Genomic DNA, 72,089 nt, shown 5'->3' with positions numbered 1-72,089 from the left:
CAAGGCACCTGGGCAGCTGACTTTACTTACCCCTGGAAACAGGCCATCATTTGTGCCCAACTCCCTCTGCCGGGCACCAGGCCTCGGCCACCAACGATCCCAAACGGAACAGGATTTCTTCCAGATGCAAGCTGCCACAAGCTGGAAGCCTGGCTTCACTAGGAGGGCCAAAGGCCTCCTACAAACTGACATCAGGCACCTGGGCAGCTGACTTTACTTACCCCTGGAAACAGGCCATCCTTTGTGCCCAACTCCCTCTGTCGGGCACCTGGCCTCGGCCACCTACAATCCCGAACGGAACAGCATTTCTTCCAGATGCAAGCTGCCACGAACTGGAAGACTTGCTTCCCTTGGAGGGCCAAAGTCCTCCTACAAACTGACATCAGGCACCTGGGCAGCTGACTTTACTTACCCCTGGAAACAGGCCATTCTTTGTGCCCAACTCCCTCTGCCGGGCACCTGGCCTCGGCCACCTACGATCCCAAACAGAACAGGATTTCTTCCAGATGCAAGCTGCCACAAGATGGAAGCCTGGCTTCCCTTGGAGGGCCAAAGGCCTCCTACAAACTGACATCAGGCACCTGGGGAGATGATATTACTTACCCTTGGAAACAGGCCATCCTTTGTTCCCTACTCCCTCAGCCGGGCACCCGGCTCCGGCCACCTACGATCCCAAACGGAAAAGGATTTCTTCCAGATGCAAGCTGCCACAAGCTGGAAGCCTGTCTTTTGTTGGAGGCCCAAAGGCCTCCTACAAACTGACATCAGGCACCTGGGCAGCTGACTTTACTTATCCCTGGAAACAGGCCATCCTTTGTGCCCAACTCCCTCTGCCGGGCACCTGGCCTCGGCCACCTACAATCCCGAACAAAACAGGATTTCTTCCAGATGCAAGCTGCCACAAACTGGAAGACTAGCTTCCCTATGAGGGCCAAAGGCCTCCTACAAACTGACATCAGGCACCTGGGCAGCTGACTTTACTTACCCCTGGAAATAGGCCATCCTTTGAGCCCAACTCCCTCTGCCGGGCACCAGGCCTCGGCCACCTACAATCCCAAACGGAACAGGATTTCTTCCAGATGCAAGCTGCCACAAACTGGAAGACTAGCTTCCCTTGGAGGGCCAAAGGCCTCCTACAAACTGACATCAGGCACCTGGGCAGCTGACTTTACTTACCCCTGGAAACAGGCCATCCTTTGTTCCCAACTCCCTATGCCGGGCACCTGGCCTCGGTCACCTACAATCCCGAACGGAACAGGATTTCTTCCAGATGCAAGCTGCCACAAAGTGGAAGACTTGCTTCCCTTGGAGGGCCAAAGGCCTCCTAAAAACTGACATCAGGAACCAGGGCAGCTGACTTTACTTTCCTCTTGAATCAGGCCATCCTTTGTGCCCAACGCCCTCTGCCGGGGACACAGCTCCAGCCACCTACAATCCCGAACGGAACAAGATTTCTTCCAGATGCAAGCTGCCACTAGCTGGAAACCTGCCTTCACTAGGAGGGCCAAAGGCCTGCTACAAACTGACATCAGGCACCTGGGCAGCTGACTTTACTTACCCCTGGAGACAGGCCATCCTTTGTGCCCAACTCCCTCTCCCGGGCACCTGGGCTCGGCCACCTACAATCTTGAACGGAACAGGATTTCTTCCAGATGCAAGTTGCCTTGAACAGGAAGACTAGCTTCCCTTGGAGGGCCGAAGGCCTCCTACAAACTGACTTCAGGCACCTGGGCATCTGACTTTACTTACTCCTGAAACAGGCCATCCTTTGTGCCCAACTCCCTCTGCCGGGCACCAGGCCTCGTTCACCTACAATCCCGAACGGAACAGCATTTCTTCCAGATGCAAGCTTCCACGAACTGGAAGACTAGCTTCCCTTGGAGGGCCAAAGGCCTCCTACAAACTGACTTCAGGCACCTGGGCAGCTGACTTTACTTACCCCTGGAGACAGGCCATCATTTGTGCCCAACTCCCTCTGCAGGGCACCTAGCCTCGGCCACCTACAATCCCGAACGGGACAGGCTTTCTTCAAGATGCAAGCTGCCACAAACTGGATGACTAGCTTCCCTTGGAGCGCCAAAGGCCTCCTACAAACTGACATCAGGCACCTGGGCAGCTGACTTTACTTACCCCTGGAAACAGGCCATCCTTTGTTCCCAACTCCCAGAGCCAGGCACCCGGCTCCGGCCACCTATAATCCTGAACGGAACAGGATTTCTTCCAGATGCAAGCTGCCACAAGCAAGAAGCCTGACTTCCCATGGAGGGGCAAAGGCCTCCTACAAACTGACATCAGGCACCTGGGGAGATGATATTACTTACCCCTGGAAACAGGCCATCCTTTGTTCCCTACTCCCTTAGCCAGGCACCCGGCTCAGGACACCTACGGTCCCAAACGGAAAAGGATTTCTTCCAGATGCAAGCTGCCACAAGCTGGAAGCCTGTCTTCCGTTGGAGGGCCAAACGCCTCCTACAAACTGACATCAGGCACCTGGGCAGCTGACTTTACTTACCCCTGGAAACAGGCCATCCTTTGTGCCCAACTCCCTCTGCCGGGCACCTGGCCTCGGCCACCTACAATCCCGAACAAAACAGGATTTCTTCCAGATGCAAGCTGCCACAAACTGGAAGACTAGCTTCCCTATGACGGCCAAAGGCCTCCTACAAACTGACATCAGGCACCTGGGCAGCTGACTTTACTTACCCCTGGAAACAGGCCATCCTTTGAGCACAACTCCCTCTGCCGGGCACCAGGCCTCGGCCACCTACAATCCCGAACGGAACAGGATTTCTTCCAGATGTAAGCTGCCACAAGCTGGAAGACTAGCTTCCCTTGGAGGGCCAAAGGCCTCCTACAAACTGACATCAGGCACCTGGGCAGCTGACTTTACTTACCCCTGGAAACAGGCCATCCTTTGTTCCCAACTCCCTATGCCGGGCCCCTGGCCTCGGTCACCTACAATCCCGAACGGAACAGGATTTCTTGCAGATGTAAGCTGCCACAAAGTGGAACACTTGCTTCCCTTGGAAGGCCAAAGGCCTCCTAAAAACTGACATCAGGAACCAGGGCGGCTGACTTTACTTTCCTCTTGAAACAGGCCATCCTTTGTGCCCAACGCCCTCTGCCGGGGACACAGCTCCAGCCACCTACAATCCCGAACGGAACAGGATTTCTTCCAGATGCAAGCTGCCACAAGCTGGAAACCTGCCTTCCCTAGGAGGGCCAAAGGCCTGCTACAAACTGACATCAGGCACCTGGGCAGCTGACTTTACTTACCCCTGGAAACAGGCCATCCTTTGTGCCCAACTCCCTCTGCTGGGCACCTGGCCTCGGCCACCTACAATCCCGAACAGAACAGGATTTCTTCCAGATGCAAGCGACCACAAACTGGAAGACTAGCTTCCCTTGGAGGGCCAAAGGCCTCCTACAAACTGACATCAGGCACCTGGGCAGCTGACTTTACTTACCCCTGCAAACAGGCCATCCTTTGTGCCCAAATCCCTCTGCCGGGCACCAGGCCTCGGCCACCTACGATCTCAAACGGAAGAGGATTTCTTCCAGATGCAAGCTGCCACAAGCTGGAAGCCTGGCTTCCGTTGGAGGGCCAAAGGCCTTCTACAAACTGACATCAGGCACCTGGGCAGCTGACTTTACTTACCCCTGGAAACAGGCCATCCTTTGTGCCCAACTCCCTCTGCCGGGCACCTGGCCTCGGCCACCTACAATCTTGAACGGAACAGGATTTCTTCCAGATGCAAGTTGCCTTGAACAGGAAGACTAGCTTCCCTTGGAGGGCCAAAGGCCTCCTACAAACTGACTTGAGGCACCTGGGCAGCTGACTTTACTTACCCCTGGAAACAGGCCATCCTTTGTGCCCAACGCCCTCTGCCGGGGACACAGCTCCAGCCACCTACAATCCCGAACGGAACATGATTTCTTCCAGATGCAAGCTGCCACAAGCTGCAAACCTGGCTTCACTAGGAGGGCCAAAGGCCTGCTACAAACTGACATCAGGCACCTGGGCAGCTGACTTTACTTACCCCTGGAAACAGGCCATCCTTTGTGCCCAACTCCCTCTGTTGGGCACCAGGCCTCGGCCACCTACAATCCCGAACGGAACAGCATTTCTTCCAGATGCAAGCTGCCACAAACTGAAAGGCTAGTTTCCCTTGGAGGGCCAAAGGCCTCCTACAAACTGACATCAGGAACCTGGGCAGCTGACTTTACTTTCCTCTTGAAACAGGCCATCCTTTGTGCCCAACGCCCTCTGCCGGGCACCCGGCTCCAGCCACCTACAATCCCGAACGGAACAGGATTTCTTCCAGATGCAAGCTGCCACGAACTGGAAGACTTGCTTCCCTTGGAGGGCCAAAGTCCTCCTACAAACTGACATCAGGCACCTGGGCAGCTGACTTTACTTACCCCTGGAAACAGGCCATTCTTTGTGCCCAACTCCCTCTGCCGGGCACCTGGCCTCGGCCACCTACGATCCCAAACAGAACAGGATTTCTTCCAGATGCAAGCTGCCACAAGATGGAAGCCTGGCTTCCCTTGGAGGGCCAAAGGCCTCCTACAAACTGACATCAGGCACCTGGGGAGATGATATTACTTACCCTTGGAAACAGGCCATCCTTTGTTCCCTACTCCCTCAGCCGGGCACCCGGCTCCGGCCACCTACGATCCCAAACGGAAAAGGATTTCTTCCAGATGCAAGCTGCCACAAGCTGGAAGCCTGTCTTTTGTTGGAGGCCCAAAGGCCTCCTACAAACTGACATCAGGCACCTGGGCAGCTGACTTTACTTATCCCTGGAAACAGGCCATCCTTTGTGCCCAACTCCCTCTGCCGGGCACCTGGCCTCGGCCACCTACAATCCCGAACAAAACAGGATTTCTTCCAGATGCAAGCTGCCACAAACTGGAAGACTAGCTTCCCTATGAGGGCCAAAGGCCTCCTACAAACTGACATCAGGCACCTGGGCAGCTGACTTTACTTACCCCTGGAAATAGGCCATCCTTTGAGCCCAACTCCCTCTGCCGGGCACCAGGCCTCGGCCACCTACAATCCCAAACGGAACAGGATTTCTTCCAGATGCAAGCTGCCACAAACTGGAAGACTAGCTTCCCTTGGAGGGCCAAAGGCCTCCTACAAACTGACATCAGGCACCTGGGCAGCTGACTTTACTTACCCCTGGAAACAGGCCATCCTTTGTTCCCAACTCCCTATGCCGGGCACCTGGCCTCGGTCACCTACAATCCCGAACGGAACAGGATTTCTTCCAGATGCAAGCTGCCACAAAGTGGAAGACTTGCTTCCCTTGGAGGGCCAAAGGCCTCCTAAAAACTGACATCAGGAACCAGGGCAGCTGACTTTACTTTCCTCTTGAATCAGGCCATCCTTTGTGCCCAACGCCCTCTGCCGGGGACACAGCTCCAGCCACCTACAATCCCGAACGGAACAAGATTTCTTCCAGATGCAAGCTGCCACTAGCTGGAAACCTGCCTTCACTAGGAGGGCCAAAGGCCTGCTACAAACTGACATCAGGCACCTGGGCAGCTGACTTTACTTACCCCTGGAGACAGGCCATCCTTTGTGCCCAACTCCCTCTCCCGGGCACCTGGGCTCGGCCACCTACAATCTTGAACGGAACAGGATTTCTTCCAGATGCAAGTTGCCTTGAACAGGAAGACTAGCTTCCCTTGGAGGGCCGAAGGCCTCCTACAAACTGACTTCAGGCACCTGGGCAGCTGACTTTACTTACTCCTGAAACAGGCCATCCTTTGTGCCCAACTCCCTCTGCCGGGCACCAGGCCTCGTTCACCTACAATCCCGAACGGAACAGCATTTCTTCCAGATGCAAGCTTCCACGAACTGGAAGACTAGCTTCCCTTGGAGGGCCAAAGGCCTCCTACAAACTGACTTCAGGCACCTGGGCAGCTGACTTTACTTACCCCTGGAGACAGGCCATCATTTGTGCCCAACTCCCTCTGCAGGGCACCTAGCCTCGGCCACCTACAATCCCGAACGGGACAGGCTTTCTTCAAGATGCAAGCTGCCACAAACTGGATGACTAGCTTCCCTTGGAGCGCCAAAGGCCTCCTACAAACTGACATCAGGCACCTGGGCAGCTGACTTTACTTACCCCTGGAAACAGGCCATCCTTTGTTCCCAACTCCCAGAGCCAGGCACCCGGCTCCGGCCACCTATAATCCTGAACGGAACAGGATTTCTTCCAGATGCAAGCTGCCACAAGCAAGAAGCCTGACTTCCCATGGAGGGGCAAAGGCCTCCTACAAACTGACATCAGGCACCTGGGGAGATGATATTACTTACCCCTGGAAACAGGCCATCCTTTGTTCCCTACTCCCTTAGCCAGGCACCCGGCTCAGGACACCTACGGTCCCAAACGGAAAAGGATTTCTTCCAGATGCAAGCTGCCACAAGCTGGAAGCCTGTCTTCCGTTGGAGGGCCAAACGCCTCCTACAAACTGACATCAGGCACCTGGGCAGCTGACTTTACTTACCCCTGGAAACAGGCCATCCTTTGTGCCCAACTCCCTCTGCCGGGCACCTGGCCTCGGCCACCTACAATCCCGAACAAAACAGGATTTCTTCCAGATGCAAGCTGCCACAAACTGGAAGACTAGCTTCCCTATGACGGCCAAAGGCCTCCTACAAACTGACATCAGGCACCTGGGCAGCTGACTTTACTTACCCCTGGAAACAGGCCATCCTTTGAGCACAACTCCCTCTGCCGGGCACCAGGCCTCGGCCACCTACAATCCCGAACGGAACAGGATTTCTTCCAGATGTAAGCTGCCACAAGCTGGAAGACTAGCTTCCCTTGGAGGGCCAAAGGCCTCCTACAAACTGACATCAGGCACCTGGGCAGCTGACTTTACTTACCCCTGGAAACAGGCCATCCTTTGTTCCCAACTCCCTATGCCGGGCACCTGGCCTCGGTCACCTACAATCCCGAACGGAACAGGATTTCTTCCAGATGTAAGCTGCCACAAAGTGGAACACTTGCTTCCCTTGGAAGGCCAAAGGCCTCCTAAAAACTGAGATCAGGAACCAGGGCGGCTGACTTTACTTTCCTCTTGAAACAGGCCATCCTTTGTGCCCAACGCCCTCTGCCGGGGACACAGCTCCAGCCACCTACAATCCCGAACGGAACAGGATTTCTTCCAGATGCAAGCTGCCACAAGCTGGAAACCTGCCTTCCCTAGGAGGGCCAAAGGCCTGCTACAAACTGACATCAGGCACCTGGGCAGCTGACTTTACTTACCCCTGGAAACAGGCCATCCTTTGTGCCCAACTCCCTCTGCTGGGCACCTGGCCTCGGCCACCTACAATCCCGAACAGAACAGGATTTCTTCCAGATGCAAGCGACCACAAACTGGAAGACTAGCTTCCCTTGGAGGGCCAAAGGCCTCCTACAAACTGACATCAGGCACCTGGGCAGCTGACTTTACTTACCCCTGCAAACAGGCCATCCTTTGTGCCCAAATCCCTCTGCCGGGCACCAGGCCTCGGCCACCTACGATCTCAAACGGAAGAGGATTTCTTCCAGATGCAAGCTGCCACAAGCTGGAAGCCTGGCTTCCGTTGGAGGGCCAAAGGCCTTCTACAAACTGACATCAGGCACCTGGGCAGCTGACTTTACTTACCCCTGGAAACAGGCCATCCTTTGTGCCCAACTCCCTCTGCCGGGCACCTGGCCTCGGCCACCTACAATCTTGAACGGAACAGGATTTCTTCCAGATGCAAGTTGCCTTGAACAGGAAGACTAGCTTCCCTTGGAGGGCCAAAGGCCTCCTACAAACTGACTTGAGGCACCTGGGCAGCTGACTTTACTTACCCCTGGAAACAGGCCATCCTTTGTGCCCAACGCCCTCTGCCGGGGACACAGCTCCAGCCACCTACAATCCCGAACGGAACATGATTTCTTCCAGATGCAAGCTGCCACAAGCTGCAAACCTGGCTTCACTAGGAGGGCCAAAGGCCTGCTACAAACTGACATCAGGCACCTGGGCAGCTGACTTTACTTACCCCTGGAAACAGGCCATCCTTTGTGCCCAACTCCCTCTGTTGGGCACCAGGCCTCGGCCACCTACAATCCCGAACGGAACAGCATTTCTTCCAGATGCAAGCTGCCACAAACTGAAAGGCTAGTTTCCCTTGGAGGGCCAAAGGCCTCCTACAAACTGACATCAGGAACCTGGGCAGCTGACTTTACTTTCCTCTTGAAACAGGCCATCCTTTGTGCCCAACGCCCTCTGCCGGGCACCCGGCTCCAGCCACCTACAATCCCGAACGGAACAGGATTTCTTCCAGATGCAAGCTGCCACAAGCTGGAAGACTTGCTTCCCTTGGAGGGCCAAAGGCCTCCTACAGACTGACATCAGACACCTGGGCAGCTGACTTTACTTTCCTCTGGAAACAGGCCATCCTTTGTGCCCAACTACCTCTGCCGGGCACACAGCTTCAGCCACCTACAATCCCGAACGGAACAGGATTTCTTCCAGATGCAAGCTGCCACTAAGTGGAATATTTGCTTCCCTTGGAGGGCCAAAGGCCTCCTAAAAACTGACATTAGGAACCTGGGCAGCTGACTTTACTTACCCCTGGAAACAGGCCATCATTTGTGCCCAACTCCCTCTGCCGGGCACCTGGCCTCGGCCACCTACAATCCCGAACGGGACAGGATTTCTTCCAGATGCAAGCTGCCACAAGCTGGAAAACTGGCTTCACTAGGAGGGCCAAAGGCCTGCTACAAACTGACATCAGGCATCTGGGCAGCTGACTTTACTTACCCCTGGAAACAGGCCATCCTTTGTGCCCAACTCCCTCTGCCGGGAACCTGGCCTCGGCCACCTACGATCCCAAACGGAGCAGGATTTCTTCCAGATGCAAGCTGCCACAAGCTGGAAGCCTGGCTTCCCTTGGAGGGCCAAACGCCTCCTACAAACTGACATCAGGCACCTGGGCAGCTGACTTTACTTATCCCTGGAAACAGGCCATCGTTTGTGCCCAACTCCATCTGCCGGGCACCCGGCCTCGGCCACCTACAATCCCGAACACAACAGGATTTCTTCCAGATGCAAGCTTCCACAAACTGGAAGATTAGCTTCCCTTTGAGGGCCAAAGGCCTCCTACAAACTGACACAAGGCACCTGGGCAGCTGACTTTACTTACCCCTGGAAACAGGCCATCCTTTGTGCCCAACTCCCTCTGCTGGGCACCTGCCTCGGCCACCTACGATCCCAAACAGAACAGGATTTCTTCAGATGCAAGCTGCCACAATCTGGAAGCCTGGCTTCCCTTGGAGGGCCAAAGGCCTCCTACAAACTGACATCAGCACCTGGGCAGCTGACTTTACTTACCCCTGGAAACAGGCCATCCTTTGATCCTAACTCCCTCTGCCGGGCACCTGGCCTCGGCCACCTACAATCCCGAACAGAACAGGATTTCTTCCAGATGTAAGCTGCCAGAAACTGGAAGACTAGCTTCCCTTGGAGGGCCAAAGGCCTCCTACAAACTGACATCAGGCACCTGGGCAGCTGACTTTACTGACCCCTGGAAACAGGCCATCCTTTGTGCCCAACTCCCTTTGCCGGGCACGAGGCCTCGGCCACCTACAATCCCAAACGGAACAGGATTTCTTCCAGATCCAAGCTGCCACAAGCAGGAAGCCTGACTTCCCATGGAGGGCAAAGGCCTCCTACAAACTGACATCAGGCACCTGGGCAGCTGACTTTACTTACCCCTGGAAACAGGCCATACTTTGTGCCCAACTCCCTCTGCCGGGCAGCTGGCTTCGGCCACCTACAATCCCGAACAGAAAAGGATTTCTTCCAGATGCCAAGCTGCCACAAACTGGAAGACTAGGTTCCCTTGGAGGGCCAAAGGCCTCCTACAAACTGACATCAGGCACCTGGGCAGCTGACTTTACTTTCCTCAGGAAAGAGCCCATCATTTGTGCCCAACTCCCTCTGCCGGGCACCTGGCCTTGGCCACCTACAATCCCGAACGGAACAGGATTTCTTCCAGATGCAAGCTGCCACAAACTGGAAGACTAGCTTCCCTTGGAGGGCCAAAGGCCTCCTACACACTGACATCAGGCACCTGGGCAGCTGACTTTACTTATCCCTGGAAACAGGCCATCCTTTGAGCCCAAATCCCTCTGCCGGCACCAGGCCTCGGCCACCTACAATCCCGAACGGAACAGGATTTCATCCAGATGCAAGCTGCCACAACCTGGAAGACTTGCTTCCCTTGGAGGGCCAAAGGCCGCCTACAAACTGACATCAGGCACCTGGGCAGCTGACTTTACTTACCCCTGGAAACAGGCCATCCTTTGTGCCCAACTCCCTCTGCAGGGCACCCGGCCTCGGCACCTCCACTCTCGAACGGAACAGGATTTCTTCCAGATGCAATCTGCCACAAACTGGAATCCTGGCTTGTCTTGGATGGCCAAAGGCCCTCCTACAAACTGACATCAGGCACCTGGGCAAGTGACTTTACTTACTCCTGGAAAAAGGCCATCATTTTTGTCCAGCTCCGTGTGACGGGCTCCCGCCTCGCCACCTCCAATCCCGAACAGAACAGGATTTCTTCCAGATGCAAGCGACCACAACTGAAGACTAGCTTCCTTGGAGGGCCAAAGGCCTGCAACAAACTGACATCAGGCACCTGGTCACTGAGTGATACTTACCCCTGCAAACAGGCCATCCTTTGTTGCCCAACTCCCTCTGCCGGGCACCAGGCCTCGGCCACCTACGATCTCAAACGGAAGAGGATTTCTTCCAGATGCAAGCTGCCACAAGCTGGAAGCCTGGCTTCCGTTGGAGGGCCAAAGGCCTTCTACAAACTGACATCAGGGCACCTGGGCAGCTGACTTTACTTACCCCTGGAAACAGGCCATCCTTTGTGCCAACTCCCTCTGCCGGGCACCTGGCCTCGGCCACCTACAATCTTGAACAGAACAGGATTTCTTCCAGATGCAAGTTGCCTTGAACAGGAAGACTAGCTTCCCTTGGAGGGCCAAAGGCCTCCTACAAACTGACTTGAGGCACCTGGGCAGCTGACTTTACTTACCCCTGGAAACAGGGCCATCCTTTGTGCCCAACGCCCTCTGCCGGGGACACAGCTCCAGCCACCTACAATCCCGAACGGAACATGATTTCTTCCAGATGCAAGCTGCCACAAGCTGCAAACCTGGCTTCACTAGGAGGGCCAAAGGCCTGCTACAAACTGACATCAGGCACCTGGGCAGCTGACTTTACTTACCCCTGGAAACAGGCCATCATTTGTGCCCAACTCCCTCTGTTGGGCACCAGGCCTCGGCCACCTACAATCCCGAACGGAACAGCATTTCTTCCAGATGCAAGCTGCCACAAACTGAAAGACTAGTTTCCCTTGGAGGGCCAAAGGCCTCCTACAAACTGACATCAGGCACCTGGGCAGCTGACTTTACTTTCCTCTTGAAACAGGCCATCCTTTGTGCCCAACGCCCTCTGCCGGGCACCCGGCTCCAGCCACCTACAATCCCGAACGGAACAGGATTTCTTCCAGATGCAAGCTGCCACAAGCTGGAAGACTTGCTTCCCTTGGAGGCCCAAAGGCCTCCTACAGACTGACATCAGGCACCTGGGCAGCTGACTTTACTTTCCTCTTGAAACAGGCCATCCTTTGTGCCCAACTCCCTCTGCCGGGCACACAGCTTCAGCCACCTACAATCCCGAACGGAACAGGATTTCTTCCAGATGCAAGCTGCCACAAGCTGGAAACCTGGCTTCACTAGGAGGGCCAAAGGCCTGCTACAAACTGACATCAGGCACCTGGGCAGCTGACTTTACTTACCCCTGGAAACAGGCCATCCTTTGTGCCCAACTCCCTCTGCCGGGCACCAGGCCTCGGCCACCTACGATCCCAACCGAAAAGGATTTCTTCCAGATGCAAGCTGCCGCAAGCTGGAAGCCTGGCTTCCGTTGGAGGGCCAAAGGCCTCCTACAAACTGACACCAGGCACCTGGGCAGCTGACTTTACTTACCTTTGGAAACAGGCCATCCTTTGTTCCCAACTCCCTCTGCCGGGCACCTGGCCTCGGTCACCTACAATCCCGAACGGAACAAGATTTCTTCCAGATGCAAGCTGCCACAAGCTGGAAACCTGGCTTCACTAGGAGGGCCAAAGGCCTCCTACAAACTGACATCAGGCACCTGGGCAGATGATATTACTTACCCCTGGAAACAGGCCATCCTTTGATCCTAACTCCCTCTGCCGGGCACCTGGCCTCGGCCACCTACGATCCCAAACAGAACAGGATTTCTTCCAGATGCAAGCTGCCACAAGCTGGAAGCCTGGCTTCCCTTGGAGGGCCAAAGGCCTCCTACAAACTGACATCAGGCACCTGGGCAGATGATATTACTTACCCCTGGAAACAGGCCATCCTTTGATCCTAACTCCCTCTGCCGGGCACCTGGCCTCGGCCCCCTACAATCCCGAACAGAACAGGATTTCTTCCAGATGTAAGCTGCCAGAAACTGGAAGACTAGCTTCCCTTGGAGGCCCAAAGGCCTCCTACAAACTGACATCAGGCACCTGGGAAGCTGACTTTACTTACCCCTGGAAACAGGCCATCCTTTGTGCCCAACTCCCTTTGCCAGGCACCAGGCCTCGGCCACCTACAATCCCAAACGGAACAGGATTTCTTCCAGATGCAAGCTGCCACAAGCAGGAAGCCTGACTACCCATGGAGGGGCAAAGGCCTCCTACAAACTGACATCAGGCACCTGGGCAGCTGACTTTACTTACCCCTGGAAACAGGCCATCATTTGTGCCCAACTCCCTCTGCCGGGCACCTAGCCTCGGCCACCTACAATCCCGAACGGAACAGGATTTCTTCCAGATGCAAGCTGCCACAAACTGGAAGACTTGCTTCCCTTGGAGGGCCAAAGGCCTCCTACAAACTGACATCAGGCACCTGGGCAGGTGACTTTACTTAACCCCGGAAACAGGCCATCCTTTGTTCCCAACTCCCTCGGCCGGGCACCTGGCTTCGGTCACCTACAATCCCGAACGGAACAGGATTTCTTCCATATGCAAGCTGCCACTAAGTGGAATACTTGCTTCCCTTGGAGGGCCAAAGGCCTCCTAAAAACTGACATTAGGAACCTGGGCAGCTGACTTTACTTACCCCTGGAAACAGGCCATCATTTGTGCCCAACTCCCTCTGCCGGGCACCTAGCCTCGGCCACCTACAATCCCGAACGGAACAGGATTTCTTCCAGATGCAAGCTGCCACAAGCTGGAAAACTGGCTTCACTAGGAGGGCCAAAGGCCTGCTACAAACTGACATCAGGCACCTGGGCAGCTGACTTTACTTACCCCTGGAAACAGGCCATCCTTTGTGCCCAACTCCCTCTGCCGGGAACCTGGCCTCGGCCACCTACGATCCTAAACGGAGCAGGATTTCTTCCAGATGCAAGCTGCCACAAGCTGGAAGCCTGGCTTCCCTTGGAGGGCCAAACGCCTCCTACAAACTGACATCACGCACCTGGGCAGCTGACTTTACTTACCCCTGGAAACAGGCCATCGTTTGTGCCCAACTCCATCTGCCGGGCACCCGGCCTCGGCCACCTACAATCCCGAACACAACAGGATTTCTTCCAGATGCAAGCTTCCACAGACTGGAAGATTAGCTTCCCTTGGAGGGCCAAAGGCCTCCTACAAACTGACACAAGGCACCTGGGCAGCTGACTTTACTTACCCCTGGAAACAGGCCATCCTTTGTGCCCAACTCCCTCTGCTGGGCACCTGGCCTCGGCCACCTACGATCCCAAACAGAACAGGATTTCTTCCAGATGCAAGCTGCCACAATCTGGAAGCCTGGCTTCCCTTGGAGGGCCAAAGGCCTCCTACAAACTGACATCAGGCACCTGGGCAGCTGACTTTACTTACCCCTGGAAACAGGCCATCCTTTGATCCTAACTCCCTCTGCCGGGCACCTGGCCTCGGCCACCTACAATCCCGAACAGAACAGGATTTCTTCCAGATGTAAGCTGCCAGAAACTGGAAGACTAGCTTCCCTTGGAGGGCCAAAGGCCTCCTACAAACTGACATCAGGCACCTGCGCAGCTGACTTTACTGACCCCTGGAAACAGGCCATCCTTTGTGCCCAACTCCCTTTGCCGGGCACGAGGCCTCGGCCACCTACAATCCCAAACGGAACAGGATTTCTTCCAGATCCAAGCTGCCACAAGCAGGAAGCCTGACTTCCCATGGAGGGGCAAAGGCCTCCTACAAACTGACATCAGGCACCTGGGCAGCTGACTTTACTTACCCCTGGAAACAGGCCATACTTTGTGCCCAACTCCCTCTGCCGGGCAGCTGGCTTCGGCCACCTACAATCCCGAACAGAAAAGGATTTCTTCCAGATGCAAGCTGCCACAAACTGGAAGACTAGGTTCCCTTGGAGGGCCAAAGGCCTCCTACTAACTGACATCAGGCACCTGGGCAGCTGACTTTACTTTCCTCAGGAAAGAGCCCATCATTTGTGCCCAACTCCCTCTGCCGGGCACCTGGCCTTGGCCACCTACAATCCCGAACGGAACAGGATTTCTTCCAGATGCAAGCTGCCACAAACTGGAAGACTAGCTTCCCTTGGAGGGCCAAAGGCCTCCTACACACTGACATCAGGCACCTGGGCAGCTGACTTTACTTATCCCTGGAAACAGGCCATCCTTTGAGCCCAAATCCCTCTGCCGGGCACCAGGCCTCGGCCACCTACAATCCCGAACGGAACAGGATTTCATCCAGATGCAAGCTGCCACAACCTGGAAGACTTGCTTCCCTTGGAGGGCCAAAGGCCTCCTACAAACTGACATCAGGCACCTGGGCAGCTGACTTTACTTACCCCTGGAAACAGGCCATCCTTTGTGCCCAACTCCCTCTGCAGGGCACCCGGCCTCGGCCACCTCCACTCTCGAACGGAACAGGATTTCTTCCAGATGCAATCTGCCACAAACTGGAATCCTGGCTTGTCTTGGATGGCCAAAGGCCTCCTACAAACTGACATCAGGCACCTGGGCAAGTGACTTTACTTACTCCTGGAAAAAGGCCATCATTTTTGTCCAGCTCCGTGTGACGGGCTCCCGGCCTCGGCCACCTCCAATCCCGAACGGAACAGGATTTCTTCCAGATGCAAGCTGCCACAAGCTGGAAGCCTGGCTTCCCTTGGAAGGCCAAAGGCCTCCTACACACGGACATCAGGCACCTGGGCAGCTGACTTTACTTACCCCTGGAAACAGGCCATCCTTTGTGCCCAACTCCCTCTGCCGGGAACCGGGTTCAGCCACCTACAATCCCGAAAGAATCAGGATTTCTTCCAGATGCAAGCTGCCACAAACTGGAAGACATGCTTCCCTTGGAGGGCCAAAGGCCTCCTACAAACTTACATCAGGCACCTGGGTAGCTGACTTTACTTACCCCTGGAAGCAGGCCATCCTTTGTGCCCAACTCCTTCTGCCGGGCACCCGGCTTTGGACACCTACAATCCCGAACGGAACAGGATTTCTTCCAGATGCAAGCTGCCACAAGCTGGAAGCCTGGCTTCCCTTGGAGGGCCAAAGGCCTCCTACAAACTGACATCAGGCACCTGGGTAGCTGACTTTACTTACCCCTGGAAACAGGCCATCCTTAGTGCCCAACTCCCTCTGCCGGACACCCGGTTTCGGCCGCCTACAATATCGAACGCATCAGGATTTCTTCCAGATGCAAGCTGCCACAAGCTGGAAGCCTGGCTTCCCTTGGAGGGCCAAAGGCCACCTACAAACTGACATCAGGCACCTGGGCAGCTCACTTTACTTACCGCTGGGAACAGGCCATCATTGTGCCCCACTCACTCCGCCGGGTACCCCGCCTCGGCCACCTACAATCCCGAACGGAACAGGATCTCTTCCAGATGCAAGCTGCTACAAGCCGGAAGCCTGGCTTCCCTTGGTGGGCCAAAGGCCACCTACAAACTGACATCAGGCACCTGGGCAGCTGACTTTACTTACCCCTGGAAACAGGCCATCCTTTGTGCCACACTCTATCTGCCGGGCACCGGACTTCGGCCACCTACAATCTCGAACGGAACAGGATTTCTTCCAGATGCAAGCTTCCAAAATCCGGAAGCCTGGCTTCCCTTAGAGGGGCAAAGGCCTCCTACAAACTGACATCAGGCACCTGGGCAGCTGACTTTACTCACCCCTGGAAACAGGCCATCTTTTCTACCATACTCCGTGTACCGGGCACCCGGCCTAGGCCAATTCCAATCCTGAAGGGAACAAGATTTCTTCCAGATTCAAGCTGCCACAAGCTGGAAGACTGGCTTCCCTTGGAGGGCCAAAGGCCTCCTACAAACTGACATCAGGCACCTGGGCAGCTGACTTTACTTACCTCTGGAAACTGGCCATCCTTTGTGCCCAACTCCCTCTGCCGGGCACCTGGCCTCGACCACCTACAAGCCTGAACGGAAATGCATTTCTTCCAGATGCAAGCTGCCAGAAACTGGAAGACTAGCTGCCCTTGGAGGGCCAAAGGCCTCCTACAAACTGACATCAGGCACCTGGGCAGCTGACTTTACTTACCCCTGGAAACAGGCCATCCTTTGTGCCCATCTCCTTTTGCTGGGCACCCGGCTTTGGCCACCTACAATCCCGAACGGAGCAGGATTTCTTCCAGATGCAAGCTGCCACAAGCATGAAGCCTGGCTTCCCTTGGAGGGCCAAAGGCCTCCTACAAACTGACATCAGGCACCTGGGCAGCTGACTTTACTTACCCCTGGAAGCAGGCCATCCTTTATGCCCAACTCCCTCTGCCGGGCACCTGGCCTCAGACACCTACAATCCCGAACGGAACAGGATTTCTTCCAGATGCAAGCTGCCACAAACTGGAAGACTAGCTTCCCTTGGAGGGCCAAAGGCCTCCTACAAACTGACATCAGGCACCTGGGCAGCTGACTTTAATTACCTCTGGCAACGGGCCATCCTTTCTTCCCAACTCCCTCAGCCAGGCACCTGGCCTTGGCCACCTACAACCCCGAACGGAACAAGATTTCTTCCAGATGCAAGCTGCCACAAAATGGAAGCCTGGCTTCCCATGGAGGGCCAAAGGCCTCCTACAAACTGACACAAGGCACCTGGGCCGCTGACTTTACTTTCCTCAGGAAAGAGGCCATCCTTTGTGCCCAACTCCCTCTGCCGGGCACCTGGCCTCGGCCACCTACAATCCCGAACAGAACAGGATTTCTTCCAGATGCAAGCTGCCACAAACTGGAAGACTAGCTTCCCATAGAGGGCCAAAGGCCTCCTACAAACTGACATCAGGCACCTGGGCAGCTGACTTTACTTACCCCTGGAAACAGGCCATCCTTTGTGCCCAACTCCCTCTGCCGGGCACCTGGCCTCGGCCACCTACGATCCCAAAAAGAACAGGATTTCTTCCAGATGCAAGCTGCCACAAGATGGAAGCCTGCCTTCCCTTGGAGGGCCAAAGGCCTCCTACAAACTGACATCAGGCACCTGGGGAGATGATATTACTTACCCCTGGAAACAGGCCATCCTTTGTTCCCTACTCCCTTAGCCGGGCACCCGGCTCCGTCCACCTACGATCCCAAACGGAAAAGGATTTCTTCCAGATGCAAGCTGCCACAAGTTGGAAGCCTGTCTTTCGTTGGAGGGCCAAACGCCTCCTACAAACTGACATCAGGCACCTGGGCAGCTGACTTTACTTACCCCTGGAAACAGGCCATCCTTTGTGCCCAACTCCCTCTGCTGGGCACCTGGCCTCGGCCACCTATAATCCCGAACAAAACAGGATTTCTTCCAGATGCAAGCTGCCACAAACTGGAAGACTAGCTTCCCTATGAGGGCCAAAGGCCTCCTACAAACTGACATCAGGCACCTGGGCTGCTGACTTTACTTTCCCCTGGAAACAGGCCATCCTTTGAGCCCAACTCCCTCTGCCGGGCACCAGGCCTCGGCCACCTACAATCCCAAACGGAACAGGATTTCTTCCAGATGCAAGCTGCCACAAACTGGAAGACTAGCTTCCCTTGGACGGCCAAAGGCCTCCTACAAACTGACACCAAACACCTGGACCGCTGACTTTACTTACCCCTGGAAACAGGTCATCCTTTGTGCCCAACTCCCTCTGCCGGGCACCTGGCCTCGGCCAACTACAATCTTGAACGGAACAGGATTTCTTCCAGATGCAAGCTTCCACAAATTGGAAGACTTGCTTCCCTTGGAGGGCCAAAGGCCTCCTACAAACTGACATCAGGAACCTGGGCAGCTGACTTTACTTACCCCTGGAAACAGGCCATCCTTTGTGCCCAACTCCCTCTGCCGGGCACTCGGCTTCGGCCACCTACAATCTTGAACGGAACAGGATTTCTTCCAGATGCAAGTTGCCTTGAACAGAAAGACTAGCTTCCCTTGGAGGGCCAAAGGCCTCCTACAAACTGACACAAGGCACCTGGGCAGCTGACTTCACTTACCCCTGGAAACAGGCCATCCTTTTTGCCAAACTCCCTCTGCCGGGCACCAGGCCTCGGACACCTACGATCCGAAACGGAAAAGGATTTCTTCCAGATGCAAGCTGCCACAATCTGGAAGCCTGGCTTGCCTTGGAGGGCCAAAGGCCTTCTACAAACTGACATCAGGCACCTGGGCAGCTGACTTTACTTACCCCTGGAAACAGGCCATCCTTTGTGCCCATCTCCTTTTGCTGGGCACCCGGCTTTGGCCACCTACAATCCCGAACGGAGCAGGATTTCTTCCAGATGCAAGCTGCCACAAGCATGAAGCCTGGCTTCCCTTGGAGGGCCAAAGGCCTCCTACAAACTGACATCAGGCACCTGGGCAGCTGACTTTACTTACCCCTGGAAGCAGGCCATCCTTTATGCCCAACTCCCTCTGCCGGGCACCTGGCCTCAGACACCTACAATCCCGAACGGAACAGGATTTCTTCCAGATGCAAGCTGCCACAAACTGGAAGACTAGCTTCCCTTGGAGGGCCAAAGGCCTCCTACAAACTGACATCAGGCACCTGGGCAGCTGACTTTAATTACCTCTGGCAACGGGCCATCCTTTCTTCCCAACTCCCTCAGCCAGGCACCTGGCCTTGGCCACCTACAACCCCGAACGGAACAAGATTTCTTCCAGATGCAAGCTGCCACAAAATGGAAGCCTGGCTTCCCATGGAGGGCCAAAGGCCTCCTACAAACTGACACAAGGCACCTGGGCCGCTGACTTTACTTTCCTCAGGAAAGAGGCCATCCTTTGTGCCCAACTCCCTCTGCCGGGCACCTGGCCTCGGCCACCTACAATCCCGAACAGAACAGGATTTCTTCCAGATGCAAGCTGCCACAAACTGGAAGACTAGCTTCCCATAGAGGGCCAAAGGCCTCCTACAAACTGACATCAGGCACCTGGGCAGCTGACTTTACTTACCCCTGGAAACAGGCCATCCTTTGTGCCCAACTCCCTCTGCCGGGCACCTGGCCTCGGCCACCTACGATCCCAAAAAGAACAGGATTTCTTCCAGATGCAAGCTGCCACAAGATGGAAGCCTGCCTTCCCTTGGAGGGCCAAAGGCCTCCTACAAACTGACATCAGGCACCTGGGGAGATGATATTACTTACCCCTGGAAACAGGCCATCCTTTGTTCCCTACTCCCTTAGCCGGGCACCCGGCTCCGTCCACCTACGATCCCAAACGGAAAAGGATTTCTTCCAGATGCAAGCTGCCACAAGTTGGAAGCCTGTCTTTCGTTGGAGGGCCAAACGCCTCCTACAAACTGACATCAGGCACCTGGGCAGCTGACTTTACTTACCCCTGGAAACAGGCCATCCTTTGTGCCCAACTCCCTCTGCTGGGCACCTGGCCTCGGCCACCTATAATCCCGAACAAAACAGGATTTCTTCCAGATGCAAGCTGCCACAAACTGGAAGACTAGCTTCCCTATGAGGGCCAAAGGCCTCCTACAAACTGACATCAGGCACCTGGGCAGCTGACTTTACTTACCCCTGGAAACAGGCCATACTTTGTGCCCAACTCCCTCTGCCGGGCAGCTGGCTTCGGCCACCTACAATCCCGAACAGAAAAGGATTTCTTCCAGATGCAAGCTGCCACAAACTGGAAGACTAGGTTCCCTTGGAGGGCCAAAGGCCTCCTACAAACTGACATCAGGCACCTGGGCAGCTGACTTTACTTTCCTCAGGAAAGAGCCCATCATTTGTGCCCAACTCCCTCTGCCGGGCACCTGGCCTTGGCCACCTACAATCCCGAACGGAACAGGATTTCTTCCAGATGCAAGCTGCCACAAACTGGAAGACTAGCTTCCCTTGGAGGGCCAAAGGCCTCCTACACACTGACATCAGGCACCTGGGCAGCTGACTTTACTTATCCCTGGAAACAGGCCATCCTTTGAGCCCAAATCCCTCTGCCGGGCACCAGGCCTCGGCCACCTACAATCCCGAACGGAACAGGATTTCATCCAGATGCAAGCTGCCACAACCTGGAAGACTTGCTTCCCTTGGAGGGCCAAAGGCCTCCTACAAACTGACATCAGGCACCTGGGCAGCTGACTTTACTTACCCCTGGAAACAGGCCATCCTTTGTGCCCAACTCCCTCTGCAGGGCACCCGGCCTCGGCCACCTCCACTCTCGAACGGAACAGGATTTCTTCCAGATGCAATCTGCCACAAACTGGAATCCTGGCTTGTCTTGGATGGCCAAAGGCCTCCTACAAACTGACATCAGGCACCTGGGCAAGTGACTTTACTTACTCCTGGAAAAAGGCCATCATTTTTGTCCAGCTCCGTGTGACGGGCTCCCGGCCTCGGCCACCTCCAATCCCGAACGGAACAGGATTTCTTCCAGATGCAAGCTGCCACAAGCTGGAAGCCTGGCTTCCCTTGGAAGGCCAAAGGCCTCCTACACACGGACATCAGGCACCTGGGCAGCTGACTTTACTTACCCCTGGAAACAGGCCATCCTTTGTGCCCAACTCCCTCTGCCGGGAACCGGGTTCAGCCACCTACAATCCCGAAAGAATCAGGATTTCTTCCAGATGCAAGCTGCCACAAACTGGAAGACATGCTTCCCTTGGAGGGCCAAAGGCCTCCTACAAACTTACATCAGGCACCTGGGTAGCTGACTTTACTTACCCCTGGAAGCAGGCCATCCTTTGTGCCCAACTCCTTCTGCCGGGCACCCGGCTTTGGACACCTACAATCCCGAACGGAACAGGATTTCTTCCAGATGCAAGCTGCCACAAGCTGGAAGCCTGGCTTCCCTTGGAGGGCCAAAGGCCTCCTACAAACTGACATCAGGCACCTGGGTAGCTGACTTTACTTACCCCTGGAAACAGGCCATCCTTAGTGCCCAACTCCCTCTGCCGGACACCCGGTTTCGGCCGCCTACAATATCGAACGCATCAGGATTTCTTCCAGATGCAAGCTGCCACAAGCTGGAAGCCTGGCTTCCCTTGGAGGGCCAAAGGCCACCTACAAACTGACATCAGGCACCTGGGCAGCTCACTTTACTTACCGCTGGGAACAGGCCATCATTGTGCCCCACTCACTCCGCCGGGTACCCCGCCTCGGCCACCTACAATCCCGAACGGAACAGGATCTCTTCCAGATGCAAGCTGCTACAAGCCGGAAGCCTGGCTTCCCTTGGTGGGCCAAAGGCCACCTACAAACTGACATCAGGCACCTGGGCAGCTGACTTTACTTACCCCTGGAAACAGGCCATCCTTTGTGCCACACTCTATCTGCCGGGCACCGGACTTCGGCCACCTACAATCTCGAACGGAACAGGATTTCTTCCAGATGCAAGCTTCCAAAATCCGGAAGCCTGGCTTCCCTTAGAGGGGCAAAGGCCTCCTACAAACTGACATCAGGCACCTGGGCAGCTGACTTTACTCACCCCTGGAAACAGGCCATCTTTTCTACCATACTCCGTGTACCGGGCACCCGGCCTAGGCCAATTCCAATCCTGAAGGGAACAAGATTTCTTCCAGATTCAAGCTGCCACAAGCTGGAAGACTGGCTTCCCTTGGAGGGCCAAAGGCCTCCTACAAACTGACATCAGGCACCTGGGCAGCTGACTTTACTTACCTCTGGAAACTGGCCATCCTTTGTGCCCAACTCCCTCTGCCGGGCACCTGGCCTCGACCACCTACAAGCCTGAACGGAAATGCATTTCTTCCAGATGCAAGCTGCCAGAAACTGGAAGACTAGCTGCCCTTGGAGGGCCAAAGGCCTCCTACAAACTGACATCAGGCACCTGGGCAGCTGACTTTACTTACCCCTGGAAACAGGCCATCCTTTGTGCCCATCTCCTTTTGCTGGGCACCCGGCTTTGGCCACCTACAATCCCGAACGGAGCAGGATTTCTTCCAGATGCAAGCTGCCACAAGCATGAAGCCTGGCTTCCCTTGGAGGGCCAAAGGCCTCCTACAAACTGACATCAGGCACCTGGGCAGCTGACTTTACTTACCCCTGGAAGCAGGCCATCCTTTATGCCCAACTCCCTCTGCCGGGCACCTGGCCTCAGACACCTACAATCCCGAACGGAACAGGATTTCTTCCAGATGCAAGCTGCCACAAACTGGAAGACTAGCTTCCCTTGGAGGGCCAAAGGCCTCCTACAAACTGACATCAGGCACCTGGGCAGCTGACTTTAATTACCTCTGGCAACGGGCCATCCTTTCTTCCCAACTCCCTCAGCCAGGCACCTGGCCTTGGCCACCTACAACCCCGAACGGAACAAGATTTCTTCCAGATGCAAGCTGCCACAAAATGGAAGCCTGGCTTCCCATGGAGGGCCAAAGGCCTCCTACAAACTGACACAAGGCACCTGGGCCGCTGACTTTACTTTCCTCAGGAAAGAGGCCATCCTTTGTGCCCAACTCCCTCTGCCGGGCACCTGGCCTCGGCCACCTACAATCCCGAACAGAACAGGATTTCTTCCAGATGCAAGCTGCCACAAACTGGAAGACTAGCTTCCCATAGAGGGCCAAAGGCCTCCTACAAACTGACATCAGGCACCTGGGCAGCTGACTTTACTTACCCCTGGAAACAGGCCATCCTTTGTGCCCAACTCCCTCTGCCGGGCACCTGGCCTCGGCCACCTACGATCCCAAAAAGAACAGGATTTCTTCCAGATGCAAGCTGCCACAAGATGGAAGCCTGCCTTCCCTTGGAGGGCCAAAGGCCTCCTACAAACTGACATCAGGCACCTGGGGAGATGATATTACTTACCCCTGGAAACAGGCCATCCTTTGTTCCCTACTCCCTTAGCCGGGCACCCGGCTCCGTCCACCTACGATCCCAAACGGAAAAGGATTTCTTCCAGATGCAAGCTGCCACAAGTTGGAAGCCTGTCTTTCGTTGGAGGGCCAAACGCCTCCTACAAACTGACATCAGGCACCTGGGCAGCTGACTTTACTTACCCCTGGAAACAGGCCATCCTTTGTGCCCAACTCCCTCTGCTGGGCACCTGGCCTCGGCCACCTATAATCCCGAACAAAACAGGATTTCTTCCAGATGCAAGCTGCCACAAACTGGAAGACTAGCTTCCCTATGAGGGCCAAAGGCCTCCTACAAACTGACATCAGGCACCTGGGCTGCTGACTTTACTTTCCCCTGGAAACAGGCCATCCTTTGAGCCCAACTCCCTCTGCCGGGCACCAGGCCTCGGCCACCTACAATCCCAAACGGAACAGGATTTCTTCCAGATGCAAGCTGCCACAAACTGGAAGACTAGCTTCCCTTGGACGGCCAAAGGCCTCCTACAAACTGACACCAAACACCTGGGCCGCTGACTTTACTTACCCCTGGAAACAGGTCATCCTTTGTGCCCAACTCCCTCTGCCGGGCACCTGGCCTCGGCCAACTACAATCTTGAACGGAACAGGATTTCTTCCAGATGCAAGCTTCCACAAATTGGAAGACTTGCTTCCCTTGGAGGGCCAAAGGCCTCCTACAAACTGACATCAGGAACCTGGGCAGCTGACTTTACTTACCCCTGGAAACAGGCCATCCTTTGTGCCCAACTCCCTCTGCCGGGCACTCGGCTTCGGCCACCTACAATCTTGAACGGAACAGGATTTCTTCCAGATGCAAGTTGCCTTGAACAGAAAGACTAGCTTCCCTTGGAGGGCCAAAGGCCTCCTACAAACTGACACAAGGCACCTGGGCAGCTGACTTCACTTACCCCTGGAAACAGGCCATCCTTTTTGCCAAACTCCCTCTGCCGGGCACCAGGCCTCGGACACCTACGATCCGAAACGGAAAAGGATTTCTTCCAGATGCAAGCTGCCACAATCTGGAAGCCTGGCTTGCCTTGGAGGGCCAAAGGCCTTCTACAAACTGACATCAGGCACCTGGGCAGCTGACTTTACTTACCCCTGGAAACAGGCCATCCTTTGTGCCCAACTCCCTCTGCCGGGCACCAGGCCTTGGCCACCTACAATCCCGAACGGAACAGCATTTCTTCCAGATGCAAGCTGCCACAAACTGGAAGACTAGTTTCCCTTGGAGGGCCAAAGGCCTCCTACAAACTGACATCAGGCACCTGGGCAGCTGACTTTGGTTTCCTCTGGAAACAGGCCATCCTTTGTGCCCAACTCCCTCTGCCGGGCACCTGGCCTCGGCCACCTACAATCCCGAACGGAACAGGATTTCTTCCAGATGCAAGCTGCCACAAGCTGGAAGACTTGCTTCCCGTGGAGGGCCAAAGGCCTCCTAAAAACTGACAACAGGAACCTGGGCAGCTGACTTTACTTACCCCTAGCAACAGGCCATTCTTTGTGCCCAACTCCCTCTGCCGGGAACCAGGCCTCGGCCACCTACGATCCCAAACAGAACAGGATTTCTTCCAGATGCAAGCTGCCACAAGCTGGAAGCCTGGCTTCCCTTGGAGGGCCAAAGGCCTCCTACAAACTGACATCAGGCACCTGGGCAGCTGACTTTACTTACCTCTGGAAACAGGCCATCCTTTCTTCCCAACACCCTTAGCCAGGCACCTGGCCTTGGCCACCTACAACCCCGAACGGAACAAGATTTCTTCCAGATGCAAGCTGCCACAAAATGGAAGCCTGGCTTCCCATGGAGGGCCAAAGGCCTCCTACAAACTGACACAAGGCACCTGGGCCGCTGACTTTACTTTCCTCAGGAAAGAGGCCATCCTTTGTGCCCAACTCCCTCTGCCGGGCACCTGGCCTCGGCCACCTACAATCGTGAACGGAACAGGATTTCTTCCAGATGCAAGCTGCCACAAGGTGGAAGCCTGGCTTCCCTTGGAGGGCCAAAGGCCTCCTACAAACTGACATCAGGCACCTGGGCAGCTGACTTTACTTACCCCTGGAAACAGGCCATCCTTCGTGCCCAACTCCCTCTGCCGGGCACCTGGCCTCGGCCACCTACGATCCCAAAAAGAACAGGATTTCTTCCAGATGCAAGCTGCCACAGGATGGAAGCCTGGCTTCCCTTGGAGGGCCAAAGGCCTCCTACGAACTGACATCAGGCACCTGGGGAGATGATATTACTTACCCCTGGAAACAGGCCATCCTTTGTTCCCTACTCCCTTAGCCGGGCACCCGGCTCCGGACACCTACGATCCCAAACGGAAAAGGATTTCTTCCAGATGCAAGCTGCCACAAGCTGGAAGACTTGCTTCCCGTGGATGGCCAAAGGCCTCCTACAAACTGACATCAGGCACCTGGGCAGCTGACTTTACTTACCCCTGGAAACAGGCCATCCTTTGTGCCCAATTCCCTCTGCCGGGCACCTGGCCTCGGCCACCTACAATCCCGAACGGAACAGGATTTCTTCCAGATGCAAGCTTCCACAATCTGGAAGACTTGCTTCCCATGGAGGGCCAAAGGCCTCCTACAAACTGACATCAGGCACCTGGGCAGCTGACTTTGGTTTCCTCTGGAAACAGGCCATCCTTTGTGCCCAACTCCCTCTGCCGGGCACCTGGCCTCGGCCACCTACAATCCCGAACGGAACAGGATTTCTTCCAGATGCAAGCTGCCACAAGCTGGAAGACTTGCTTCCCGTGGAGGGCCAAAGGCCTCCTAAAAACTGACAACAGGAACCTGGGCAGCTGACTTTACTTACCCCTAGCAACAGGCCATTCTTTGTGCCCAACTCCCTCTGCCGGGAACCAGGCCTCGGCCACCTACGATCCCAAACAGAACAGGATTTCTTCCAGATGCAAGCTGCCACAAGCTGGAAGCCTGGCTTCCCTTGGAGGGCCAAAGGCCTCCTACAAACTGACATCAGGCACCTGGGCAGCTGACTTTACTTACCCCTGGAAACAGGCCATCCTTTGTGCCCAACTCCCTCTGCCGGGCACCTGGCCTCGGCCACCTACAATCTTGAACGGAACCGGATTTCTTCCAGATGCAAGTTGCCTTGAATAGTAAGACTAGCTTCCCTTGGAGGGCCAAAGGCCTCCTACAAACTGACTTCAGGCACCTGGGCAGCTGACTTTACTTACCCCTGGAAACAAGCCATCCTTTGTGCCAACTCCCTCTGCTGGGCACCTGGCCTCGGCCACCTACAATCTTGAACGGAACAGGATTTCTTCCAGATGCAAGTTGCCTTGAACAGGAAGACTAGCTTCCCTTGGAGGGCCAAAGGCCTCCTACAAACTGACATCAGGCACCTGGGCAGCTGAATTTACTTACCCCTGGAGACAGGCCATCCTTTGTGCCCAACTCCCTCTGCCGGGCACCAGGCCTCGGCCACCTACAATTCCGAACGGAAAAGGATTTCTTCCAGATGGAAGCTTCCACAAACTGGAAGATTAGCTTCCCTTGGAGGGCCAAAGGCCTCCTACAAACTGACATCAGGCACCTGGGCAGCTGACTTTACTTACCCCTGGAAACAGGCCATCCTTTGTGCCCAACTCCCTCTGCCGGGCACCTGGCCTCGGCCACCTACAATCCCGAACGGAACAGGATTTCTTCCAGATGCAAGCTGCCACAAACTGGAAGACTAGCTTCCCTTGGAGGGCCAAAGGCCTCCTACAAACTGACACAAGGCACCTGGGCAGCTGACTTTACTTACCCCTGGAAACAGGCCATCCTTTGTGCCCAACTCCCTCTGCCGGGCACCTGGCCTCGGCCACCTACTATCCCAAACAGAACAGGATTTCTTCCAGATGCAAGCTGCCACAAGCTGGAAGCCTGGCTTCCCTTGGAGGGCCAAAGGCCTCCTACAAACTGACATCAGGCACCTGGGCAGATCATATTACTTACCCCTGGAAACAGGCCATCCTTTGTGCCCAACTCCCTCTGCCGGGCACCTGGCCTCGGCCACCTACAATCCCGAACAGAACAGGATTTCTTCCAGATGCAAGCTTCCACGAACTGGAAGACTAGCTTCCCTTGGAGGCCCAAAGGCCTCCTAAAAACTGACATCAGGCACCTGCGCAGCTGACTTTACTTACCCCTGGAAACAGGCCATCCTTTGTGCCCAACTCCCTTTGCCGGGCACCAGGCCTCGGCCACCTACAATCCCAAACGGAACAGGATTTCTTCCAGATGCAAGCTGCCACAAGCAGGAAGCCTGACTTCCCATGGAGGGGCAAAGGCCTCCTACAAACTGACATCAGGCACCTGGGCAGCTGACTTTACTTACCCCTGGAGACAGGCCATCATTTGTGCCCAACTCCCTCTGCCGGGCATCTAGCCTCGGCCACCTACAATCCCGAACGGAACAGCATTTATTCCAGATGCAAGCTGCCACAGACTGGAAGACTTGCTTCCCTTGGAGGGCCAAAGGCCTCCTACAAACTGACATCAGGCACCTGGGCAGCTGACTTTACTTACCCCTGGAAACAGGCCATCCTTTGTGCCCAACTCCCTCTGCCGGGCACCAGGCTTCGGCCACCTACAATCTTGAACGGAACAGGATTTCTTCCAGATGCAAGCTGCCTTGAACAGGAAGACTAGCTTCCCTTGGAGGGCCAAAGGCCTGCTACAAACTGACACCAGGCACCTGGGCAGCTGACTTTCTTACTCCTGGAAACAGGCCATCCTTAGTGCCCAACTCACTCTGCCGGGCAACAGGCCTCGGCCACCTTGAATCTTGAACGGAACAGCATTTCTTCCAGATGCAAGCTGCGACAAACTGGAAGACTAGATTTCCTTGGAGGGCTAACGACCTGCTACAAACTGACATCAGGCACCTGGGCAGCTGACTTTGCTTTCCTCTGGAAACAGGCCATTCTTTGTGCCCAACTCCCTCTGCCGGGCACACAGCTTTAGCCACCTACAATCCCGAACGGAACAGGATTTCTTCCAGATGCAAGCTGCCACAAGCTGGAAACCTGGCTTCACTAGGAGGGCCAAAGGCCTGCTACAAACTGACATCAGGCACCTGGGCAGCTGACTTTACTTACCCCTGGAAACAGGCCATCCTTTTTTCCCAACTCCCTCTGCCGGGCACCTGGCCTCGGCCACCTACAATCTTGAACGGAACCGGATTTCTTCCAGATGCAAGTTGCCTTGAATAGTAAGACTAGCTTCCCTTGGAGGGCCAAAGGCCTCCTACAAACTGACTTCAGGCACCTGGGCAGCTGACTTTACTTACCCCTGGAAACAGGCCATCCTTTGTGCCAACTCCCTCTGCCGGGCACCTGGCCTCGGCCACCTACAATCTTGAACGGAACAGGATTTCTTCCAGATGCAAGTTGCCTTGAACAGGAAGACTAGCTTCCCTTGGAGGGCCAAAGGCCTCCTACAAACTGACATCAGGCACCTGGGTAGCTGAATTTACTTACCCCTGGAGACAGGCCATCCTTTGTGCCCAACTCCCTCTGCCGGGCACCAGGCCTCGGCCACCTACAATCTTGAACGGAACCGGATTTCTTCCAGATGCAAGTTGCCTTGAATAGTAAGACTAGCTTCCCTTGGAGGGCCAAAGGCCTCCTACAAACTGACTTCAGGCACCTGGGCAGCTGACTTTACGTACCCCTGGAAACAGGCCATCCTTTTTATCCAACACCCTCTGCCGGGCACCAGGCTTCGGCCACCTACAATCTTGAACGGAACAGGATTTCTTCCAGATGCAAGCTGCCTTGAACAGGAAGACAAGCTTCCCTTGGAGGGCCAAAGGCCTGCAACAAACTGACATCAGGCACCTGGTCAGCTGACTTTACTTACCCCTGGAAACAGGCCATCATTTGTGCCCAACTCCCACTGCCGGGCACCTCGACTCGGCCACCTACAATCCCGAACGGAACAGGATTTCTTCCAGATGCAAGCTGCCACAAACTGGACGCCTGGCTTCCCATGGAGGGCCAAAGGCCTCCTACAAACTGACATCAGGCACTTGGGCAGCTGACTTTACTCACCCCTGGTAACAGGCCATCCTTTGTGCCCAACTCCCTCTGCCGGGCACCTGGCCTCGGCCACCTACAATCCCGAACCCAACAGGATTTTTTTCAGATGCAAGCTGCCACAAACTAGAAGACTAGATTCCCATGGAGGGCCGAAAGCCTCCTACAAACTGACATCAGGCACCTGGTCAGCTGACTTTACTTACCCCTGGAAACAGGCCATCCGTTTTATCCAACACCCTCTGCCGGGCTCCAGGCTTCAGCCACCTACAATCTTGAACGGAACAGGATTTCTTCCAGATGCAAGCTGCCTCAAACTGGAAGACTAGCTTCCCTTGGAGGGCCAAAGGCTTCCTACAAACTGACATCAGGCACCTGGGCAGCTGACTTTACTTATCCCTGGAAACAGGCCATCCTTTTTGCCCAACTCCCTCTGCCGGGCACCTGGCCTCGGCCACCTACAATCCCGAACGGAACAGCATTTCTTCCAGATGCAAGCTGCCACAAACTGGAAGCCTGGCTTCCCATGGAGAACCAATAGCCACCTGCAAAAAACTGACATCAGGCACCTGGGAAGCTGACGTTACTTACCCCTGGAAACAGGCCATCCTTTGTGCCCAACTTTTTCTGCCGGGCACCCGGCTTTGGCCACCTACAATCCCGAACGGAACAGGATTATTCCAGATGCAAGCTGCCACAAACTGGAAGACTGGCTTTCCTTGGAGGGTCACAGGCCTCCTACAAACTGACATCAGGCACATGGGCAGCTGTCTTTACTTACCCCTGGAAACAGGCCATCGTTTGTGCCCAACTCCCTCTGCCGGGCGCCAGGCCTCGGCCACCTACAATCCCGAACGTACAGCATTATTTCCAGATGCAAGCTGCTGCAATCAAGAAGCCTGGCTTCCCATGGAGAGCCAAAGGCCTTCTGCAAACTGACATCAGGCACCTGGGTAGGTGACTTTACTTACCCCTGGAAATAGGCCATCCTTTGTGCCCAACTCCCTCTTCCGGGCACCTGGCCTCGGCCACCTACAATCCCGAACGAAACAGGATTTCTTCCAGATGCAAGCTGCCACAAACTGGAAGACCAGCTTCCCTTGGAGGGCCAAAGGCCTCCTACAAACTGACATCAGGCACCTGGACAGCTGACTTTACTTACCCCTGGAAACAGGCCATCCTTTGTGCCCAACTCCCTCTGCCAGGCACCAGGCTTCGGCCACCTACAATCTTGAACGGAACAGGATTTCTTCCTGATGCAAGCTGCCTTGAACAGGAAGACTAGCTTCCCTTGGAGGGCCAAAGGCCTGCTACAAACTGACATCAGGCACCTGGTCAGCTGACTTTACTTACCCCTGGAAACAGGCCATCCTTTGTGCCCAACCCCTCTGCCGGCCACGTGGCTTCGGCCACCTACAATCCCGAACGGAACAGCATTTCTTCCAGATGCAAGCTGCCACAAACTGGAAGACTAACTTCCCTTGGAGGGCCAAAGGCCTCCTACAAACTGACATCAGGCACCTGGGCAGCTGACTTTACTTACCCCTGGAAACAGGCCATCCTTTGTGCCCAACTCCCTCTGCCGGGCACCTGGCCTCGGCCACCTACAATCCTGAACGGAACAGGATTTCTTCCAGATGCAAGCTGCCACAAACTGGACGCCTGGCTTCCCATGGAGGGCCAAAGGCCTCCTACAAACTGACATCAGGCACCTGGGCAGCTGACTTTACTTAACCCTGGAAACAGGCCATCCTTTGTGCCCAACTCCCTCTGGCGGGCACCAGGCTTCGGCCACCTACAATCTTGAACGGAACAGGATTTCTTCCAGATGCAAGCTGCCTTGAACAGGAAGACTAGCTTCCCTTGGAGGGCCAAAGGCCTGCTACAAACTGACATCAGGCACCTGGTCAGCTGACTTTACTTACCCTTGGAAACAGGCCATCATTTGTTCCCAACTCTCACGGCCGGGCACCTGGACTCGGCCACCTACAATCCTGAACGGACCAGGATTTCTTCCAGATGCAAGCTGCCGCAAACTGGAAGCCTGGCTTCCCTTGGAGGGCCAAAGGCCTCCTACAAACTGACATCAGGCACCTGGGCAGCTGACTTTACTCACCCCTGGAAACAGGCCATCCTTTGTGCCCAACTCCCTCTGCCGGGCACCTGGCCTCGGCCACCTACAATCCCGAACCCAACAGGATTTTTTTCAGATGCAAGCTGCCACAAACTAGAAGACTAGATTCCCATGGAGGGCCGAAAGCCTCCTACAAACTGACATCAGGCACCTGGTCAGCTGACTTTACTTACCCCTGGAAACAGGCCATCCGTTTTATCCAACACCCTCTGCCGGGCTCCAGGCTTCAGCCACCTACAATCTTGAACGGAACAGGATTTCTTCCAGATGCAAGCTGCCTCAAACTGGAAGACTACCTTCCCTTGGAGGGCCAAAGGCTTCCTACAAACTGACATCAGGCACCTGGGCAGCTGACTTTACTTATCCCTGGAAACAGGCCATCCTTTTTGCCCAACTCCCTCTGCCGGGCACCTGGCCTCGGCCACCTACAATCCCGAACGGAACAGCATTTCTTCCAGATGCAAGCTGCCACAAACTGGAAGCCTGGCTTCCCATGGAGAACCAATAGCCACCTGCAAAAAACTGACATCAGGCACCTGGGAAGCTGACGTTACTTACCCCTGGAAACAGGCCATCCTTTGTGCCCAGCTTTTTCTGCCGGGCACCCGGCTTTGGCCACCTACAATCCCGAACGGAACAGGATTATTCCAGATGCAAGCCGCCACAAACTGGAAGACTGGCTTTCCTTGGAGGGTCACAGGCCTCCTACAAACTGACATCAGGCACATGGGCAGCTGTCTTTACTTACCCCTGGAAACAGGCCATCGTTTGTGCCCAACTCCCTCTGCCGGGCGCCAGGCCTCGGCCACCTACAATCCCGAACGTACAGCATTATTTCCAGATGCAAGCTGCTGCAATCAAGAAGCCTGGCTTCCCATGGAGAGCCAAAGGCCTTCTGCAAACTGACATCAGGCACCTGGGTAGGTGACTTTACTTACCCCTGGAAACAGGCCATCCTTTGTGCCCAACTCCCTCTTCCGGGCACCTGGCCTCGGCCACCTACAATCCCGAATGAAACAGGATTTCTTCCAGATGCCAGCTGCCACAAAGTGGAAGACCAGCTTCCCTTGGAGGGCCAAAGGCCTCCTACAAACTGACATCAGGCACCTGGGCAGCTGACTTTACTTACCCCTGGAAACAGGCCATCCTTTGTGCCCAACTCCCTCTGCCGGGCACCTGGCCTCGGCCACCAACAGTCCCGAACAAAACTGGATTTCTTCCAGATGCAAGCTGCCACAAACTGGAAGACTTGCTTCCCTTGGAGGGCCAAAGGCCTCCTACAAACTGACACAAGGCACCTGGGCAGCTGACTTTACTTACCCCTGGAAACAGGCCATCCTTTGTGCCCAACTCCCTCTGCCGGGCACCTGGCCTCGGCCACCTACTATCCCAAACAGAACAGGATTTCTTCCAGATGCAAGCTGCCACAAGCTGGAAACCTGGCTTCCCTTGGAGGGCCAAAGGCCTCCTACAAACTGACATCAGGCACCTGGGCAGATGATATTACTTACCCCTGGAAACAGGCCATCCTTTGTGCCCAACTCCCTCTGCCGGGCACCTGGCCTCGGCCACCTACAATCCCGAACAGAACAGGATTTCTTCCAGATGCAAGCTTCACGAACTGGAAGACTAGCTTCCCTTGGAGGCCCAAAGGCCTCCTAAAAACTGACATCAGGCACCTGCGCAGCTGATTTTACTTACCCCTGGAAACAGGCCATCCTTTGTGCCCAACTCCCTTTGCCGGGCACCAGGCCTCGGCCACCTACAATCCCAAACGGAACAGGATTTCTTCCAGATGCAAGCTGCCACAAGCAGGAAGCCTGACTTCCCATGGAGGGGCAAAGGCCTCCTACAAACTGACATCAGGCACCTGGGCAGCTGACTTTACTTACCCCTGGAGACAGGCCATCATTTGTGCCCAACTCCCTCTGCCGGGCATCTAGCCTCGGCCACCTACAATCCCGAACGGAACAGCATTTATTCCAGATGCAAGCTGCCACAGACTGGAAGACTTGCTTCCCTTGGAGGGCCAAAGGCCTCCTACAAACTGACATCAGGCACCTGGGCAGCTGACTTTACTTACCCCTGGAAACAGGCCATCCTTTGTGCCCAACTCCCTCTGCCGGGCACCAGGCTTCGGCCACCTACAATCTTGAACGGAACAGGATTTCTTCCAGATGCAAGCTGCCTTGAACAGGAAGACTAGCTTCCCTTGGAGGGCCAAAGGCCTGCTACAAACTGACACCAGGCACCTGGGCAGCTGACTTTCTTACTCCTGGAAACAGGCCATCCTTAGTGCCCAACTCACTCTGCCGGGCAACAGGCCTCGGCCACCTTGAATCTTGAACGGAACAGCATATCTTCCAGATGCAAGCTGCGACAAACTGGAAGACTAGATTTCCTTGGAGGGCTAACGACCTGCGACAAACTGACATCAGGCACCTGGGCAGCTGACTTTGCTTTCCTCTGGAAACAGGCCATTCTTTGTGCCCAACTCCCTCTGCCGGGCACACAGCTTTAGCCACCTACAATCCCGAACGGAACAGGATTTCTTCCAGATGCAAGCTGCCACAAGCTGGAAACCTGGCTTCACTAGGAGGGCCAAAGGCCTGCTACAAACTGACATCAGGCACCTGGGCAGCTGACTTTACTTACCCCTGGAAACAGGCCATCCTTTTTTCCCAACTCCCTCTGCCGGGCACCTGGCCTCGGCCACCTACAATCTTGAACGGAACCGGATTTCTTCCAGATGCAAGTTGCCTTGAATAGTAAGACTAGCTTCCCTTGGAGGGCCAAAGGCCTCCTACAAACTGACTTCAGGCACCTGGGCAGCTGACTTTACTTACCCCTGGAAACAGGCCATCCTTTGTGCCAACTCCCTCTGCCGGGCACCTGGCCTCGGCCACCTACAATCTTGAACGGAACAGGATTTCTTCCAGATGCAAGTTGCCTTGAACAGGAAGACTAGCTTCCCTTGGAGGTCCAAAGGCCTCCTACAAACTGACATCAGGCACCTGGGTAGCTGAATTTACTTACCCCTGGAGACAGGCCATCCTTTGTGCCCAACTCCCTCTGCCGGGCACCAGGCCTCGGCCACCTACAATCTTGAACGGAACCGGATTTCTTCCAGATGCAAGTTGCCTTGAATAGTAAGACTAGCTTCCCTTGGAGGGCCAAAGGCCTCCTACAAACTGACTTCGGGCACCTGGGCAGCTGACTTTACGTACCCCTGGAAACAGGCCATCCTTTTTATCCAACACCCTCTGCCAGGCACCAGGCTTCGGCCACCTACAATCTTGAACGGAACAGGATTTCTTCCAGATGCAAGCTGCCTTGAACAGGAAGACTAGCTTCCCTTGGAGGGCCAAAGGCCTGCAACAAACGGACATCAGGCACCTGGTCAGCTGACTTTACTTACCCCTGGAAACAGGCCATCATTTGTGCCCAACTCCCACTGCCGGGCACCTCGACTCGGCCACCTACAATCCCGAACGGAACAGGATTTCTTCCAGATGCAAGCTGCCACAAACTGGACGCCTGGCTTCCCATGGAGGGCCAAAGGCCTCCTACAAACTGACATCAGGCACTTGGGCAGCTGACTTTACTCACCCCTGGTAACAGGCCATCCTTTGTGCCCAACTCCCTCTGCCGGGCACCTGGCCTCGGCCACCTACAATCCCGAACCCAACAGGATTTTTTTCAGATGCAAGCTGCCACAAACTAGAAGACTAGATTCCCATGGAGGGCCGAAAGCCTCCTACAAACTGACATCAGGCACCTGGTCAGCTGACTTTACTTACCCCTGGAAACAGGCCATCCGTTTTATCCAACACCCTCTGCCGGGCTCCAGGCTTCAGCCACCTACAATCTTGAACGGAACAGGATTTCTTCCAGATGCAAGCTGCCTCAAACTGGAAGACTAGCTTCCCTTGGAGGGCCAAAGGCTTCCTACAAACTGACATCAGGCACCTGGGCAGCTGACTTTACTTATCCCTGGAAACAGGCCATCCTTTTTGCCCAACTCCCTCTGCCGGGCACCTGGCCTCGGCCACCTACAATCCCGAACGGAACAGCATTTCTTCCAGATGCAAGCTGCCACAAACTGGAAGCCTGGCTTCCCATGGAGAACCAATAGCCACCTGCAAAAAACTGACATCAGGCACCTGGGAAGCTGACGTTACTTACCCCTGGAAACAGGCCATCCTTTGTGCCCAACTTTTTCTGCCGGGCACCCGGCTTTGGCCACCTACAATCCCGAACGGAACAGGATTATTCCAGATGCAAGCTGCCACAAACTGGAAGACTGGCTTTCCTTGGAGGGTCACAGGCCTCCTACAAACTGACATCAGGCACATGGGCAGCTGTCTTTACTTACCCCTGGAAACAGGCCATCGTTTGTGCCCAACTCCCTCTGCCGGGCGCCAGGCCTCGGCCACCTACAATCCCGAACGTACAGCATTATTTCCAGATGCAAGCTGCTGCAATCAAGAAGCCTGGCTTCCCATGGAGAGCCAAAGGCCTTCTGCAAACTGACATCAGGCACCTGGGTAGGTGACTTTACTTACCCCTGGAAACAGGCCATCCTTTGTGCCCAACTCCCTCTTCCGGGCACCTGGCCTCGGCCACCTACAATCCCGAACGAAACAGGATTTCTTCCAGATGCAAGCTGCCACAAACTGGAAGACCAGCTTCCCTTGGAGGGCCAAAGGCCTCCTACAAACTGACATCAGGCACCTGGACAGCTGACTTTACTTACCCCTGGAAACAGGCCATCCTTTGTGCCCAACTCCCTCTGCCAGGCACCAGGCTTCGGCCACCTACAATCTTGAACGGAACAGGATTTCTTCCTGATGCAAGCTGCCTTGAACAGGAAGACTAGCTTCCCTTGGAGGGCCAAAGGCCTGCTACAAACTGACATCAGGCACCTGGTCAGCTGACTTTACTTACCCCTGGAAACAGGCCATCCTTTGTGCCCAACCCCTCTGCCGGCCACGTGGCTTCGGCCACCTACAATCCCGAACGGAACAGCATTTCTTCCAGATGCAAGCTGCCACAAACTGGAAGACTAGCTTCCCTTGGAGCGCCAAAGACCTCCTACAAACTGACATCAGGCACCTGGGCAGCTGACTTTACTTACCCCTGGAAACAGGCCATCCTTTGTGCCCAACTCCCTCTGCCGGGCACCAGGCCTCGGACATCTACAATCCCGAACGGAAAATGATTACTTCCAGATGCAAGCTGCCACAAGCTGGAAGCCTGGCTACCCATGGAGAACAAATAGCCACCTGCTAAAAACTGACATCAGGCACCTGGGCAGCTGACTTTACTCACCCCTGGAAACAGGCCATCCTTTCTGCCCAACTCCCTCGGCCCGGCACCCGGCTTTGGACACCTACAATCCCGAACGGAACAGGATTATTCCAGACGCAAGCTGCCTTGAACAGGAAGACTAGCTTCCCTTGGAGGGCCATAGGCCTGCTAGAAACTGACATCAGGCACCTGGTCAGCTGACTTTACTTACCCCTGGAAACAGGCCATCCTTTGTGCCCAACTCTCTCTGGCGGGCACCAGGCTTCGGCCACCTACAATCTTGAACGAAACAGGATTTCTTCCAGATGCAAGCTGCCTTGAACAGGAAGACTAGCTTCCCTTGGAGGGCCAAAGGCCTGCTACAAACTGACATCAGGCACCTGGGCAGCTGACTTTACTTACCCCTGGAAACAGGCCATCCTTTGTGCCCAACTCCCTCTGCCGGGCACCTGGCCTCGGCCACCAACAGTCCCGAACAAAACTGGATTTCTTCCAGATGCAAGCTGCCACAAACTGGAAGACTAGCTTCCCTTGGAGGGCCAAAGGCCTCCTACAAACTGACATCAGGCACCTGGGCAGCTGACTTTACTTACCCCTGGAAACAGGCCATCCTTTGTGCCCGACTCCCTCTGCCGGGCACCTGGCCTCGGCCACCTACAATCCCGAACGAAACAGGATTTCTTCCAGATGCAAGCTGCCACAAACTGGAAGCGTAGCTTCCCTTGGAGGGCCAAAGACCTCCTACAAATTGACATCAGGCACCTGGGCAGCTGACTTTTCTTACCCCTGGAAACAGGACATCCTTTGTGCCCAACTCCCTCTGCCGGGCACCAGGCCTCGGACATCTACAATCCCGAACGGAAAATGATTACTTCCAGATGCAAGCTGACACAAGCTGGAAGCCTGGCTACCCATGGAGAACTAATAGCCACCTGCTAAAAACTGACATCAGGCACCTGGGAAGCTGACTTTACTTACCCCTGGAAACAGGCCATCCTTTGTGCCCAACTTTTTCTGCCGGGCACCCGGCTTTGACCACCTACAATCCCGAACGGAACAGGATTATTCCAGATGCAAGCTGCCATAAACTGGAAGACTGGCTTTCCTTGGAGGGTCACATGCCTCCTACAAACTGACATCAGGCACATGGGCAGCTGACTTTACTTACCCCTGGAAACAGGCCATCGTTTGTGCCCAACTCCCTCTGCCGGGCGCCAGGCCTCGGCCACCTACAATCCCGAACGTACAGCATTATTTCCAGATGCAAGCTGCCGCAATCAAGAAGCCTGGCTTCCCATGGAGAGCCAAAGGCCTTCTGCAAACTGACATCAGGCACCTGGGTAGGTGACTTTACTTACCCCTGGAAATAGGCCATCCTTTGTGCCCAACTCCCTCTTCCGGGCACCTGGCCTCGGCCACCTACAATCCCGAATGAAAGAGGATTTCTTCCAGATGCAAGCTGCCACAAAGTGGAAGACCAGCTTCCCTTGGAGGGCCAAAGGCCTCCTACAAACTGACATCAGGCACCTGGGCAGATGACTTTACTTACCTCTGGAAAAAGGCCATCCTTTTTGCCCAACTCCCTCTGCCGGGCACCAGGCGTCGGCCACCTACGATTCCAAACCGAAGAGGATTTCTTCCAGATGCAAGCTGCCAAGAGCTGGAAGCCTGTCTTCCCTTGGAGGGCCAAAGGCCTCCTACAAACTGACATCAGGCACCTGGGCAGCTGTAATTACTTACCGCTGGAAAGAGGCCATCTTTTTTATCCAACTCCCACAGTCGGGCACCCGGCTCCGGCCACCTACAATCCCGAACGAAACAGGATTTCTTCCAGATGCAAGCTGCCACAAACTGGAAGACTTGCTTCCCTTGGAGGGCCAAAGGCCTCCTACAAACTGACATCAGGCACCTGGGATGCTGACTTTACATACCCCTGGAAAAAGGCCATCGTTTGTGCCCAACTCCCTCTGCCGGGCACCAGGCCTCGGCCACCTACAATCCAGAAGGGAACAGGATTACTTCCAGATGCATGCTGACACAAGCTGGATGCCTGGCTTCCCATGGAGGACCAATAGTCACCTGCTAAAAAGTGACATCAGGCACCTGGGCAGCTGACTTTACTTACCCCTGGAAACAGGCCATCCTTTGTGCCCAACTCCCTCTGCCGGGCACCCGGCTTTGGACACCTACAATCCCGAACGGAACAGGATTATTCCAGATGCAAGCTGCCACAAGCTGGAAGACTGGCTTCCCTTGGAGGGCCAAAGGCCTCCTACAAACTGACATCAGGCACCTGGGCAGCTGACTTTACTTACCCCTGGAAACAGGCCATCCTTTGTGCCCAACTCCCTCTGCCAGGCACCAGGCTTCGGCCACCTACAATCTTGAATGGAACAGGATTTCTTCCTGATGCAAGCTGCCTTGAACAGGATGACTAGCTTCCCTTGGAGGGCCAAAGGCCTGCTACAAACTGACATCAGGCACCTGGTCAGCTGACTTTACTTACCCCTGGAAACAGGCCATCCTTTGTGCCCAACCCCTCTGCCGGCCACGTGGCTTCGGCCACCTACAATCCCGAACGGAGCAGCATTTCTTCCAGATGCAAGCTGCCACAAACTGGAAGACTAGCTTCCCTTGGAGGGCCAAAGGCCTCCTACAAACTGACATCAGGCACCTGGGCAGCTGACTTTACTTACCCCTGGAAACAGGCCATCCTTTGTGCCCAACTCCCTCTGGCGGGCACCAGACGTCGGACATCTACAATCCCGAACGGAAAAGGATTACTTCCAGATGCAAGCTGCCACAAACTGGAAGCCTGGCTTCCCATGGAGAACCAATAGCCACCTGCAAAAAACTGACATCAGGCACCTGGGCAGCTGACTTTTTTTACCTCTTGAAACAGGCCATCTTTTTTATCCAACTCCCTCTGCCGGGCACCACGCCTCGGCAACCTACAATCCCGAACGAAACAGGATTTCTTCCAGATGCAAGCTGCCACAAACTGGAAGACCAGCTTCCCTTGGAGGGCCAAAGGCCTCCTACAAACTGACATTAGACACCTGGGCAGCTGACTTTACTTAACCCTGGAAACAGGCCATCCTTTGTGCCCAACTCCCTCTGGCGGGCACCAGGCTTCGGCCACCTACAATCTTGAACGGAACAGGATTTCTTCCAGATGCAAGCTGCCTTGAACAGGAAGACTAGCTTCACTTGGAGGGCCAAAGGCCTGCTACAAACTGACATCAGGCACCTGGTCAGCTGACTTTACTTACCCTTGGAAACAGGCCATCATTTGTTCCCAACTCTCACGGCCGGGCACCTGGACTCGGCCACCTACAATCCTGAACGGACCAGGATTTCTTCCAGATGCAAGCTGCCACAAACTGGAAGCCTGGCTTCCCTTGGAGGGCCAAAGGCCTCCTACAAACTGACATCAGGCACCTGGGCAGATGACTTTACTCACCCCTGGAAACAGGCCATTATTTGTGCCCAACTCCCTCTGCCGGGCACGTGGCCTCGGCCACCTAAAATCCGGAACGGAACAGCATTTCTTCCAGATGCAAGCTGCCACAAACTGGAAGACTATCTTCCCTTGGAGCGCCAAAGACCTCCTAGAAACTGACATCAGGCACCTGGGCAGCTGACTTTACTTACCCCTGGAAACAGGCCATCCTTTGTGCCCAACTCCCTCTGCCGGGCACCAGGCCTCGGACATCTACAATCCCGAATGGAAAATGATTACTTCCAGATGCAAGCTGCCACAAGCTGGAAGCCTGGCTACCCATGGAGAACAAATAGCCACCTGCTAAAAACTGACATCAGGCACCTGGGCAGCTGACTTTACTCACCCCTGGAAACAGGCCATCCTTTCTGCCCAACTCCCTCGGCCCGGCACCCGGCTTTGGACACCTACAATCCCGAACGGAACAGGATTATTCCAGACGCAAGCTGCCTTGAACAGGAAGACTAGCTTCCCTTGGAGGGCCATAGGCCTGCTAGAAACTGACATCAGGCACCTGGTCAGCTGACTTTACTTACCCCTGGAAACAGGCCATCCTTTGTGCCCAACTCTCACGGCCGGGCACCAGGCTTCGGCCACCTACAATCTTGAACGAAACAGGATTTCTTCCAGATGCAAGCTGCCTTGAACAGGAAGACTAGCTTCCCTTGGAGGGCCAAAGGCCTGCTACAAACTGACATCAGGCACTTGGTCAGCTGACTTTACTTACCCCTGGAAACAGGCCATCCTTTGTGCCCAACTCCCTCTGCCGGGCACCTGGCCTCGGCCACCAACAGTCCCGAACAAAACTGGATTTCTTCCAGATGCAAGCTGCCACAAACTGGAAGACTAGCTTCCCTTGGAGGGCCAAAGGCCTCCTACAAACTGACATCAGGCACCTGGGCAGCTGACTTTACTTACCCCGAGAAACAGGCCATCGTTTGTGCCCAACTCCCTCTGCAAAGCACCTGGCCTCGGCCACCTACAATCCTGACCGGAACAGGATTTCATCCAGATGCAAGCTGCCACAAACTGGAAGACTAGCTTCCCTTGGAGGGCAAAAGGCCTCCTACAAACTGACATCAGGCAAGTGGGCAGCTGACTTTACTTACCCCTGGAAACAGGCCATCCTTTGTGCCCAACTCCCTCTGCCAGGCACCTGGCCTCAACCACCTACAATCCTGAACGGAACAGGATTTCTTCCAGATGCAAGCTGCCACAAACTGGAAGCCTGGCTTCCCTTAGAGGGTCAAAGGCCTCCTACAAACTGATATCAGGCACCTGGGCAGCTGACTTTACTTACCCCTGGAAACAGGCCATCCTTTGTGCCCAACTCCCTCTGCCGGGCACCTGACCTCGGCCACCTACAATCCCTAAGGGAACAGGATTTCTTCCAGATGCAAGCTGCCACAAACTGGAAGCCTGGCTTCCCTTAGAGGGCCAAAGGCCTCCTACAAACTGATATCAGGCACCTGGGCAGCTGACTTTACTTATCCCTCGAAACAGGCCATCCTTTGTGCCCAACTCCCTCAGCCGGGCACCTGGCCTCGGCCACCTACAATCCTGAACGGAACAGGATTTCTTCCAGATGCAAGCTGCCACAAACTGGAAGGCTGGCTTCCCTTAGAGGGCCAAAGGCCTCCTACAAACTGACATCAGGCACCTGGGCAGCTGACTTTACTTACCCCTGGAAACAGGCCATCCTTTGTGCCCGACTCCCTCTGCCGGGCACCTGGCCTCGGCCACCTACAATCCCGAACGGAACAGCATTTCTTCCAGATGCAAGCTGCCACAAACTGGAAGCCTGGCTTCCCTTGGAGGGCCAAAGACCTCCTACAAATTGACATCAGGCACCTGGGCAGCTGACTTTTCTTACCCCTGGAAACAGGACATCCTTTGTGCCCAACTCCCTCTGCCGGGCACCAGGCCTCGGACATCTACAATCCCGAACGGAAAATGATTACTTCCAGATGCAAGCTGACACAAGCTGGAAGCCTGGCTACCCATGGAGAACTAATAGCCACCTGCTAAAAACTGACATCAGGCACCTGGGCAGCTGACTTTACTCACCCCTGGAAACAGGCCATCCTTTCTGCCCAACTCCCTCGGCCCGGCACCCGGCTTTGGACACCTACAATCCCGAACGGAACAGGATTATTCCAGATGCAAGCTGCCTTGAACAGGAAGACTAGCTTCCCTTGGAGGGCCAAAGGCCTGCTAGAAACTGACATCAGGCACCTGGTCAGCTGACTTTACTTACCCCTGGAAACAGGCCATCGTTTGTGCCCAACTCCCTCTGGCGGGCACCAGGCTTCGGCCACCTACAATCTTGAACGAAACAGGATTTCTTCCAGATGCAAGCTGCCTTGAACAGGGAGACAAGCTTCCCTTGGAGGGCCAAAGGCCTGCTACAAACTGACATCAGGATCCTGGGCAGCTGACTTTACTTACCCCGTGAAACAGGCCATCCTTTGTGCCCAACTCCCTCTTCCGGGCACCTGGCCTCGGCCACCAACAGTCCCGAACAAAACTGGATTTCTTCCAGATGCAAGCTGCCACAAACTGGAAGACTTGCTTCCCTTGGAGGGCCAAAGGCCTCCTACAAACTGACATCAGGCACCTGGGCAGCTGACTTTACTTACCCCGAGAAACAGGCCATCGTTTGTGCCCAACTCCCTCTGCCAAGCACCTGGCCTCGGCCACCTACAATCCTGACCGGAACAGGATTTCTTCCAGATGCAAGCTGCCACAAACTGGAAGACTAGCTTCCCTTGGAGGGCCAAAGGCCTCCTACAAACTGACATCAGGCAAGTGGGCAGCTGACTTTACTTACCCCTGGAAACAGGCCATCCTTTGTGCCCAACTCCCTCTGCCGGGCACCTGGCCTCGGCCACCTACAATCCTGAACGGAACAGGATTATTCCAGATGCAAGCTGCCACAAACTGGAAGCCTGGCTTCCCTTAGAGGGCTAAAGGCCTCCTACAAACTGATATCAGGCACCTGGGCAGCTGACTTTACTTACCCCTGGAAACAGGCCATCCTTTGTGCCCAACTCCCTCTGCCGGGCACGTGGCCTCGGCCACCTACAATCCCGAACGGAACAGCATTTCTTCCAGATGCAAGCTGCCACAAACTGGAAGCGTAGCTTCCCTTGGAGGGCCAAAGGCCTCCTACAAACTGACATCAGGCACCTGGGCAGCTGACTTTACTTACCCCTGGAAAAAGGCCATCCTTTGTGCCCAACTCCCTCTGCCGGGCACCAGGCCTCGGACATCTACAATCCCGAACGGAAAAGGATTACTTCCAGATGCAAGCTGCCACAAACTTGAAGCCTGGCTTCCCATGGAGAACCAATAGCCACCTGCAAAAAACTGACATCAGGCACCTGGGAAGCTGACTTTACTTACCCCTGGAAACAGGCCATCCTTTGTGCCCAACTTTTTCTGCCGGGCACCCGGCTTTGGCCACCTACAATCCCGAACGGAACAGGATTATTCCAGATGCAAGCTGCCATAAACTGGAAGACTGGCTTTCCTTGGAGGGTCACAGGCCTCCTACAAACTGACATCAGGCACATGGGCAGCTGACTTTACTTACCCCTGGAAACAGGCCATCGTTTGTGCCCAACTCCCTCTGCCGGGCGCCAGGCCTCGGCCACCTACAATCCCGAACGTACAGCATTATTTCCAGATGCAAGCTGCCGCAATCAAGAAGCCTGGCTTCCCATGGAGAGCCAAAGGCCTTCTGCAAACTGACATCAGGCACCTGGGTAGGTGACTTTATTTACCCCTGGAAACAGGCCATCCTTTGTGCCCAACTCCCTCTTCCAAGCACCTGGCCTCGGCCACCTACAATCCCGAATGAAAACAGGATTTCTTCCAGATGCAAGCTGCCACAAAGTGGAAGACCAGCTTCCCTTGGAGGGCCAAAGGCCTCCTACAAACTGACATCAGGCACCTGGGCAGATGACTTTACTTACCTCTGGAAAAAGGCCATCCTTTTTGCCCAACTCCCTCTGCCGGGCACCAGGCGTCGGCCACCTACGATCCCAAACCGAAGAGGATTTCTTCCAGATGCAAGCTGCCACAAGCTGGAAGCCTGTCTTCCCTTGGAGGGCCAAAGGCCTCCTACAAACTGACATCAGGCACCTGGGCAGCTGATATTACTTACCGCTGGAAAGAGGCCATCCTTTTTATCCAACTCCCACAGTCGGGCACCCGGCTCCGGCCACCTACAATCCCCGAACGAAACAGGATTTCTTCCAGATGCAAGCTGCCACAAACTGGAAGACTTGCTTCCCTTGGAGGGCCAAAGGCCTCCTACAAACTGACATCAGGCACCTGGGATGCTGACTTTACATACCCCTGGAAACAGGCCATCCTTTGTGCCCAACTCCCTCTGCCGGGCACCAGGCCTCGGCCACCTACAATCCCTAAGGGAACAGGATTACTTCCAGATGCATGCTGACACAAGCTGGATGCCTGGCTTCCCATGGAGGACCAATAGTCACCTGCTAAAAAGTGACATCAGGCACCTGGGCAGCTGACTTTACTTTCATCTGGAAACAGGCCATCCTTTGTGCCCAACTCCCTCTGCCGGGCACCCGGCTTTGGACACCTACAATCCCGAACGGAACAGGATTATTCCAGATGCAAGCTGCCACAAGCTGGAAGACTGGCTTCCCTTGGAGGGCCAAAGGCCTCCTACAAACTGACATCAGGCACCTGGGCAGCTGACTTTACTTACCCCTGGAAACAGGCCATCCTTTGTGCCCAACTCCCTCTGCCAGGCACCAGGCTTCGGCCAGCTGCAATCTTGAACGGAACAGGATTTCTTCCTGATGCAAGCTGCCTTGAACAGGAAGACTAGCTTCCCTTGGAGGGCCAAAGGCCTGCTACAAACCTGACATCAGGCACCTGGTCAGCTGACTTTACTTACCCCTGGAAACAGGCCATCCTTTGTGCCCAACTCCCTCTGCCGGGCACCAGACGTCGGACAACTACAATCCCGAACGGAAAAGGATTACTTCCAGATGCAAGCTGCCACAAACTGGAAGCCTGGCTTCCCATGAAGAACCAATAGCCACCTGCAAAAAACTGACATCAGGTCCCTGGGCAGCTGACTTTTTTTACCCCTTGAAACAGGCCATCCTTTTTATCCAACTCCCTCTGCCGGGCACCACGCCTCGGCAACCTACAATCCCAAACGGAACAGGATTTCTTCCAGATGCAAGCTGCCACAAACTGGAAGACCAGCTTCCCTTGGAGGGCCAAAGGCCTCCTACAAACTGACATCAGGCACCTGGTCAGCTGTCTTTACTTAACCCTGGAAACAGGCCATCCTTTGTGCCCAACTCCCTCTGGCGGGCACCAGGGCTTCGGCCACCTACAATCTTGAACGGAACAGGATTTCTTCCAGATGCAAGCTGCCTTGAACAGGAAGACTAGCTTCCCTTGGAGGGCCAAAGGCCTGCTACAAACTGACATCAGGCACCTGGTCAGCTGACTTTACTTATCCTTGGAAACAGGCCATCATTTGTTCCCAACTCTCACGGCCGGGCACCCTGGACTCGGCCACCTACAATCCTGAACGGACCAGGATTTCTTCCAGATGCAAGCTGCCACAAACTGGAAGCCTGGCTTCCCTTGGAGGGCCAAAGGCCTCCTACAAACTGACATCAGGCACCTGGGCAGATGACTTTACTCACCCCTGGAAACAGGCCATCCTTTGTGCCCAACTCCCTCTGCCGGGCACCTGGCCTCGGCCACCAACAGTCCCGAACAAAACTGGATTTCTTCCAGACGCAAGCTGCCACAGACTGGAAGACTTGCTTCCCTTGGAGGGCCAAAGGCCTCCTACAGACTGACATTAGGCACCGGGGCAGTTGATATTACTTACCCCTGGAAAGAGGCCATCATTTTTATCCAACTTCCACAGTCGGGCACCCGGCTCCGGCCACCTACAATCCCGAACGGAACAGGATTTCTTCCAGATGCAAGCTGCCACAAGCAGGAAGCTTGGCTTCCCATGGAGGGCCAAAGGCCTCCTACAAACTGACATCAGGCACATGGGCAGCTGAATTACTTACCCCTGGAAACAGGCCATCATTTTATCCAACTACCTCTGCCGGGCACCTGGCCTCGGACACCTACAATCCTGAACGGAACAGCATTATTTCCAGATGCAAGCTGCCACAATCAGGAGGCCTTGCTTCCCATGAAGAGCCAAAGGCCTTCTACAAACTGACATCAGGCACCTGGGCACCTGACTTTTCTTACCCCTGGAAATAGGCCATCCTTTTTGCCCAACTACCTCTTCCGGGCACCAGGCCTCGCCCCCCTACAATCCCGAACGGAACAGCATTTCTTCCAGATGCAAGCTGCCTTGAACAGGAAGACAAGCTTCCCTTGGAGGGCCAAAGGCCTGCAACAAACTGACATCAGGCACCTGGGCTGCTGACTTTACTTACCCCCTGGAAACAGGCCATCCTTTTTATCCAACACCCTCTGCCGGGCACCAGGCTTCGGCCACCTACAATCTTGAACGGAACAGGATTTCTTCCAGATGCAAGCTGCCTTGAACAGGAAGACAAGCTTCCCTTGGAGGGCCAAAGGCCTGCAACAAAGTGACATCAGGCACCTGGTCAGCTGACTTTACTTACCCCTGGAAACAGGCCATCATTTTGCCCAACTCCCACTGCCGGGCACCTGGACTCGGCCACCTACAATTCCGAACGGAACAGGATTTCTTCCAGATGCAAGCTGCCACAAACTGGACGCCTGGCTTCCCTTGGAGGGCCAAAGGCCTCCTACAAACTGACATCAGGCACCTGGGCAGCTGACTTTACTCACCCCTGGTAACAGGCCATCCTTTGTGCCCAACTCCCTCTGCCGGGCACCACGCCTCGGCCACCTACAATCCCGAACAAAACAGGATTTCTTTCAGATGCAAGCTGCCACAAACTGGAAGACTAGATTCCCATGGAGGGCCGAAAGCCTCCTACAAACTGACATCAGGCACCTGGTCAGCTGGACTTTACATACCCTCTTGAAACAGGACATCCTTTTTATCCAACTCCCTCAGTCTGGCATCTGGCTCCGGCCACCTACAATCCCGAACGGAACAGGATTTCTTCCAGATGCAAGCTGCCAGAAACTGGAAGACTAGCTTCCCTTGGAGGGCCAAAGGCCTCCTACAAACTGACATCAGGCACCTGGGCAACTGATATTACTTACCCCCGGGAAAGAGACCATCTTTTTTATCCAACTCCCACAGGCGGGCACCCGGCTCCGGCCACCTACAATCCCGAACGGAACATGATTTCTTCCAGATGCAATCTGCCAGAAGCTGTAAGCCTGGCTTCCCTTGGAGGGCCAAAGTTCTCCTACAAACTGACATCAGGCACCTGGGCAACTGACTTTACTTAACCCTGGAAACAGGCCATCCTTTGTGCCCAACTTCATCAGTCGGGCACCCCGGCCTTCGGCCACCTACAATCCCGAACAGAACAGGATTTCTTCCAGATGCAAAGCTGCCACAAACTGGAAGACGAGATTCCCTTGGAGGGCCAAAGGCCTCCTACAAACTAACATCAGGCACCTGGGCAGCTGACTTTTACTAACCCTGGAAACAGGCCATTCTTTGTGCCCAACTCCCTCTGCCGAGTACCAGGCCTCGGCCACCTACAATCCCGAATGGAACAGGATTACTTCCAGATGCAAGCTGCCACAAGCTGGAACCCTGGCTTCCCATGGAGAACCAAAAGCCACCTGGAAAAAACTGACATCAGGCACCTGGGGCAGCTGACTTTACTTTCCCCCTGGAAACAGGCCATCATTTTTGCCCAGCTCCCTCTGCCGGGCACCCGGCTTTGGCCACCTACAATCCCGAACGGAACAGGATTTCTTCCAGATGCAAGCTGCCACAAACTGGGAGACTGGCTTCCCAGGGAGGGCCAAAGGCCTCCTACAAACTGACATCAGGCACCTGGGCAGCTGACTTTACTTACCCCTGGAAACAGGCCATCCTTTTTATCCAACTCCCTCCGTCGGGCACCTGGCTCCGGCCGCCTACAATCCCGAACGGAACAGCATTTCTTCCAGATGCAAGCTGCCACAAACTGGAAGAGTAGATTCCCTTGGAGGGCCAAAGGCCCTCCTACAAACTGACATCAGGCACCTGGGCAGCTGATTTTACTTACCCCTTGAAACTGGCCATCCTTTGTGCCCAACTCCCTCTGCCGGTCACCAGGCCTCAGCCACCTACGATCCCAAAACCGATCAGGATTTCTTCCAGATGCAAGCAGCCACAAGCTGGAAGCCTGGCTTCCCTTGGAGGGCCAAAGGCCTCCTACAAACTGACATCAGGCACCCAGGGCAGCTGATATTACTTACCCCTGGAAAGAGGTCATCATTTTTATCCAAGTCCCACAGTCGGGCACCCGGCTCCGGCCAACTACAATCCCGAACGGAACAGGATTTCTTCCAGATGCAAGAGGCCATAAGCAGGAAGCCTGGCTTCACATGAAGGGCGAAAGGCCTCCTACAAACTGACATCAGGCACCTGGGCAGCTGACTTTACTTACCCCTGGAAACAGGCCATCCTTTGTGCCCATCTCCCTTTGCCGGACACCCAGCTCCGGCCACCTACAATCCAGAACGGAAAAGGATTTCTTCCAGATGCAACATGCCCAAAACTGGAAGACTTGCTTCCCTTAGAGGGCCAAAGGCCTCCTACAAACTGACATCAAGCACCTGGGCAGCTGACGTTACTTACCCCTGGAAACAGGCCATCATTTCTGCCCAACTCGCTGTGCCGGACACCTGGCCTCGGCCACCTATAATCTTGAACGGAACAGGATTTCTTCCGGATGCAAGCTGCCACAAACTGGAAGACTAGCTTCCCATGGAGGGGCCAAAGGCCTCCTACAAACTGACATCAGGCACCTGGCCAGCTGACTTTACTTACCCCTTGAAAGAGGCCATCCTTTTTATCCAACTCCCTCAGTCGGGCACCATGCGCCGGCCACCTATAATCCCGAACGGAACAAGATTTCTTCCAGATTCAAGCTGCCACAAAATGGAAGACTAGCGTCCCTAGGAGGGCCAAAGGCCTCCTACAAACTGACATCAGGCACCTGGGCAGCTGACTTTACTTTCCTGTGGAAACAGGCCATCCTTTGTGCCCAACTCCCTCTGCCGGGCACCCGGCTGTGGCCATCTACAATCCCGAACGGAACAGGATTATTTCAGATGCAAGCTGCCACGAACTGGAAGACTGGCTTCCCCTTGGAGGGCCAAAGGCCTCCTACAAACTGACATCAGGCACCTGGGCAGCTGACTTTACTTACCCCTGGAAAGAGGCCATCCTTTTTATCCAAATCCCTCTGTCGCGCACCAGGCCTCGGCCAGCCAAAATCCCGAACGGAACAGCATTATTTCCAGATGCAAGCTGCCACAATCAGGAAGCCTGGCTTCCCATGGAGAGCCAAAGGCCTTCTGCAAACTGACATCAGGCACCTGGGCAGCTGACTTTACTTACCCCTTGAAACAGGCCATCCTTTTTATCCAACTCCCTCTGCCGGGCACCTGGCTCCGGCCACCTACAAACCCGAACGGAACAGGATTTCTTCCAGATGCAAGCTGCCACAAACTGCAAGACTAACTTCCCTTGGAGGGACAAAGGCCTCCTACAAACTGACATCAGGCACCTGGGCAGCTGGACTTTACTTACCCCTGGAAACAGGCCATCCTTTTTATCCAACTCCCCTTTGAAGCGCACCTGGCCTCGGCCACCCAAAATGCCGAATGGAACAGCATTATTTCCAGATGCAAGCTGCAACAATCAGGAAGCCGGGCTTCCCATGGAGAGCCAAAGGCCTTCTACAATACTGACATCAGGCACCTGGGTAGGTGAGTTTACATTACCCCTGGAAACAGGCCATCCTTTTTGCCCAACTCCCTCTGCCGGACACCTGGCCTCGGCCACCTACAATCCCGAACGGAACAGGATTTCTTCCAGATGCAAGCTGCCAGAAACTGGAAGACTAGCTTCCCTTGGAGGGCCAAAGGCCTCCTACAAACTGACATCAGGCACCTGGGCAACTGATATTACTTACCCCGGGAAAGAGACCATCTTTTTTATCCAACTCCCACAGGCGGGCACCCGGCTCCGGCCACCTACAATCCCGAACGGAACATGATTTCTTCCAGATGCAATCTGCCAGAAGCTGTAAGCCTGGCTTCCCTTGAGGGCCAAAGTTCTCCTACAAACTGACATCAGGCACCTGGGCAACTGACTTTACTTAACCCTGGAACAGGCCATCCTTTGTGCCCAACTTCATCAGTCGGGCACCCGGCCTCGGCCACCTACAATCCCGAACAGAACAGGATTTCTTCCAGATGCAAGCTGCCACAAACTGGAAGACGAGATTCCCTTGGAGGGCCAAAGGCCTCCTACAAACTAACATCAGGCACCTGGGCAGCTGACTTTACTAACCCCTGGAAACAGGCCATTCTTTGTGCCCAACTCCCTCTGCCGAGTACCAGGCCTCGGCCACCTACAATCCCGAATGGAACAGGATTACTTCCAGATGCAAGCTGCCACAAGCTGGAACCCTGGCTTCCCATGGAGAACCAAAAGCCACCTGGAAAAAACTGACATCAGGCACCTGGGCAGCTGACTTTACTTTCCCCTGGAAACAGGCCATCATTTTTGCCCAGCTCCCTCTGCCGGGCACCCGGCTTTGGCCACCTACAATCCCGAACGGAACAGGATTTCTTCCAGATGCAAGCTGCCACAAACTGGGAGACTGGCTTCCCAATGAGGGGCCAAAGGCCTCCTACAAACTGACATCAGGCACCTGGGCAGCTGACTTTACTTACCCCTGGAAACAGGGCCATCCTTTTTATCCAACTCCCTCAGTCGGGCACCTGGCTCCGGCCAACGGAACAGCATTTCTTCCAGATGCAAGCTGCCACAAACTGGAAGAGTAGATTCCCTTGGAGGGCCAAAGGCCTCCTACAAACTGACATCAGGCACCTGGGCAGCTGATTTTACTTACCCCTTGAAACTGGCCATCCTTTGTGCCCAACTCCCCTCTGCCGGTCACCAGGCCTCAGCCACCTACGATCCCAACCGATCAGGATTTCTTCCAGATGCAAGCAGCCACAGGCTGGAAGCCTGGCTTCCCTTGGAGGGCCAAAGGCCTCCTACAAACTGACATCAGGCACCTGGGCAGCTGATATTACTTACCCCTGGAAAGAGGTCATCATTTTTATCCAAGTCCACAGTCGGGCACCCGGCTCCGGCCAACTACAATCCCGAACGGAACAGGATTTCTTCCAGATGCAAGAGGCCATAAGCAGGAAGCCTGGCTTCACATGAAGGGCGAAAGGCCTCCTACAAACTGACATCAGGCACCTGGGCAGCTGACTTTACTTACCCCTGGAAACAGGCCATCCTTTGTGCCATCTCCCTTTGCCGGACACCCAGCTCCGCCACCTACAATCCAGAACGGAAAAGGATTTCTTCCAGATGCAAGATGCCCAAAACTGGAAGACTTGCTTCCTTAGAGGGCCAAAGCCTCCTACAAACTGACATCAAGCACCTGGGCAGCTGACGTTACTTACCCCTGGAAACAGGCCATCATTTCTGCCCAACTCTCTGTGCCGGACACCTGGCCTCGGCCACCTATAATCTTGAACGGAACAGGATTTCTTCCGGATGCAAGCTGCCACAAACTGGAAGACTAGCTTCCCATGGAGGGCCAAAGGCCTCCTACAAACTGACATCAGGCACCTGGCCAGCTGACTTTACTTACCCTTGAAAGAGGCCATCCTTTTTATCCAACTCCTCAGTCGGGCACCATGCGCCGGCCACCTATAATCCCGAACGGAACAAGATTTCTTCCAGATTCAAGCTGCCACAAAATGAAGACTAGCGTCCCTAGGAGGGCCAAAGGCCTCCTACAAACTGACATCAGGCACCTGGGCAGCTGACTTTACTTTCCTGTGGAAACAGGCCATCCTTTGTGCCCAACTCCCTCTGCCGGGCACCCGGCTGTGGCCATCTACAATCCCGAACGGAACAGGATTATTTCAGATGCAAGCTGCCACGAACTGGAAGACTGGCTTCCCTTGGAGGGCCAAAGGCCTCCTACAAACTGACATCAGGCACCTGGGCAGCTGACTTTACTTACCCCTGGAAAGAGGCCATCCTTTTTATCCAAATCCCTCTGTCGCGCACCAGGCCTCGGCCAGCCAAAATCCCGAACGGAACAGCATTATTTCCAGATGCAAGCTGCCACAATCAGGAAGCCTGGCTTCCCATGGAGAGCCAAAGGCCTTCTGCAAACTGACATCAGGCACCTGGGCAGCTGACTTTACTTACCCCTTGAAACAGGCCATCCTTTTTATCCAACTCCCTCTGCGGGCACCTGGCTCCGGCCACCTACAAACCCGAACGGAACAGGATTTCTTCCAGATGCAAGCTGCCACAAACTGCAAGACTAACTTCCCTTGGAGGGACAAAGGCCTCCTACAAACTGACATCAGGCACCTGGGAAGCTGACTTTACTTACCCCGGGAAACAGGCCATCCTTTGTGCCCAACTCCCTCTCCCGGGCACCTAGTCTCGGCCACCAACAGACCCGAACAAAACAGAATCTCTTCCAGAAGCAAGCTGCCACAAACTGGAAGACTTGCTTCCCTTGGAGGGCCAAATGCCTCTTACAAACTGACACCAGGCACCTGGGCAGCTGACTTTAGTTACCCCGGGAAACAGGCCATCCTTTGTGCCCAACTCCCTCTGCCGGGCACCAGGCTTCGGACACCCACGATCGCAAACGGAACAGGGTTTCTTCCAGATGCAAGCTGCCACCAGCAGGAAGCCTGGCTTCCCTTGGAGGGACAAAGGCCTCCTACAAACTGACATCAGGCACCTGGGCAGCTGATATTACTTACCCCTGGAAACAGGCCATCCTTTTTATCCAACTCCCCTCTGCCGGGCACCTGGCCTCGGACACCTAAAATCCTGAACGGAACAGCTTTATTTTCCAGATGCAAGCTGCCACAATACGGAAGATTTGCTTCCCATGGAGAGCCAAAGGCCTTCTGCAAACTGACATCAGGCACCTGGGCAGCTGACTTTAGTTACCCCCTGGAAACAGGCCTTCCTTTCTATCCAACTCCTCTGCCGGGTACTAGGCCTCGGCCACTACAATCCCGAACGGAGCAGCATTTCTTCCAGATGCAAGCTGCTAAAAACTGGAAGACGAGCTTTCCATGGAGGGCCAAAGGCCTCCTACAAACTGACATCAGGCACCTGGGCAGCTGACTTTACTTACCCCTGGAAACAGGCCATCCTTTTTATCCAACTCCCTTTGAAGGGCACCTGGCCTCGGCCACTCAAAATGCCGAACGGAACAGCATTATTTCCAGATGCAAGCTGCAACGATCAGGAAGCCAGGCTTCCCATGGAGGCCAAAGGCCTCCTTCAAACTGACATCAGGCACCTGGGCAGCTGATATTACTTACCCCTGGAAAGAGACCATCTTTTTTATCCAACTCCCACAGCGGGTACCTGGCTCCTGCCACATACAATCCCGAACGGAACATGATTTCTTCCAGATGAAAGCTGCCATAAGCAGGAAGCCTGGCTTCCCATGGAGGGCCAAACGCCTCCTACAAACTGACATCAGGCACCTGGGGTAGCTGACTTTACTTACCCCTGGAAACAGGCCATCCTTTGTGCCCAACTCCCTCTGTCGGGCACCAGGCCTCGGCCACCTACAATCCTGAACGGAACAGGATTTCTTCCAGATGCAAGCTGCCACAAGCTAGAACCCTGGCTTCCCATGGAGAACCAAAAGCCACCTGGAAAAAACTGACATCAGGCACCTGGGCAGCTGACTTTACTTACCCCTGGAAACAGGCCATCCTTTGTGCCCAACTCCATCAGTCGGGCACCCGGCCTCGGCCACCTACTATCCCGAACGGAACAGGATTTCTTCCAGATGCAAGCTGCCACAAACTGGAAGACGAGATTCCCTTGGAGGGCCAAAGGCCTCCTACAAACTGACATCAGGCACCTGGGCAGCTGACTTTACTTACCCCTGGAAACAGGCCATCCTTTTTATCCAACTCCCTCAGTCGGGCACCTGGCTCCGGCCGCCTACAATCCCGAACGGAACAGCATTTCTTCCAGATGCAAGCTGCCACAAACTGGAAGACTAGCTTCCCTTGGAGGGCCAAAGGCCTCCTACAAAATGACATCAGGCACCTGGGCAGCTGATTTTACTTACCCCTTGAAACAGGCCATCCTTTGTGCCCAACTCCCTCTGCCGGTCACCAGGCCTCAGCCACCTACGGTCCCAAACCGATCAGGATTTCTTCCAGATGCAGGCAGCCACAAGCTGGAAGCCTGGCTTCCCTTGGAGGGCCAAAGGCCTCCTATAAACTGACATCAGGCACCTGGGCAGCTGATATTACTTACCCCTGGAAAGAGGCCATCATTTTTATCCAACTCCCACAGTCGGGCACCAGGCTCCGGCCACCTACAATCCCGAACGGAACAGGATTTCTTCCAGATGCAAGCTGCCATAAGCAGGAAGCCTGGCTTCACATGAAGGGCCAAAGGCCTCCTACAAACTGACATCAGGCACCTGAGCAGCTGACTTTACTTACCCCTTGAAACAGGCCATCCTTTTTATCCAACTCCCTCAGTCGGGCACATGGCTTTGGCCACCTACAATCCCGAATGGAAAAGAATTTCTTCCAGATGCAAGCTGCCACAAACTGGAAGACTAGCTTCCCTTGGAGGGCCAAAGGCCTCCTACAAACTGACATCAGGCACCTGGGCAGCTGATATTACTTACCCCTGGAAAGAGGCCATCTTTTTAATTCAACTCCCACAGGCGGGCACCCGGCTCCGGCCACCTACAATCCCGAACGGAACAGGATTTCTTCCAGATGCAAGCTGCCATAAGCAGGAAGCCTGGCTTCCCATGGAGGGCCAAAGGCCTCCTACAAACTGACATCAGGCACCTGGGCAGCCGACTTTACTTACCCCTGGAAACAGGCCATCCTTTTTGCCCAACTCCCTCTGCCAGGCACCCGGCTTTGGCCACCTACAATCCCGAACGGAACAGGATTTCTTCCAGATGCAAGCTGCCACAAACTGGAAGACTAGCTTCCCATGGAGGGCCAAAGGCCTCCTATAAACCAACATCAGGCACCTGGGCAGCTGACTTTACTTACCCCTTGAAACAGGCCATCGTTTTGTCCAACTCCATCAGTCGGACACCTGGCCTCGGCCACCTACAATCCCGAACGGAACAGCATTTCTTCCAGATGCAAGCTGCCTTGAACAGGAAGACTAGCTTCCCTTGGAGGGCCAAAGGCCTCCTACAAACTGACATCAGGCACCTGGGCAGCTGACTTTTTTTTCCCCTGGAAACAGGCCATCATTTTTGCCCAACTCCCTCTGCCGGGCACCATGCCTCGGCCACCTACGATCCCAAACCGAACAGGATTTCTTCCAGATGCAAGCTGCCACAAGCTGGAAGCCTGGCTTCCCTTGGAGGGACAAAGGCCTCCTACAAACTGACATCAGGCACCTGGTCAGCTGACTTTACTTACCCCTGGAAACAGGCCATCATTTTATCCAACTCCCACAGGCGGGCACCCGGCTCCGGCCACCTACAGTCCCGAACGGAACATGATTTCTTCCAGATGAAAGCTGCCATAAGCAGGAAGCCTGGCTTCCCATGGAGGGCCAAAGGCCTCCTACAAACTGACATCAGGCACCTGGGCAGCTGACTTTACTTACCCCTGGAAACATGCCATCCTTTGTGCCCAACTCCCTCTGCCAAGCACCTGGCCTCGGCCACCTACAATCCTGAACGGAACAGGATTTCTTCCAGATGCAAGCTGCCACAACCTGGAAGACTAGCTTCCCATAGAGGGCCAAAGGCCTCCTACAAACTGACATCAGGCACCTGGGCAGCTGACTTTACTTACCCCTTGAAACAGGCCATCCTTTTTATCCAACACCCTCAATCGGACACCTGGCTTCGGTCACCTACAATCCCAAACGGAACAGGATTTCTTCCAGATGCAAGCTGCCACAAACTGGAAGACTAGCTTCCCTTGGAGGTCCAAAGGCCTCCTACAAACTGACATCAGGCACCTGGGCAGCTGACTTTACTTACCCCGGGAAACAGGCCAACCTTTGTGCCCAACTCCCTCTGCCGGGCACCCGGCTTTGGCCACTTACAATCCCAAACGGAACAGGATTATTCCAGAGGCAAGCTGCCACAAACTGGAAGACTGGCTTCCCTTGGAGGGCTAAAGGCCTCCTACAAACTGACATCAGGCACCTGGGCAGCTGACTTTACTTACCCCTGGAAACAGGCCATCCTTTTAATCCAACTCCCTCTGCCGGGCACCTGGCCTCGGCCACCCAAAATCCCGAACGGAACAGCATTATTTCCAGATGCAAGCTGCCACAATCAGGAAGTCTGGCTTCCCATGGAGAGCCAAAGGCCTTCTGCAAACTGACATCAGGCACCTGGGTAGGGGACTTTACTTACCCCTGGAAACAGGCCATCCTTTGTGCCCAACTCCCTCTGCCGGACACCTGGCCTCGGCCACCAACAATCCCGAACGGAACAGGATTTCTTCCACATGGAAGCTGCCACAAACTGGAAGACTGGCTTTCCTTGGAGGGCCAAAGTCCTCCTACAAACTGACATCAGGCACCTGGTCAGCTGACTTTACTTACCCCTGGAAACAGGCCATCGTTTGTGCCCAACTCCCTCTGGCGGGCACCAGGCTTCGGCCACCTACAATCTGGAACGAAACAGGATTTCTTCCAGATGCAAGCTGCCTTGAACAGGAAGACTAGCTTCCCTTGGAGGGCCAAAGGCCTGCTACAAACTGACATCAGGCACCTGGGCAGCTGACTTTACTTACCCCTGGAAACAGGCCATCCTTTGTGCCCAACTCCCTCTGCCGGGCACCTGGCCTCGGCCACCAACAGTCCCAAACAAAACTGGATTTCTTCCAGATGGAAGCTGCCACAAACTGGAAGACTTGCTTCCCTTGGAGGGCCAAAGGCCTGCAACAAACTGACATCAGGCACCTGGGCAGCTGACTTTACTTACCCCGAGAAACAGGCCATCGTTTGTGCCCAACTCCCTCTGCCAAGCACCTGGCCTCGGCCACCTACAATCCTGACCGGAACAGGATTTCTTCCAGATGCAAGCTGCCACAAGATGGAAGCCTGGCTTCCCTTGGAGGGCCAAAGGCCTCCTACAAACTGACATCAGGCACCTGGGGAGATGATATTACTTACCCTTGGAAACAGGCCATCCTTTGTTCCCTACTCCCTCAGCCGGGCACCCGGCTCCGGCCACCTACGATCCCAAACGGAAAAGGATTTCTTCCAGATGCAAGCTGCCACAAGCTGGAAGCCTGTCTTCTGTTGGAGGCCCAAAGGCCTCCTACAAACTGACATCAGGCACCTGGGCAGCTGACTTTACTTATCCCTGGAAACAGGCCATCCTTTGTGCCCAACTCCCTCTGCCGGGCACCTGGCCTCGGCCACCTACAATCCTGAACGGAACAGGATTTCTTCCAGATGCAAGCTGCCACAAACTGGAAGCCTGGCTTCCCTTAGAGGGCCAAAGGCCTCCTACAAACTGATATCAGGCACCTGGGCAGCTGACTTTACTTACCCCTGGAAACAGGCCATCCTTTGTGCCCAACTCCCTCTGCCGGGCACGTGGCCTCGGCCACCTACAATCCCGAACGGAACAGCATTTCTTCCAGATGCAAGCTGCCACAAACTGGAAGACTAGCTTCCCTTGGAGGGCCAAAGGCCTCCTACAAACTGACATCAGGCACCTGGGCAGCTGACTTTACTTACCCCTGGAAATAGGCCATCCTTTGTGCCCAACTTTTTCTGCCGGGCACCCGGCTTTGGCCACCTACAATCCCGAACGGAACAGGATTTTTCCAGATGCAAGCTGCCGCAATCAAGAAGCCTGGCTTCCCATGGAGAGCCAAAGGCCTTCTGCAAACTGACATCAGGCACCTGGGTAGCTGACTTTACTTACCCCTGGAAACAGGCCATCCTTTGTGCCCAACTCCCTCTTCCGGGCACCTGGCCTCGTCCACCTACAATCCTGAATGAAACAGGATTTCTTCCAGATGCAAGCTGCCACAAAGTGGAAGAACAGCTTCCCTTGGAGGGCCAAAGGCCTCCTACAAACTGACATCAGGCACCTCGGCAGATGACTTTACTTACCTCTGGAAACAGGCCATCCTTTTTGCCCAACTCCCTCTGCCGGGCACCAGGCGTCGGCCACCTACGATCCCAAACCGAAGAGGATTTCTTCCAGATGCAAGCTGCCACAAGCTGGAAGCCTGTCTTCCCTTGGAGGGCCAAAGGCCTCCTACAAACTGACATCAGGCACCTGGGCAGCTTATATTACTTACCGCTGGAAAGAGGCCATCCTTTTTATCCAACTCCCACAGTCGGGCACCCGGCTCTGGCCACCTACAATCCCGAACGAAACAGGATTTCTTCCTGATGCAAGCTGCCTTGAACAGGAAGGCTAGCTTCCCTTGGAGGGCCAAAGGCCTGCTACAAACTGACATCAGGCACCTGGTCTGCTGACTTTACTTACCCTTCGAAACAGGCCATCCTTTGTGCCCAACCCCTCTCCTGGCCACGTGGCTTCGGCCACCTACAATCCCGAACGGAACAGCATTTCTTCCAGATGCAAGCTGCCACAAACTGGAAGACTAGTTTCCCTTGAAGGGCCAAAGGCCTCCTACAAACTGACATCAGGCACCTGGGCAGCTGACTTTACTTACCCCTGGAAACAGGCCATCCTTTGTGCCCAACTCCCTCTGCCGGGCACCAGACGTCGGACATCTACAATCCCGAACGGAAAAGGATTACTTCCAGATGCAAGCTGCCACAAACTGGAAGCCTGGCTTCCCATGAAGAACCAATAGCCACCTGCAAAAAACTGACATCAGGTCCCTGGGCAGCTGACTTTTTTTACCCCTTGAAACAGGCCATCCTTTTTATCCAACTCCCTCTGCCGGGCACCACGCCTCGGCAACCTACAATCCCAAAGGGAACAGGATTTCTTCCAGATGCAAGCTGCCACAAACTGGAAGACCAGCTTCCCTTGGAGGGCCAAAGGCCTCCTACAAACTGACATCAGGCACCTGGTCAGCTGACTTTACTTAACCCTGGAAACAGGCCATCCTTTGTGCCCAACTCCCTCTGGCGGGCACCAGGCTTCGGCCACCTACAATCTTGAACGGAACAGGATTTCTTCCAGATGCAAGCTGCCTTGAACAGGAAGACTAGCTTCCCTTGCAGGGCCAAAGGCCTGCTACAAACTGACATCAGGCACCTGGTCAGCTGACTTTACTTACCCTTGGAAACAGGCCATCATTTGCTCCCAACTCTCACGGCCGGGCACCTGGACTCGGCCACCTACAATCCTGAACGGACCAGGATTTCTTCCAGATGCAAGCTGCCACAAACTGGAAGCCTGGCTTCCCTTGGAGGGCCAAAGGCCTCCTACAAACTGACATCAGGCACCTGGGCAGCTGACTTTACTTACCCCGGGAAACAGGCCATCCTTTGTGCCCAACTCCCTCTGCCGGGCACCAGGCTTCGGACACCCACGATCGCAAACGGAACAGGGTTTCTTCCAGATGCAAGCTGCCACCAGCAGGAAGCCTGGCTTCCCTTGGAGGGACAAAGGCCTCCTACAAACTGACATCAGGCACCTGGGCAGCTGATATTACTTACCCCTGGAAACAGGCCATCCTTTTTATCCAACTCCCTCTGCCGGGCACCTGGCCTCGGACACCTAAAATCCTGAACGGAACGGCTTTATTTCCAGATGCAAGCTGCCACAATACGGAAGATTTGCTTCCCATGGAGAGCCAAAGGCCTTCTGCAAACTGACATCAGGCACCTGGGCAGCTGACTTTAGTTACCCCTGGAAACAGGCCTTCCTTTCTATCCAACTCCCTCTGCCGGGTACTAGGCCTCGGCCACCTACAATCCCGAACGGAGCAGCATTTCTTCCAGATGCAAGCTGCTAAAAACTGGAAGACGAGCTTTCCATGGAGGGCCAAAGGCCTCCTACAAACTGACATCAGGCACCTGGGCAGCTGACTTTACTTACCCCTGGAAACAGGCCATCCTTTTTATCCAACTCCCTTTGAAGGGCACCTGGCCTCGGCCACTCAAAATGCCGAACGGAACAGCATTATTTCCAGATGCAAGCTGCAACGATCAGGAAGCCAGGCTTCCCATGGAGGGCCAAAGGCCTCCTTCAAACTGACATCAGGCACCTGGGCAGCTGATATTACTTACCCCTGGAAAGAGACCATCTTTTTTATCCAACTCCCACAGGCGGGTACCTGGCTCCTGCCACATACAATCCCGAACGGAACATGATTTCTTCCAGATGAAAGCTGCCATAAGCAGGAAGCCTGGCTTCCCATGGAGGGCCAAACGCCTCCTACAAACTGACATCAGGCACCTGGGTAGCTGACTTTACTTACCCCTGGAAACAGGCCATCCTTTGTGCCCAACTCCCTCTGTCGGGCACCAGGCCTCGGCCACCTACAATCCTGAACGGAACAGGATTTCTTCCAGATGCAAGCTGCCACAAGCTAGAACCCTGGCTTCCCATGGAGAACCAAAAGCCACCTGGAAAAAACTGACATCAGGCACCTGGGCAGCTGACTTTACTTACCCCTGGAAACAGGCCATCCTTTGTGCCCAACTCCATCAGTCGGGCACCCGGCCTCGGCCACCTACTATCCCGAACGGAACAGGATTTCTTCCAGATGCAAGCTGCCACAAACTGGAAGACGAGATTCCCTTGGAGGGCCAAAGGCCTCCTACAAACTGACATCAGGCACCTGGGCAGCTGACTTTACTTACCCCTGGAAACAGGCCATCCTTTTTATCCAACTCCCTCAGTCGGGCACCTGGCTCCGGCCGCCTACAATCCCGAACGGAACAGCATTTCTTCCAGATGCAAGCTGCCACAAACTGGAAGACTAGCTTCCCTTGGAGGGCCAAAGGCCTCCTACAAAATGACATCAGGCACCTGGGCAGCTGATTTTACTTACCCCTTGAAACAGGCCATCCTTTGTGCCCAACTCCCTCTGCCGGTCACCAGGCCTCAGCCACCTACGGTCCCAAACCGATCAGGATTTCTTCCAGATGCAGGCAGCCACAAGCTGGAAGCCTGGCTTCCCTTGGAGGGCCAAAGGCCTCCTATAAACTGACATCAGGCACCTGGGCAGCTGATATTACTTACCCCTGGAAAGAGGCCATCATTTTTATCCAACTCCCACAGTCGGGCACCCGGCTCCGGCCACCTACAATCCCGAACGGAACAGGATTTCTTCCAGATGCAAGCTGCCATAAGCAGGAAGCCTGGCTTCACATGAAGGGCCAAAGGCCTCCTACAAACTGACATCAGGCACCTGAGCAGCTGACTTTACTTACCCCTTGAAACAGGCCATCCTTTTTATCCAACTCCCTCAGTCGGGCACATGGCTTTGGCCACCTACAATCCCGAATGGAAAAGAATTTCTTCCAGATGCAAGCTGCCACAAACTGGAAGACTAGCTTCCCTTGGAGGGCCAAAGGCCTCCTACAAACTGACATCAGGCACCTGGGCAGCTGATATTACTTACCCCTGGAAAGAGGCCATCTTTTTAATTCAACTCCCACAGGCGGGCACCCGGCTCCGGCCACCTACAATCCCGAACGGAACAGGATTTCTTCCAGATGCAAGCTGCCATAAGCAGGAAGCCTGGCTTCCCATGGAGGGACAAAGGCCTCCTACAAACTGACATCAGGCACCTGGGCAGCCGACTTTACTTACCCCTGGAAACAGGCCATCCTTTTTGCCCAACTCCCTCTGCCAGGCACCCGGCTTTGGCCACCTACAATCCCGAACGGAACAGGATTTCTTCCAGATGCAAGCTGCCACAAACTGGAAGACTAGCTTCCCATGGAGGGCCAAAGGCCTCCTATAAACCAACATCAGGCACCTGGGCAGCTGACTTTACTTACCCCTTGAAACAGGCCATCGTTTTGTCCAACTCCATCAGTCGGACACCTGGCCTCGGCCACCTACAATCCCGAACGGAACAGCATTTCTTCCAGATGCAAGCTGCCACAAACTGGAAGACTAGCTTCCCTTGGAGGGCCAAAGGCCTCCTACAAACTGACATCAGGCACCTGGGCAGCTGACTTTTTTTTCCCCTGGAAACAGGCCATCATTTTTGCCCAACTCCCTCTGCCGGGCACCATGCCTCGGCCACCTACGATCCCAAACCGAACAGGATTTCTTCCAGATGCAAGCTGCCACAAGCTGGAAGCCTGGCTTCCCTTGGAGGGACAAAGGCCTCCTACAAACTGACATCAGGCACCTGGTCAGCTGACTTTACTTACCCCTGGAAACAGGCCATCATTTTATCCAACTCCCACAGGCGGGCACCCGGCTCCGGCCACCTACAGTCCCGAACGGAACATGATTTCTTCCAGATGAAAGCTGCCATAAGCAGGAAGCCTGGCTTCCCATGGAGGGCCAAAGGCCTCCTACAAACTGACATCAGGCACCTGGGCAGCTGACTTTACTTACCCCTGGAAACATGCCATCCTTTGTGCCCAACTCCCTCTGCCAAGCACCTGGCCTCGGCCACCTACAATCCTGAACGGAACAGGATTTCTTCCAGATGCAAGCTGCCACAACCTGGAAGACTAGCTTCCCATAGAGGGCCAAAGGCCTCCTACAAACTGACATCAGGCACCTGGGCAGCTGACTTTACTTACCCCTTGAAACAGGCCATCCTTTTTATCCAACACCCTCAATCGGACACCTGGCTTCGGTCACCTACAATCCCAAACGGAACAGGATTTCTTCCAGATGCAAGCTGCCACAAACTGGAAGACTAGCTTCCCTTGGAGGTCCAAAGGCCTCCTACAAACTGACATCAGGCACCTGGGCAGCTGACTTTACTTACCCCGGGAAACAGGCCAACCTTTGTGCCCAACTCCCTCTGCCGGGCACCCGGCTTTGGCCACTTACAATCCCAAACGGAACAGGATTATTCCAGAGGCAAGCTGCCACAAACTGGAAGACTGGCTTCCCTTGGAGGGCTAAAGGCCTCCTACAAACTGACATCAGGCACCTGGGCAGCTGACTTTACTTACCCCTGGAAACAGGCCATCCTTTTAATCCAACTCCCTCTGCCGGGCACCAGGCCTCGGCCACCCAAAATCCCGAACGGAACAGCATTATTTCCAGATGCAAGCTGCCACAATCAGGAAGTCTGGCTTCCCATGGAGAGCCAAAGGCCTTCTGCAAACTGACATCAGGCACCTGGGTAGGGGACTTTACTTACCCCTGGAAACAGGCCATCCTTTGTGCCCAACTCCCTCTGCCGGACACCTGGCCTCGGCCACCAACAATCCCGAACGGAACAGGATTTCTTCCACATGGAAGCTGCCACAAACTGGAAGACTGGCTTTCCTTGGAGGGCCAAAGTCCTCCTACAAACTGACATCAGGCACCTGGTCAGCTGACTTTACTTACCCCTGGAAACAGGCCATCGTTTGTGCCCAACTCCCTCTGGCGGGCACCAGGCTTCGGCCACCTACAATCTGGAACGAAACAGGATTTCTTCCAGATGCAAGCTGCCTTGAACAGGAAGACTAGCTTCCCTTGGAGGGCCAAAGGCCTGCTACAAACTGACATCAGGCACCTGGGCAGCTGACTTTACTTACCCCTGGAAACAGGCCATCCTTTGTGCCCAACTCCCTCTGCCGGGCACCTGGCCTCGGCCACCAACAGTCCCAAACAAAACTGGATTTCTTCCAGATGGAAGCTGCCACAAACTGGAAGACTTGCTTCCCTTGGAGGGCCAAAGGCCTGCAACAAACTGACATCAGGCACCTGGGCAGCTGACTTTACTTACCCCGAGAAACAGGCCATCGTTTGTGCCCAACTCCCTCTGCCAAGCACCTGGCCTCGGCCACCTACAATCCTGACCGGAACAGGATTTCTTCCAGATGCAAGCTGCCACAAGATGGAAGCCTGGCTTCCCTTGGAGGGCCAAAGGCCTCCTACAAACTGACATCAGGCACCTGGGGAGATGATATTACTTACCCTTGGAAACAGGCCATCCTTTGTTCCCTACTCCCTCAGCCGGGCACCCGGCTCCGGCCACCTACGATCCCAAACGGAAAAGGATTTCTTCCAGATGCAAGCTGCCACAAGCTGGAAGCCTGTCTTCTGTTGGAGGCCCAAAGGCCTCCTACAAACTGACATCAGGCACCTGGGCAGCTGACTTTACTTATCCCTGGAAACAGGCCATCCTTTGTGCCCAACTCCCTCTGCCGGGCACCTGGCCTCGGCCACCTACAATCCTGAACGGAACAGGATTTCTTCCAGATGCAAGCTGCCACAAACTGGAAGCCTGGCTTCCCTTAGAGGGCCAAAGGCCTCCTACAAACTGATATCAGGCACCTGGGCAGCTGACTTTACTTACCCCTGGAAACAGGCCATCCTTTGTGCCCAACTCCCTCTGCCGGGCACGTGGCCTCGGCCACCTACAATCCCGAACGGAACAGCATTTCTTCCAGATGCAAGCTGCCACAAACTGGAAGACTAGCTTCCCTTGGAGGGCCAAAGGCCTCCTACAAACTGACATCAGGCACCTGGGCAGCTGACTTTACTTACCCCTGGAAATAGGCCATCCTTTGTGCCCAACTTTTTCTGCCGGGCACCCGGCTTTGGCCACCTACAATCCCGAACGGAACAGGATTTTTCCAGATGCAAGCTGCCGCAATCAAGAAGCCTGGCTTCCCATGGAGAGCCAAAGGCCTTCTGCAAACTGACATCAGGCACCTGGGTAGCTGACTTTACTTACCCCTGGAAACAGGCCATCCTTTGTGCCCAACTCCCTCTTCCGGGCACCTGGCCTCGTCCACCTACAATCCTGAATGAAACAGGATTTCTTCCAGATGCAAGCTGCCACAAAGTGGAAGAACAGCTTCCCTTGGAGGGCCAAAGGCCTCCTACAAACTGACATCAGGCACCTCGGCAGATGACTTTACTTACCTCTGGAAACAGGCCATCCTTTTTGCCCAAATCCCTCTGCCGGGCACCAGGCGTCGGCCACCTACGATCCCAAACCGAAGAGGATTTCTTCCAGATGCAAGCTGCCACAAGCTGGAAGCCTGTCTTCCCTTGGAGGGCCAAAGGCCTCCTACAAACTGACATCAGGCACCTGGGCAGCTTATATTACTTACCGCTGGAAAGAGGCCATCCTTTTTATCCAACTCCCACAGTCGGGCACCCGGCTCTGGCCACCTACAATCCCGAACGAAACAGGATTTCTTCCCGATGCAAGCTGCCTTGAACAGGAAGGCTAGCTTCCCTTGGAGGGCCAAAGGCCTGCTACAAACTGACATCAGGCACCTGGTCTGCTGACTTTACTTACCCCTCGAAACAGGCCATCCTTTGTGCCCAACCCCTCTCCTGGCCACGTGGCTTCGGCCACCTACAATCCCGAACGGAACAGCATTTCTTCCAGATGCAAGCTGCCACAAACTGGAAGACTAGTTTCCCTTGAAGGGCCAAAGGCCTCCTACAAACTGACATCAGGCACCTGGGCAGCTGACTTTACTTACCCCTGGAAACAGGCCATCCTTTGTGCCCAACTCCCTCTGCCGGGCACCAGACGTCGGACATCTACAATCCCGAACGGAAAAGGATTACTTCCAGATGCAAGCTGCCACAAACTGGAAGCCTGGCTTCCCATGAAGAACCAATAGCCACCTGCAAAAAACTGACATCAGGTCCCTGGGCAGCTGACTTTTTTTACCCCTTGAAACAGGCCATCCTTTTTATCCAACTCCCTCTGCCGGGCACCACGCCTCGGCAACCTACAATCCCAAACGGAACAGGATTTCTTCCAGATGCAAGCTGCCACAAACTGGAAGACCAGCTTCCCTTGGAGGGCCAAAGGCCTCCTACAAACTGACATCAGGCACCTGGTCAGCTGACTTTACTTAACCCTGGAAACAGGCCATCCTTTGTGCCCAACTCCCTCTGGCGGGCACCAGGCTTCGGCCACCTACAATCTTGAACGGAACAGGATTTCTTCCAGATGCAAGCTGCCTTGAACAGGAAGACTAGCTTCCCTTGCAGGGCCAAAGGCCTGCTACAAACTGACATCAGGCACCTGGTCAGCTGACTTTACTTACCCTTGGAAACAGGCCATCATTTGTTCCCAACTCTCACGGCCGGGCACCTGGACTCGGCCACCTACAATCCTGAACGGACCAGGATTTCTTCCAGATGCAAGCTGCCACAAACTGGAAGCCTGGCTTCCCTTGGAGGGCCAAAGGCCTCCTACAAACTGACATCAGGCACCTGGGCAGATGACTTTACTCACCCCTGGAAACAGGCCATCCTTTGTGCCCAACTCCCTCTGCCGGGCACCTGGCCTCGGCCACCAACAGTCCCGAACAAAACTGGATTTCTTCCAGACGCAAGCTGCCACAGACTGGAAGACTTGCTTCCCTTGGAGGGCCAAAGGCCTCCTACAGACTGACATTAGGCACCGGGGCAGTTGATATTACTTACCCCTGGAAAGAGGCCATCCTTTTTATCCAACTTCCACAGTCGGGCACCCGGCTCCGGTCACCTACAATCCCGAACGGAATAGGATTACTTCCAGATGCAAGCTGCCATACGCAGGAAGCTTGGCTTCCCATGGAGGGCCAAAGGCCTCCTACAAACTGACATCAGGCACATGGGCAGCTGAATTACTTACCCCTGGAAACAGGCCATCATTTTATCCAACTACCTCTGCCGGGCACCTGGCCTCGGACACCTACAATCCTGAACGGAACAGCATTATTTCCAGATGCAAGCTGCCACAATCAGGAAGCCTGGCTTCCCATGAAGAGCCAAAGGCCTTCTACAAACTGACATCAGGCACCTGGGCACCTGACTTTTCTTACCCCTGGAAATAGGCCATCCTTTTTGCCCAACTACCTCTTCCGGGCACCAGGCCTCGCCCCCCTACAATCCCGAACGGAACAGCATTTCTTCCAGATGCAAGCTGCCTTGAACAGGAAGACAAGCTTCCCTTGGAGGGCCGAAAGCCTCCTACAAACTGACATCAGGCACCTGGTCAGCTGACTTTACATACCCCTTGAAACAGGACATCCTTTTTCTCCAACTCCCTCAGTCTGGCATCTGGCTCCGGCCACCTACAATCCCGAACGGAACCGGATTTCTTCCAGATGCAAGCTGCCTCAAACTGGAAGACTAGCTTCCCTTGGAGGGCCAAAGGCCTCCTACAAACTGACCTCAGGCACCTGGTCAGCTGACTTTACTTACCCCGTGAAACAGGCCATCCTTTCTGCCCAACTCCCTCTGCCGGGCATTAGGCCTCGGCCACCTACAATCCCGAACGGAACAGCATTTCTTCCAGATGCAAGCTGCCACAAACTGGAAGACTAGCTTCCCTTGGAGGGCCAAAGGCCTCCTACAAACTGACATCAGGCACCTGGGCAGCTGACTTTACTTACCCCTGGAAACAGGCCATCATTTTATCCAACTCCCTTTGAAGCGCACCTGGCCTCGGCCACCCAAAATGCCGAATGGAACAGCATTATTTCCAAATGCAAGCTGCAACAATCAGGAAGCCGGGCTTCCCATGGAGAGCCAAAGGCCTTCTACAATACTGACATCAGGCACCTGGGTAGGTGAGTTTACTTACCCCTGGAAACAGGCCATCCTTTTTGCCCAACTCCCTCTGCTGGACACCTGGCCTCGGCCACCTACAATCCCGAACGGAACAGGATTTCTTCCAGATGCAAGCTTCCAGAAACTGGAAGACTAGCTTCCCATGGAGGGCCAAAGGCCTCCTACAAACTGACATCAGGCACCTGGGCAGCTGATATTACTTACCCCGGGAAAGAGACCATCTTTTTTATCCAACTCCCACAGGCGGGCACCCGGCTCCGGCCACCTACAATCCCGAACGGAACATGATTTCTTCCAGATGCAATCTGCCAGAAGCTGTAAGCCTGGCTTCCCTTGGAGGGCCAAAGTTCTCCTACAAGCTGACATCAGGCACCTGGGCAACTGACTTTACTTACCCCTGGAAACAGGCCATCCTTTGTGCCCAACTTCATCAGTCGGGCACCCGGCCTCGGCCACCTACAATCCCGAACAGAACAGGATTTCTTCCAGATGCAAGCTGCCACAAACTGGAAGACGAGATTCCCTTGGAGGGCCAAAGGCCTCCTACAAACTAACATCAGGCACCTGGGCAGCTGACTTTACTAACCCTGGAAACAGGCCATTCTTTGTGCCCAACTCCCTCTGCCGAGTACCAGGCCTCGGCCACCTACAATCCCGAATGGAACAGGATTACTTCCAGATGCAAGCTGCCACAAGCTGGAACCCTGGCTTCCCATGGAGAACCAAAAGCCACCTGGAAAAAACTGACATCAGGCACCTGGGCAGCTGACTTTACTTTCCCCTGGAAACAGGCCATCATTTTTGCCCAGCTCCCTCAGCCGGGCACCCGGCTTTGGCCACCTACAATCCCGAACGGAACAGCATTTCTTCCAGATGCAAGCTGCCACAAACTGGAAGAGTAGATTCCCTTGGAGGGCCAAAGGCCTCCTACAAACTGACATCAGGCACCTGGGCAGCTGATTTTACTTACCCCTTGAAACTGGCCATCCTTTGTGCCCAACTCCCTCTGCCGGTCACCAGGCCTCAGCCACCTACGATCCCAAACCGATCAGGATTTCTTCCAGATGCAAGCAGCCACAAGCTGGAAGCCTGGCTTCCCTTGGAGGGCCAAAGGCCTCCTACAAACTGACATCAGGCACCTGGGCAGCTGATATTACTTACCCCTGGAAAGAGGTCATCTTTTTTATCCAAGTCCCACAGTCGGGCACCCGGCTCCGGCCAACTACAATCCCGAACGGAACAGGATTTCTTCCAGATGCAAGCGGCCATAAGCAGGAAGCCTGGCTTCACATGAAGGGCGAAAGGCCTCCTACAAACTGACATCAGGCACCTGGGCAGCTGACTTTACTTACCCCTGGAAACAGGCCATCCTTTGTGCCCATCTCCCTTTGCCGGGCACCCAGCTCCGGCCACCTACAATCCCGAACGGAAAAGGATTTCTTCCAGATGCAAGATGCCCAAAACTGGAAGACTTGCTTCCCTTAGAGGGCCAAAGGCCTCCTACAAACTGACACCAGGCACCTGGGCAGCTGACTTTACTTACCCCTGGAAACAGGCCATCATTTCTGCCCAACTCGCTGTGCCGGACACCTGGCCTCGGCCACCTATAATCTTGAACGGAACAGGATTTCTTCCGGATGCAAGCTGCCACAAACTGGAAGACTAGCTTCCCATGGAGGGCCAAAGGCCTCCTACAAACTGACATCAGGCACCTGGGCAGCTGACTTTACTTACCCCTTGAAAGAGGCCATCCTTTTTATCCAACTCCCTCAGTCGGGCACCATGCGCCGGCCACCTATAATCCCGAACGGAACAAGATTTCTTCCAGATGCAAGCTGCCACAAAATGGAAGACTAGCGTCCCTAGGAGGGCCAAAGGCCTTCTGCAAACTGACATCAGGCACCTGGGCAGCTGACTTTACTTTCCTCTGGAAACAGGCCATCCTTTGTGCCCAACTCCCTCTGCCGGGCACCCGGCAGTGGCCATCTACAATCCCGAACGGAACAGGATTATTTCAGATGCAAGCTGCCACGAACTGGAAGACTGGCTTCCATTGGAGGGCCAAAGGCCTCCTACAAACTGACATCAGGCACCTGGGCAGCTGACTTTACTTACCCCTGGAAACAGGCCATCCTTTGTGCCCAACTCCCTCTGCCGGGCACCTGGCTGTGGCCATCTACAATCCCGAACGGAACAGGATTATTTCAGATGCAAGCTGCCACGAACTGGAAGACTGGCTTCCCTTGGAGGGCCAAAGGCCTCCTAAAAACTGACATCAGGCACCTGGGCAGCTGACTTTACTTACCCCTGGAAACAGGCCATCCTTTTTATCCAACTCCCTTTGAAGCGCACCTGGCCTCGGCCACCCAAAATGCCGAACGGAACAGCATTATTTCCAGATGCAAGCTGCAACAATCAGGAAGCCGGGCTTCCCATGGAGAGCCAAAGGCCTTCTACAATACTGACATCAGGCACCTGGGTAGGTGAGTTTACTTACCCCTGGAAACAGGCCATCCTTTTTGCCCAACTCCCTCTGCCGGACACCTGGCCTCGGCCACCTACAATCCCGAACGGAACAGGATTTCTTCCAGATGCAAGCTGCCAGAAACTGGAAGACTAGCTTCCCATGGAGGGCCAAAGGCCTCCTACAAACTGACATCAGGCACCTGGGCAGCTGATATTACTTACCCCGGAAAAGAGACCATCTTTTTTATCCAACTCCCACAGGCGGGCACCCGGCTCCGGCCACCTACAATCCCGAACGGAACATGATTTCTTCCAGATGCAATCTGCCAGAAGCTGTAAGCCTGGCTTCCCTTGGAGGGCCAAAGTTCTCCTACAAGCTGACATCAGGCACCTGGGCAACTGACTTTACTTACCCCTGGAAACAGGCCATCCTTTGTGCCCAACTTCATCAGTCGGGCACCCGGACTCGGCCACCTACAATCCCGAACAGAACAGGATTTCTTCCAGATGCAAGCTGCCACAAACTGGAAGACGAGATTCCCTTGGAGGGCCAAGGCCTCCTACAAACTAACATCAGGCACCTGGGCAGCTGACTTTACTAACCCTGGAAGCAGGCCATTCTTTGTGCCCAACTCCCTCTGCCGAGTACCAGGCCTCGGCCACCTACAATCCCGAATGGAACAGGATTACTTCCAGATGCAAGCTGCCACAAGCTGGAACCCTGGCTTCCCATGGAGAACCAAAAGCCACCTGGAAAAAACTGACATCAGGCACCTGGGCAGCTGACTTTACTTACCCCTTGAAACAGGCCATCCTTTTTATCCAACTCCCTCTGCGGGCACCTGGCTCCGGCCACCTACCAAACCCGAACGAACAGGATTTCTTCCAGATGCAAGCTGCCACAAACTGCAAGACTACTTCCCTTGGAGGGACAAAGGCCTCCTACAAACTGACAACAGGCACCTGGGAAGCTGACTTTACTTACCCCGGGAAACAGGCCATCCTTTGTGCCCAACTCCCTCTCCCGGGCACCTGGTCTCGGCCACCAACAGACCCGAACAAAACAGAATTTCTTCCAGATGCAAGCTGCCACAAACTGGAAGACTTGCTTCCCTTGGAGGGCCAAATGCCTCTTACAAACGGACACCAGGCACCTGGGCAGCTGACTTTACTTACCCCTGGAAACAGGCCATCCTTTTTATCCAACATCCCTCTGCCGGGCACCTGGCCTCGGACACCCACGATCGCAAACGGAACAGGGTTTCTTCCAGATGCAAGCTGCCACCAGCAGGAAGCCTGGCTTCCCTTGGAGGGACAAAGGCCTCCTACAAACTGACATCAGGCACCTGGGCAGCTGATATTACTTACCCCTGGAAACAGGCCATCCTTTTTATCCAACTCCCTCTGCCGGGCACCTGGC

The sequence above is a fragment of the Chamaea fasciata genome, unplaced genomic scaffold (assembly GCF_029207755.1).
Source record: "Chamaea fasciata isolate MVZ Bird 193981 ecotype frontalis unplaced genomic scaffold, bChaFas1.0.hap1 SCAF_88, whole genome shotgun sequence".
In the NCBI taxonomy this organism is placed as follows: Eukaryota; Metazoa; Chordata; class Aves; order Passeriformes; family Sylviidae; genus Chamaea; species Chamaea fasciata.
Note: the sequence above shows the minus strand (reverse complement) of the source record.